Raw genomic sequence first — 72,089 nt, 5'->3', positions numbered from 1 at the left:
TTGCAACATTCAAGGAGAAATTCTGCAGCGTCCAGTCAACCTGCCACATTTTCCCCAGACTAAAATCCTCACATTTACACACAGGGGTACTTTGGGGATCTGTAAATATGAAATAAAAAAAAAAAAAAATAGCTTGTAGAAATATGTAGCTCTAGCATCTTAGTGTGATTATCTAGTCATATCTTAGCAGCTAAAGAGGCCATTCTTGGTCAGTCTTTGGATGGGGAACATCTACAATACTCACCCTTAGGAGCTTGCAATTGTCTTAGCGAACTATATTTGCAGTATCTCCTATAGGGAAATGTAGGAAATATCAAACTAACCTCACTTCTTTTCTCAAACAAATCTGGTGATTGACTTAATGGCAACCACTGTGTATGCTGACCCTGTCCTAAGGAAACTTTGAAAGAAAAACTTAGTTTCCATATTTATTTTTCATTTCTGATGTGCAGCTGTATTAGTTAACCTTGTTTAAGGTTCATTATATAACAGAACAAATATTGAGGGTTATTTTAATTAGGACTGTAATAAAAATGAACAATATCTGCACGGAGAATATGCTTATAAAATTTGTGACACCAAGCTGGGAGGGGTTGCAAACACTTTGGAGACAGGATTAAAACCCAAAATGACCTTGACAAATTAAAGAATTTCATTTAGGAAGGAAAAATCAAGTGCACAACTACCAAATGGGAGGTACCTGGCTAAGTGGTAGTACTGCTGAAAAGGGACCGGGGGTTACAGTGGATTGCAAATTGAATATGAGTGAAAAATGTGATGATTGCGAAAAAGACTAATATCATTGTTGGGTGTCTTGTATGTAAGTTACAGGAGGTAGTTGTCCCACTCTAGTTGGCAATGGTGAGGTCTCAGTGCCCAATTCTGGGCACCACAGGTTAGGGAAGAAGTGGACAAATTGGAGAAAGTCCAGAGGAGAGCACCACAAATGAGAAAAGGTTTAGAAAACCCGACCTCTGAGGTCAGGTTAAGAAAACTGGGCATGTTTAGTCTTGAGAAAAGAAGACCGGAGGGTGGGAGGCCGAATAACAGTCTTTAGTTATGTTAAGGGCTGTTATAAAGAGGACGATGGTCAATTGTTCTCCATTGCCACTGAAAGTAGGACAAGAAATAATGGGGTTAATCTGTAGCAAGGGAGATTTAGGAAAAACCTTCTAACTCGCAGGGTAGTTAAGATCTAGAACAGGCTTCCAAGGAAGGTTGTGGAATCCCTGTCATTGGAGGTTTTCAAGAACAGGTTGGACAATCACCTGCCAGGGATGATCTAGGGTTCATTGGTCCTGCCTCAGCGCAGGGGTCTGGACTTGATGGTCTCTCAAAGTCCCTTCCAGTCCTATATGTCTATGAGTCTATGAAAGATTGGTGGCAAATCAGTAAACACCCCACCAAAGACCCTTTCTTTTGACACAGACATTTGAATTATACAGTGTATACAGAGAACAGTTAAGAACCTAATTTGGGATAAGGCTAAAATAACTTACTCAATAAAATGAGTCCCCATTCTTAATTCATCAGTTCAATAATCTGCAAAGTAATTTGACTGAAGCAATTATAGATAATTCGGACAGCAAATAACTGAATTGATACTGCTGAACTTTCATCAGGCTCTTTGCACCTTTAGATTCAAGATAGCTTATGAGAAGAAATTCAGTAGAAATTAAACCAAAAATACGATTTTCCCCCAATGTATGGATAAATTCTAACTTGCACACAGAAATGTCATTAATCAATGGCAGATGTAAGCATATATCTGAGAGCAGAATTATGCTCTTAATATCTATATATTATGTGCGAGAGTATTTAAATATATATCTTAAATATCTATAATATATATTTATTTGTTTAAGACTTGCACTAGTAAGAATGGACTCTGTTGTTGTTCTTTGCACCTTTTGATTAGGACAGAATACAGCTTCAGTTTGTATTAGGAGTTTGACTTGATGTCAGCTAAGACAGTAAACAAGGAAAACTTACTTAATAGGTACAGAGGTGTCAATATGGCGTGCCATGATTTTAATTTAAAACAGCCTGTCTCTCTCTTGATTTTTATTAGCTGTTTCTTTTCCTGCTGGGAAATCTGATAACAAAGATATTAAATTGGTTTGTTTAAAAAAATAGAAAGGAAGAGAGAGACACAGAGAGTCCTTTTTCTTCTGTATCAGGAGAGGCCCAGAAACTGTAAAGGACACTTTTGCAGAATCATTAATTCTGTTGATCTTGGACAATATCTGTGTGGTCATTAGAATAGGGTAATCAGTCATTCTGACAGTTCTCCAACAGGGCAATGATGTCCCTGTTCTGTTCATTGCTTCTGAAGGAAAGGACTTATTTTGGTCTCTAACAAAGCGTCAATATCACCAGGTGGCCTTTATGGCAAAGAGCATATGATGATGCAGTCTGTGAGCATTTTAAAAGTCACCAGGAATAGCAAGCCAGGAGTAGCACTTAGCTCTTATACATTAGCACCCAGAGATCTCAAAGCCCTCGATGAAAGAAGGCAAGTATTATTTTCCCTCTTTTACAGATGGGGAAACTGAGGGACAGAGACCTGATGCATCTTGCCCAAGGTCACAAAGAAAGTCATTGGCAGAGCCTATATTTGAACTCTGGTCATCTGACTTCTAGTCTAGTTCACTATCTGCAACTGAACGTGTAAAATCAAATCATTGTTTAAAAGACATTAAGGGAAAATTCTGTCAGGAGATTTTTCTTTTCTAGAAATTGTAATTCTGGTTAAAGTTTTCACCTACTGGAAATTGTATTTCCCGCCCCCATTCTCTCAATTATTTCGAGGGCAATTTCAGTGGAAAGGCATGTGAAATGACAAGAGGTTTGCAGTCTGCATGTGCTGCTTTAAAAGGATGTTTTTCCCCTTTGCTTTCTGCGTGAATAGAAAGGGCTCTGTAACCCTGTGTTAGATGAAGAAATCTGGAGCTCGAGAGAGCACACAATGAAAAGATTACAGTTCACAATACCGCCACCTACTATTGTAGGATTTAAATGACTGTACCCTGAGAAGGTGGGAGTAGGACTTTCCAGTCTCATCTCTGGGTTACTGTCTCCTTTGACATCATTTTCACCCTGACACCAAGCCCTCAGATGAGGTTTTTTTTACTTAATAACTGGTCTCCTTGGTCCCAGAAGACCCTGAATGCAGCAGACCCATGGAAATGGAAATGCAGAGAAAGGATCAGACTGTGGCATGTGGGGCAATCTTGTAGAGCACCATGGAACACGGTCCCACAGTAGCGTCGTTAGCAGGCTTACAGAGGAGGACTGAAGGTGGGGAAGGGGCATTGTCTTCTATCTGTCCATAAAGCCACAGGCATAGCTCGAGTGCTGTGTAAAGTAAATGATACTGGCGAGGAGAACTGCAGAAGTGCCATACGTGCATGACATCTAGTGGTGTGCCCCACAGCCGAGCAGTCGCAGATGTCTGGAGTGCTAGGGCGAGGCAAGTGGTCTGTATCGTCTGGAAGGCACAAGTAGTGCATAGGTTTTACACTAACTCTTGGCACAGGGTTGAGTTTCACTCCCAGCACTCTGCATGGATAACAGTAGGGGAAGCTTTTCCCTCACTCTGATGTACCAAATGCACCTCAGCCCACAAAGAATGCTAGGGATCAAACAGCTACCGGTAAAGTTAAAAAACTCAGCCTCCTAAGCTAGCAGATGGGGCATAGTATTGACACATTAAGTCTTAGAAGTGTAGGACTGGAAGGGACCGCGAGAGGTCTTCTAGTCCAGCCCCCTGCACTCAAGGCAGGACTAAGTATTATCTAGACCAGGGTTAGTCAATAGGCGGCGTATGGTCCAAATCTGGACCGCCAGAGGCTTTTCCCCGGACTGCGGGGCGCGCCAGGACTCGGGGCTTCAGCACCTGCTGGGCATGCTGGGGTGCCCCAAGCTCCAGTGTGCCCCAGCCTGGTGGGGCTCTATTTAGGGAGGACGGGGGGGGTCACCCTTCCCCCCCGAGAATGATTATTCAATTCCAGGCACCTGCCAGGGCTCCCGCTGTTAGCTCTGTGAGGGGAGGGCGGGGGGCACCTGCCATCCTGAGTTACTCCCCAAGCCCGCCAGCACGTGGCCAGTCACTCTTCTATTCACACTAGCCCCATCCCCCACACTAACTGTCCCCAGCCCCCCAGAGTTTTGTGATCCTGTCAAAGCTTCCTGCGGTCTGGATTTAACCCCCGATCCACCTACTGAGTACCCCTGCAAAAGGCCCTGGCTGTATTACACAGCATTGTATGTGTTTGTTGAACGGGGGCACTTGTGAAGTGAAAAATGTTTCCTGGAATCTCAACCTCGCCAAAAAATAATTGACTACCCTGCTCTAGGCCATCCCTGTCAGGTGTTTGTCTAACCTGCTCTGAAAAATCTCCAATGACAGAGATTCCACAACCACCTTTAGCAATTTGTTCCAGTGCTTAGCGATCCTGACAGTTGGGAAGTATTTCCTAATCTCCAGCCTAAACCGCCCTTGCTGTAGTGTAAGCCCATTGCTTCTTGTCCTGTCCTCATACGTTAAAGAGAACAATTTTTCTTCTCTCTTTGTAACAACCTTTTATGTACTTGAAAACTGTTATAATTCCCCCCTCGGTCTTCTCGTCTCCAGACTAAACAAACCCAGTTTTTCCACTCTTCCCTCACAGGTCATGTTTTCCAAATCGTTAACCTTTCAAAGACATCACCTGTACCACGGTGTGGAGCAGAAGTTGTCTCTTGATTCTTTGAAAACAACGGCTCTGTCCCTTTACGCCAAACCGAGTCCACAAACTGACCCGCGTTCAGAGAAATGGGGAGACAGAGAAAATCGAATACCTCAGATTTCCAGAGTTTTGTGCCCCGACTGTCCTCCTGTGAGCAAGTGGTGCTGGTGAAAGGCTGATGTGAGAACTCTGAACTCTTCATCCACAGCCGTTAGAATGATGTGCGAATGGATCATCTTTTGGGGGGCTCTGCTGGTTTATTCAGCACTGGGAGCAGGCTGCGAGTGTTGAGACCCTTTGGAGAGCTCTAGGGTTGTTTTCTGAACGTTAGCAACCTCTGGCGTGTCGTGGCACACATCTCATCGCTAGAAACTACGAAGAAGTGGATGTGCCAAAATGGGTTCTGGGTGCAACCAGCCTCACTGTGGCATTGCACAGTCAGCAAAAAGCCCTGGGCATTGTGAGGCCGTCTGTGAGGATTCCATGCAGACACTCATCACCAGACCAGGAGAGCTGCCTTTGTTATCCTGTCCCTGATTCCTGCTGTTCTGAGCAAGAGCAGTGGGGAAAGAAGCTTCCTCTCCTTCTGTCTCTGGCTGGTCGGTACTAGAGAGCGAATGGCCATTCACCTCAATGGAACACATCAAGTAAGATGAATGCAGCACGGAAGTTCTGTCCTCATTCATGGGAACCAGGCTTGGCCATCTTGATACTATTTGTGATCCGGGAAAGTGGGCTCGCTAAAGGCCCCACCCCCTGAAGGGGAGGAGTCACTAGACCCAGGACACATCTAATTTTGTGGGACAAAGTATGAAAAGAAGAGTGGGCATGGGGGTCACAGGGTCAAATGAAAGGAACCAGAATGGGACACTGAGCAGAGAACTCCAGACAGCGTCCATTGCTCCCGGAAGGTGTCATGGGAGCCAGCGGACGCTGCCCAGAGGAACTCTGCCCGGATACGTGAGTGGACAGAGGAACGGAAGTAGGCCCCACAGTCACAGAGCACCCCCCCCAGTCAACCTCTTCTCCCTGGTCTTGTTGATGGCCACTTTGGCCAGGGCTAGAAGGAGGTTGACGAGGAGTCCCGCGTCTTTGTGGGGCCACGGATGGGGTGTGTGTATAAAAACAAGTGTGGGGAAAAGTGCAGCCAGAACCTCAGCAGGGGGTTCAAAAATATGGAACGCTTCACGAATTAATGGGAATGTGTGAAGATCCTGGCAAACTCAGTACTGATTGGAGAGGAACCTGAACCAAAACCCTGCCCCCTAATGCAGCCCTAAATGCTGGGAAAGTTTGGATCCAGACCTGCAAGCAAACTATCTGGCTGCCTCTTATCCCTATGATGGGCTGAACAAACACCTTGGTGGGAGTGTCTCAGGATTTGGGGGGCCTGAATCGTGGTTTCTGAATGCTTTTGAGGGCACTAGTGGAGATGTTATGTGTAAAGCTGTGCAAATCCGTGGGTATCCGCTTTATATCATGTATGCGGATCAGATGCGGATACAAATTTTGTATCCGTGCAGAGCTCTAGTTTGTGACCTTGCAGTCTCCTCACTGCTGGCTTATCGCACGCAGGCAGAGTCTTCGAAACAATGACACGCAGCCAGGAACCACTTCTATTTATTACTGGAAGAGAGCAGGGTGGCAGCTGTCTCCCTGGTGCTAGTGTTGCAGTCACCAAATGATTTTTCTCCCTCTCTTCCTCCCCCAGACAGGAAGCAGAGACACACCCCTCACCATCCCACTAAGATTCATAAAAATCCTCCTTTGGCCCATAGTCCTTTCTTGTTAGAATGCACCAAAGGGGGGGTATTGTCAAAAAAACTCTCCAGATCTGTACACAGACCTTCACTCCCCCTTGCCTGCCTCCTACCTACCTTTCCTTGCTTCCCTCTAATTTACTCAGTTCAAACAGGGGCTTTGGAGAGTCACATTCTGTTGCCCTTATTCACACCGACTAGCAATCATGTTTCTCAACAAAAACATCCAATGCACTGGGAAGCTGCAAGAATTTAATGGGACGTCTTGTGGGACAACGCTACTCACCACGTGTCAGGGTATTGGAATCTGGCTGGTAGGTAACACATCTAATTCTGCCTTAAGTTTGTTCTTCTTGAATCATTTGAAAAAAAACGCTCTAGTACACTATTTTTAGTGTGTCCAAACTCTAAGTACCATTAGAGCTGGTTGAAACTTGGATTCTCCCCTTGCCTCCCCTCTCAGGAAATAATGACACTTCCAAATTTCCTTTTGTCACAAATAAAAAAAAGTTGACATTTTGAAATTATAATATAACATCTGAAGCAATAATGGCAAAGGTAAAGCCTCTTGACCTTATCGAAACAGAACACTTTGATAATTTTTCATCAATAATTTTGACAAAATTGATACATTCTCATGAAACATTATAATTTTGTCAAATCAGCATTTTCTGATGGAAAACTGTCAGAAAACTTTTTGACCAACTCTAGGTACCATCTGCACTGTGGCATATAAGCCCCACTGCAAAACAGCCATGATACAGGCAGTTACCAAGCGAAGATTGACAAAAATCTCCACATAGTGACCTAAATCCTGCACAAAGTTCTGTGGAAAACTTGCAAGGAGAATATCATCTCACACAAGTGGCCAGCAAGTACTACCATCTTTTACTTGTGAAAAGATAACAGTTTATCCTTAAAGCTGTTCTATTTTATTCTGACTGTCTCCCTTTGTAACTCATATATCATCTGCACACACACAGAAGTGCATATATGGGTCCTGCTTTGACACACATTTCAGAAAGAAGTACATCTCAGAGCGCAGCAAGCAAAAATGTAGTCCAGTGATCTTTGCTTGGATGGAGATTTCTCATCCAATGGTTATTCAACAAGAATTGCTCTGTGAGAATGTTTTCATTAGCTCTGGTGGAAATGGGAAAAGCAGTTTCTTAGGAAAATAAATCTATAGGCTAGGAAACAACAAAGACAAGTATTTGCCAAGGGTGTCTGCAATATATATCTTTTGTGTCATTCATTTTTCCTTACTGTTTTATCTTTCTACTTTTTAAGACCTCCCTTAAATAAAGGTCAACATAATGGTACATGATCTTGTGTCCATTTTGATCTATGAGGTTTTTATGATAGACCTGTACCTTGAGTCCTGGATGGGGTCCATAGAAGAAACTGACATGCAAAACATTCTTATGTTATCTTGCATCATAGTTTTGCTTTTCATTATGTTTTTTTGTTTCCACTGCTTTTGATTTTATTATTGACTGACATAAAGTATTATGCCTGCGGACTAAGCAAGTCAATCAAGTGGCACTTATCACGTTTCAAGTCTTCATTCTTTCCTTGAAAGCCACTGCTGTTCACCACATACAATTTGTCAACTGCATCCATCCCAATCCTGATAGAACTGTTTAATGAGAAGCATCTGAAGCCACCTGGAGAGGAAATATTTGCATTTTCTTCTTGTATTGCTGATTAGAAAGGACATGTCAAAAGGGGGAAAAGCCTATCCCAAATAGATGATTTTAAAATTGTTCTGCTAAATGCACAGTTGCGTTTGGTGCAATAAGCTACAGATATGAAAGGACAGATATGTCTGGTAAGACTTGGGTCCCTTTGCATCAATTACACAAATGCTGAAGTATTCTGCCTACTTGCACCTGAAATATTGTAAAAAGGAAAGTTCAATAACATCAGCTGAGCAAAGATATATCTAATGAACATCTAAAAGGGATATATTTACTACACACATATTGGTTTTGCTTAGGGATAGAAAAGGCATATAACATTCCAAAAGTGTATAATGTTAGTACATTTCATTTTTAGAATCCCAGTGTTGTTTAGTACCCTCAGCTCTACCTAGCTGCTTTTTGAAACGCAGAAGAAATGTTTATATTTAAGAAACTATAATGAAAATGGATCTTCTGTACACTAAGATGCCTCACACATAGATTGTAAGTACTAGCTAGAATGCAGAAGAAAGCACGAAACCCTACAGTAATGTTACAAGAAGTAGCGTGATAACGGGAAGCCCAGTAACACTAAAACAAGGAAACTCCAATGCAATATTTTGATTTCTAGATTTTGACTCATTGTCTAGGAAATGCAGTGCTATAAACAATGACTCACGTGCATAATAACAGGTTTGCCTTTGAGCACCAGTGTAACTTTACAAGACTTAACTGTCACTCTTAAGAATCTTGCTCAAAGAGTCCCCCATGTAGCCAGTTGGCTACCAGATGTGTGTAGTGTAAATGAACACTGACACATTTTCCAAGCCAGAGCAGAATCAGGAAAACCTCCGAGTTCAGATGCTATCTTGCACGTCTTCTCCATATCGAAATAATTAATCTCATGTAAATCATTAGAAGAAAAACTCCAGGCACTTGCAATCTTAGATGTACAATGAGTGCTATTAGGTTTTGCCACTGATTTCCAAATGCATGCAGTCTGTGTAGGTAGAAATAAGAATCTGGTGAAATGAGAAGTTTTCTTACCTCTGTCTTGTGGAGATTTTTTTTTTCAGCGGCAGAAAGCAGGTAATGACTGTGGTTTCTGAGATGTAACTGGGATGTTTACATTTTCTGGCAGTGGGAAATGAAAGCGTATTAACAGCACTGATCTCTTCAACAAGCTTGCCTCAAGAAACGGTTTTACAAAGCACAGAGGCAGCTTCTCCCTCCCTCGCTTTCCCTCATGTACATTCACTCTCACATACAGGTGGCTTAGAATGCCCAATGAATTAAATGCTCTGCTCAGAGGTTACTATGGAACGTTAGAATGAAAATTTAACCCTTTCTGCTATATTGGAAAGGAAAGCACTCAGTTTTGTATGTAAGGGGAGAAAAGGACTAGAAGTACACATCTGCCAGTCAATATCAATATCAAAGTTGATTTTCCAGCTTTTTCAGCATTTACAGTTGTCTGTGCTATATTGACAATTAGTTTTTAAAACAGCTATGATTCATAATGATGACATATTTAATCTCTTCCCAAGATCTTTTCATACATCTAGTTCAGAAAGGCTTCTGCTCCAAAAAGACAATGTCTTGTTTTCCATCCATTTTATTACAATACACTGTGATGCATATAAAATGTATTTGTGATGATGCAAAATTTGCAAATTAAATATATAGAAAGGAAATAAAGTATAAATATATTTTACAAAGTATGACAACTTGTGGCAACTGAGTAAAATGTGCCCTGTTTTAATTTAGTTTTGTAAAGTGGCCACACTTACAAAGTTTATACTTGTATGAATTATACTCCCATACAGTTCATATCAGTATAAAGATACACATTGAGTTGTATTATGTGGATAGCTTCAAATTTCTAGCAGTCACTTCATTGTGACTGCAACTTTTCAAGTTGCAAAATGGTTTCAAACACCGTTATAGTCCATGCACCAGGATGCTGGTCCTGGGGAACTTGTAGGTGTTCCTGAGATCTTGTTCAATGCTCAGGTCTTTTAAGACTGAGGGGACTCAGTTGGGGGAGTATTCTCTGAATTGCATTCCCCACTAAATGTCTAGGAAATCTCTCTCAAACCATTAAAGATGTTCAAACTGGTAGAAAGCCTGTGAGTGCAATCCTAGTTATGTTATATGTAAGCGTTTATATTTTCTCTAAAATGCATGTGCATTTTGTTTAATTAATCACAGAAGGCCAGATGCAGATACTCTTACTTAGATTTAGTAGCACCTTACTCAACAAGTAGTCCTATTAGTTTCAATGAGACTGTAAGCACATGCTTTACATTAAATGCATCCTTAAGTCTATTTCTGTTCAGCAAAGCACTTAGGACTGAGTTCCAGAAAGTATCCACCGTTAGGACTGTACTTAAGCACAGACTTAAAGTTCAGTATGTGCTTAAATGTTTTGCTATATCAGTGCCTAAAGTACTACGGCATGTGAGACAAGGTATCAAAATCTGGCCCAGAACAAGTACCTTAAAAATGTCTATTTCTCCTGCATTTTATATGCTATTATATCTTATAGTGCAGCAAATCTGATGGCTGAATGGCCAGACTGATGCTCTGTGCTGCTGCTCCTCCTGCACTTCACGTTACCATGCCTTTGAAGTGATAGCATGCCTTGCTCACTTGCACACCTCCTTGTATCGACTGGGTCCCCAATGGTCCAGAAAGAATTTTAAATAGTTTTCATGCTGCATGTGGTGGTCAGCTGCGAAAGGCTAGAAAATATCGGTAGAGCTGGAATGACACAAGGACAGCAACTTATCTCAGATTTGCCACCAGTCAATATCTAGATTGCTCCGCCATCTCACGTGCCTCATCGAGGGTAGGAGGTGTTGCAGTTCACTTTCTAATCTTCCAGTTATGTTCTCTTCTACCACGTGTTTGACCATCTGCATTGCTGCCCTGCAGTCACACTGTGAAGATAGGGCTAAGCCAAATTTCAGCACTGTGGCAGCCACTCCGGCCGTTCCAGTGAACGGCCTGCTAAGCCCAGTCCAGGATCTGCCTTGCAGGTTGCAAACGGGTGGGTGCCTTCTCATGGCATCCTCCTGGAGTAGAGTAAAGTGACACGAAAGTAGACAAAAGGTGGGAAAATGCAGAACGTTACATCTCGTGTAGATTTACTATGAATTTAGACATTTTCAACAAACAAAACACACACAAGTTCTGCACCAGTTGGCAAAATGGTCAACACTGAATTTTACCTGTCCACTTTGTGTAACCAGTATTAATCAGTGCTGCATAGGTTGTTCCTCTGGAAAGGAATTCACTGGTCTGCATTCTTCAACTTTCCCTCATACCTTCAACATTTTTTCTATATTGAAATGGGAAGAAAAGTCAAAATCTCGGAAAATGTTTGCAAACCGATAATCCAAATATTTTTGGGATCAGGTCAAAATTGAAATATTTCATTTTGTTTATTTTGAAATGTTTTAGTTTAATTTTGCCCTTTTAAAAATGTTTATCTTAAAAAATATAAATTGACTAAAATTTCTACAAGAAAAGTCATTTGGATTTGAAAAACAAATTTTTGTTTTGAAAATATCGAAATGGGGCATTTCGAACATTTCAGAACATTATTATTAAATATGACTTTGAATCAGGAGATTCTTCAAAACCAAACTTTTCCTGCAGACAAAACTGATTTTGACAAATCAACATTTTCCAATGAAAAAATATTTAATCAGAAAATTTCTAGCCAGCTTTAGTGCTGCGTATCCACAATCTTACTAAAGTCATTGGGAAATACAGGTGTTCAAGGAATTTGTCTTGGTTACCACTATATAGACAGGCACTGGCTGTATTTGCACCCAACAAAACTGTAGAAATAAACAAGTGCTGATGCAGCACTGGACCAAGAATAATGCTAAAAACTTCACCACCATAAGTGATTGGGGATCATAGAAGTGTAGGGGTGGAAGGGACCTCAAGAGGTCATCAAGGCCAGTCTGCTGTGCTGTGGCAGGCCAAATAAATCTAGCCCAACCCTGACAGATGTTTTCCAACCTCCCTTGGAAGCCTGTTCCAGAGCTTGACTACCCTGAGAGTTAGAAAGTTTTTCCTAAATCTCCCATGCTGCAGATTAATCCTCTTACTTCTTGTCCAACCCTCAGTGGACAAGGAGAACAACTAGTTACAGGGCTCTTTATGACAGCCCTTAATATATATAAACACTTTTATCCAATCCCCTCTCAGTCTTCTTGCTATGCTTATATTGGCTTGCAAGGCCCTTCACAATCGATCCCCGCCGTAACCATCCTCTCTCAAGCTGTTGATGTTCACTTCTGATTGGCCCATGATTCTAGCATCCATCGCTCACTTGTTAAATTTGCAAACACCTTTGTGCTTTCTCTCATGCTGCGCCTCACGCTTGAGAGGAACTCCCCACAAGTTTCCCCAAAATTAGTGCATTGTCCTCCTTCAGTTCCTTCCTCGATACTCTCCTTTGTCATGGTGCCCACAAAAACTGACTGATACGGTCTCATTGTTTCCTTGTACTCCCCTGTCTGTCTGTGTCCACCTGTTGTCTCTTGTTTTATACATAGAGTGTAATCCCCTTGGGGAGTTTGGTTTGGTGTTTGTACAGCACCTACTACAATGGGGCCCCCATGACTAGGCCTCCTAGGTGCTATGGTAAAAGAAATAATAATAATAGTGTGTGACTTTATGCAGGTGAGTAGTCCCATTCACTCTTGTACATAAGTGTTTGCAGGTTCGATGCCCTAGTTTGTAAGCTCCTCAGGGCAGAGAATGTGTGCTTGGAAAATGCCTGGCACCCTTTTGTGTACTGAGTTATAATAACAATAGCGCTGTCAGCTCAGGAATTCATAGCTCCCACTATTAGATTCGACCTCTCTTGATCTTGGGCTGTCACTGGGCATTTTCCTGGTGAAATTAACACAAACACTTCATTAAAATACTGTTGCATGTAACTGCAAAATAACACAGGAATCTGTATCATCTTATCACTTCAGGTGTTCATTAGTTTCCCTGTTGCATGAATTTTTTGGATGTATCAGAGTGGAGTAACAAAGGCACTAGGAAAAAACATCTAGGAAAGGGAAATATCAGAAATGCCAGTAAAAACAACAAGAGATCTGTGGCACTTTAAGGACTAACAAACAGACTTTCAAACTGGGTTTAAACAGAGACTTGGAGTGGCTATCTCACTACCGAAGGTAAATTACTTTGCTCACCCATTCTCACCTCCTACTCAATGGTCGTCATTAGGTCTTAAGTACCGGACTCCACCTTCCCCATTGTTCTCAATGCACCTGGATATCTATAAGATGCCTCTGTGTTATCTATTTTCTGTATTACTGCATCTGAAGAAGAGAGCTGAAATCTCTCGAAAGCTTATGTCTGCAAATATTAAATTTGTTAGTCTTTAAAGTGCCACAGATCTCTTGTTGTTTTTGCTGTATACAGACTAACACGGCTACCCCTTGAGAAATGCCAGTGATTCTTTATCAAAAGAATGGGCAGAGCAGCAGATCATCAGAAACAAGAAGCTCAATAGGACCCTGATTCAGGAAAGTACTTTGTTGAATAAGGATGGACTTAAGCATGTGCTTAAGAGCTTTGCTGAATCGGAGTAGAAGCCAGATCCAACATCAGTTGAAGTCAGCTAGAAACGTTCTCAATGGAAGATGGATCAGGTCCTTTGTCCTTTGGCTGAAGAAGTGTTAACTGCCCACTTCATTTTGAATGGTCTCTTGCAATGTGTGTTAACTCCTTGTGCTTAACAATCTGTTCCCTCCTGTATTTAGCTGTGACACTCAAAGTACCTTTCCCAGACCTGAAGAAGAGCTCTGCATGCCTCAAAAGCTTGTCTCTTTCATCAACAGAAGTTGGTCCAATAAAAGATATTACCTCACCCACCTTGTCTCTCACAAATCTTACAGTTTGTTGTGCACTGCAAAGGGTCAACTCCCTGGCATTTCCCTTTGCATCTCTATTTGATGTGTGTTTATACTGCACTTCATCAGTGAGGTTTATTAGGAGGCTTAATTGGATACCATTAGCAGACATTTAAAGCAGTCCAAAGCAGTCCAGAATGCAATCAATTAAAGCATCCAAACTCATTAATGATGTGGACACAGGATGACTTTTCTAGGTGGCTAATTACCCACTTTCTTTTTTTATGCCCAAGAATCACAAGAAGATGCATGAAAAGAAAAGAAATATCAGTGCAAAAATACATCTAACCATCTCAACAAGGCAGCAAAGGAGCAAATGTTGATGTAAGAAAGCTTAATTTGCTATTAAAAGTCTGTAACATAAGAACCAACCCTGCCCTTTGCTCAAAATTCAGAGAGAATCCAAACATATTCTTAACTTCATAAGATTTTTATGTAATTTTTAGAAAAGATATGGAATATATTGAAAGAAGTCTAGAGTGTTTGAATGTGACATAATATTAGATGTCACAGGCTTCTGTACATTCAATGATACCTCAGGAGGAGTGGATCTTTTGAAGATCAAAAATTTCATGGGTTCTTTTTCATGCAAGGAATGGCTTGACTTTTTCTGTTGCCCTGGCTTGGTGGTAAAAACGTTGCCTGCAGCTCACCACAGACTCTTGCACAGAACAGTGGCTCCCAGTGAAGCAATTCATCAAGTATACGCAAGATTGCACTGAGGACAGTGACATGTGATGCGAGTACGTCCCGGGGCATAACAAAATACACAACAGTAATGGAAAAGGGTCATGAGCAGTCTTCTGAATATGCCCCGCGTTACATTACACTCGCCCTCACTCTCCATTGCTGGATTTTCCCCTTATTTACTTTGGGGCAGGTCAGGATTGGGGCCAGTAAATCTATTCTCGCACTTTGTACTTCCTATTCCCTTTTGGGAAAAATCCTATGCCTATCCCGTGCAACTCTACTGACTTCCTTGGAGTCACATGTGATGCATATGATCACAGAATCTGTAGGCTTGATAGGTCCACTGCAATATGCTTTCCAGAGCCATGACCAAAATCTTTAAATGGGGTTGCCCAAAGATAGGCACCTCAATCCATATTTTAGGCAGCTAGCCACAGCCTGATTTTCAAGAGGACTGAACACTCCCCGCTCCCCATGGAATTCATCGGGAACTGCTTATACTCATTGCCACTAAAAACCTGACCCCTTTTAGGCCCCAATCCTGCACTGAACTTGGAAGCAGATCCCTCATGCATAGCTTTCCCTGGCCTAAAGGTGGTGAAGTGGGAACGATGCATAACCAAGAGACTCAGAGAAAGGAAACTTCAGAATTATGCATTCAGGAGACTTAAAATACTGCGGGATCCATTCCTTTTGTGTAAATAGCTCTTTAATTTCTGACAGTAAAAATGAGGGTGCACTAAATTCATGTGGAGTCTTGGTCATTTGGGGACTAAAGGCAGTTATGTCTTGCAGGCCTGATTTAGGCACTCACATCTGAAAAATGCTGGTCTATGCAAATAAATAAACGGTAAGTCAATGGGAGAGTCGTGAGCTGAACCCAAGTCTTGTGACTCCCAGCAACGCGCTCTAATCCCTACCCCCCACCTTGCTGTGTGCTTGGTATTAGGGACGGACCATTAGAGCTCTGAATTTCCTCAGTTTTGGGTCTTTCTGAGTTGCTGGGCTGCTTCAGTCAGCCTCATAGCTGTTTATTGGTTTTGCACCCTCACAGTAGGCTGGCTGCCAGGTAAACAACTGATCATGTGCATGGGGTCTCAGGAATGCCCAGCAAAGGGACTTACTGGGTTATGTAATATGCCTGTGATGCAAATCTAGTACTGCAGTGCTGGAGAGGCTTTGTCTGGCCTCCCACAATAAAGAAAAAAAGCAAAGAAAAAGCCCATTTATGGAAATGACAGCGGGAGTAGGACGGGCGAGGAAGATCCTTTTGATTCCAGTTAGGCTGCTTCTGTGAGGTTGGAGCGCTGTGCATTTTAAATAACAAGCCATTTTATTTAAGGTGTTGCTGAGTAATGGCTTAGTGAACCAACAGCTTCCAGCGTGGACTGGTTTAGGGGAAATGTGATTAAGACGCTGAGGCTCCAAAAGCAGACTGTAATGCCAATGATAATTTCATGTAACACATTAAATTAATAAGGACAGTGGCTCCTCAGAACCTTGGCAAATTGGAAATTGCTTGATGTAGAAGCGATGCAGTGATAATGCAGTTCATCTTGCCTGGGGAGATGGTATTAAAACAAATGGTTTTTAGATTAGCTGTCATTATAGCAAAACATCTGCCTCCCAGTGTCACACACTGCCTTCACTTTCCCCCATGCAAACCCACTGATGTCAGAGAATGACTGCAGTGGGTTTGCGTGCGCGTGAGGCAGGGCAAAACTTGGCCCACTAATATGAATCTGAAAAGCACAGTGGACCAGAGTGAAAGTCAGGGAGGCTGCTTCACTGGGAATGTGTCCGTTTCCAAAATGTGTCTGATGAAAAGCTTATGCTGGATGATATTTATTTCCAGTTCTGTCAGTACATGGCAGTGCAGAAGTGAGTGTGAGTGAAAAATAATGGAGAGGAGAGGAGTTGATATGAAAATACTTCCCCTCCCCCCATTTTTTTAAATCAAAGAAATGTGGAGTTTGGCTCTGGTTAAGTTTTGGGCAAAGGTTCTAATTGAATACTGAATCCAAACCAGCTCACCATCTTTTCAAACCGCCTTCTTTGCCTCTTGGGCTGCAATACATAAGGTCACGAACCTTCATCTGTTAAACTGTATTTGGGTTGTCACTGTTTCAGTGACTGCTTTCCCTTTTATATTCTGGTGAGAAGCACTAAATAAATACTTTATAAAGCCAGGGCGACAGAGACATCTCAAGTCATTGTTCATTACCTGGTGACAATGCAGGGCCAGGTGTTCTCTGCTCTTCAGCTAGTTTCCTTCCCCATGCAGAGTGCTGATGAAGTGCAATTGCTACCAGCTTACCACTGAGGCTGCGTAGCAGCATAAAGGCTGCAGAGACAATAAAAAGAGAGGAATATAAGGCAGACTTCTGTCTGCAGCCTACAGTTAAATAGAGACACTTTGCCTCTAGACACAGCCTTTTGGGTAAACAGAGCTTTAAGGTGGATTCAGAGTTAACTGGTGTTCAGCTCGACGAGGTGCATCGGTTACATGGACCAAACTCTCTTCTTAGTTCCACCAGTGTAAATCCAGATTACTGTACTTGACATCTCTGCAATTGTCCTATCCGGTGTGAGATGGGAATATGGCCCAATCTGTTTTGAATGGGAGACCTATCAGAGAGTTCAGGGGGAGGGGCATTACAGCTACCAAAAGATATCTTCCGTGTGCAACTCCTGCTCCCAGCCACACACAGGGGATGAATTGGCACAGGTGTCTCTTTCTATCAACAGATAGAAAGCAGACAAGGTCATTACCTCTGAGAATCACAGATCCTTCAGAACTGACCTGCCACACATTTTCCATCCAGGTGTTTGAGGAGAAGCAGAAATTATTTCCTATTAGAAAATACTATAGGTGTAAAATGACTCATTGGGTAGTTGCAGGCCAGGTGTGGGAGATCTGGATTCTTGGTGAGCCTTGAAGAGAGAAGAGGATATTTGATGCTCAGTGCTACAGCAGGGCCATTCCTGGTGCACAAGGATTGCTGGCTGGGAGAGGGGACTGGAAGGAAAGAAGGACAAACATTCCCTCTTGTTCCTCAGAGAGAAGAGGAGAGAATGCTAAGGCTCTGTCTTGGACCGCACATGGAGACCCAGAGACAACCTCCAAACAGAGGACTTGAGGTGTAAACTGCACAAACCTCCTCTGTCTCCCTCCAAATATAAATGCAGAGCGGCGTGACCGGAGCATACAGGTCTGGCCTCTTGCAATTCCTTTCTCCGAGCCTGGCGGGGCTAGGCTGTGCGATCCTTACCGATGGGGGCGGAGGGAGAGCTCCTTCTGAAGCCAATAGAAATCTTCCATGGCTTCCAAGGGGGTTAGAAAGGGCTCCACAGACTCATCATCACCATGCATAAGGGTTGCTCCAGTGAAGGCCAAGGGAGACTGGCTTCTCCACACAGACTTTCTCCCAACAGGTTGGGCTGAAGAAGAGATTTTTGAACAGATATATGCTAGTAAATCCAATTCTAGGGGCAAATACCTAACAGCAGAATGGAGAAGGTGTATGGCTTGTGTGGGGGCACCAGAGCCATGGCCTGGGAAGTCGCTGGAATGAACAGGGTCACAGCTGATTTGGCTTGCTCTCAAAAGTTCCAGGAATTGGGGAATTAAAGTGGGCCATCATGCGTGTGAAAATCCATGAAGTATGTATAATGTGATGACGTTGCTAATCAAACCCCCTCGCTGAGACTAATATAAAAGTTCTATTTGATATTCTAATAAATTATTTGGGGGAGGGGGGGGGGAAGAGACCGTAACAGAGGAATAAAGAACAAATCAGAAGCTTGGGCAGAGGCAGAGATAAGTGCTTTGATCTCAACAGTTTAATGGTATAGAAAGAGCGGAGAGGAGATAAAAGAAACAAATATAAATGCTGATGAGATTGGTTGAGACCTGCTGAGAGAAGCAGTCATTAGTCTGGACCATGACTAATAGAATAAGAGGTTCTTATGTGACTTCATGGTGCTTGAAGAAATGGGAGCTGTAGGGACCTGAAGAAAAATTCACCCTGGAAGTCACTTCATAGCAGCCAGGGGAGTTACTGCAGGGTTGAATTTAGCTCCTTCGTTTAAAGGAACACTCCAGGGTAATAGGAAAGTTCTAATCATGGCATCTAATTATGAAGAAGAGTAAATTGTGAACAACAAATGAAACTAGTCTTTTAGAAAGAGGCAGCATGGAGTAGTGGGTGGTGCCTTGCACGCGGGAAAGCTGGGTTCTGTTCCCGGCTGTGCCACCAACCTGTCATGCGACATTGAGCAAGTCACTTGGCTCTCTGTGCCGGTTTTCTCTCCCACCCTTTGTCTCACTTGACTAGATAGGGCTTGAGCCTGCTCCCATTCATGTTAATGGCAAAACTTCTGTGGTGCACGACTAGACCTCTAGACAGTAAGCTTTTTGGGTTAAAGGCTGTCTCTTAATACATGTTCGTACAGCACCGAGCACAAAGGGGCCCTCATCTCAACTGGGGCCTCTCTACATGCTACCAAGCTACTAATAATTAAAGGAAGGAAGCTGCCATCTTGGGTTATTACTGCAATTCCCCCCCCATAAATATTCAGTGAATATGCTTTGAATATTCACCCCTTTTATGCTGCATGTATTACCCCTTTTGAGCCACGCACATAGCCCAAGTTTGGGGCCCTGCAGGTTGCTTCCACTAATGGGGAAATCGATGCTAGAGCCAGACATTTTCTTTGCTGCAATCTCGTTTATTTATAAAGGTTCTTTATGATGTCCACTTTCCCTTAGCCAGCAGGAATCAAGCTGCATGAGACAGTCCCTTGGCTTGTTGTCGTCAGGCTGCCTTTCCAGCCAGCACTCTGTGCTCCAAAACCTTTCTCTCTTAGCTTTTTCTCAGGCTACATTACCAGTACTTCTATATGCACTGGCCAGCCCATTGCCTACCCACATAGTTCACATTCCTGAGTAGTCTTGGATGGACCTTTGTTTTTGTCAGACCTTTTGTTTGTGTCTGAGGGGTAGGTTGCTTAATTGTTTCAGCCACCTGATTACAATGGCATCTTTACATTTATTCTGAACGTAAGGCGATGGTTATGCCTTTAACACAACCTGTAACGTATGGAATGAATTTAATGGCAGTGTTTTAAGCACATGCAGGAAACTTTTTGAATTTGTACACGTGAAACCTGATCTATTAGGGTTACCCATCCAGCCAGAGGACAGAAACACACCCTGTGGTTTATCAGAATTCTCTGACACAGCTTTAATTTCACATGTCAAATCCACGCAGCAAATTGCTTGTGAAAAGTTCAATGGCCAAAAATAATTTGAAGACATGATTTGATGAATAACTTGGTTGGAATGGAAGCCACTTTGGAGGAAAATGGGAGTTGTCTACAGGCAAATCATGAGGAAGAAAGAGAGACAAAATCTGTGGATTAATTTATGTGCTGAAAATTATTTACCCAGCATTACTCCTGAGACCCAAGTAGGAGTGAGAAGCAAAACACCATATGTTTGCCCGGCAGAAAAGGGATGTTCAAAGCTTTTTTACAGTAAATTATATATTGATATAGATACATTTTACTGGTTAATTTAAAGGTAGTTTAATCAAATAATGTTATTTGGCATCTCTAAAAAGTCCCTGTCATTATAATGACCAAAGGACACCAGTAGCTATTAGTGGTTTGTGGGTAATGAGTGGGTGAGTCTTAGCCTTATTTCTAGGGGGCCATGTGCCTGCATCCCTGTTACAACTGCAACTCGTTATCCCCCTTCTGGGCACTCATCAGGATTGCCAACCCAAAACATTCCTAAATCATTAGTTTGGCTTCAAAAAATCATCAGAATGGATTAAAAATCATGAGGATTTTTAAAAAAATAATACTTTAAAAAACAAATTTGAAACTTTATGACGGCGAAGTGACAATAAAATGTTGATATCCTACATCATACGTCACTTAGTCAGGATCAGGTTAATATTCGAAGAACTTGGTTGAAGCTTCTCACTTTCTATTTGCCTTCTGGCTTTTAAGCTTTTAGGTTGTGCTGAGGCCCCATTTTTATGCTTCTCAGCAGCCATGGGGGCTAGAAATTTACTTTAAAAAATGCAAGCTGAGATTCTCATGTAGTCACATGGCTCCAGGAGCTGGAGCTTTAAGGGAAAACACCAATTATTGTGGGGCTCATAATAAAATCATGAGAGTTGGCAACACACTGCTCTCAGCAGAGAGACCTAGGGCTACCTGGTTGTACTGCACTTCCAAGAGGCGTGGAGCCTGAGTCTCACTTACACAGATTTTACCCTGGAATGACTCCTGATGTACACCAGGCATAACTGAGGGGAGAATCTGACCCATTCTGGGCTCTCCAGAATGAAGTTAATACAGGCTAGGGAAACTTGGATACTTGTATATCTCTTCTGGACATGTCTAGATGCCTTCATTCTTTAGGGATGCTTATGTGGCGCCTTCACCAGCATTAAATTGTCTTTACAAGCAGCAAATTGCAAGCAACAGGGAATATATACAGTGTGAGCAGACATCAGCCCTGCAAATGCCATGAAAGGAGCAAATTTGCTAAAGATAAGCGATCAGCTGTCTGACATCAGTTGTTCAGGACAGAAACTGCAACAAGACAGAGGGACTTGCTAACAGAAAGCTGATGTCATGAGACTGTGATGTGACTCATTATTTCAGTGAATCCAAACGACAAAAAACCAGCCTCCCTTCATCACCGCAAAATAATCTCCACAATGATATGCTGTAAAACTCTTAATGGTGGTTTTGTTGCAGAAGAAAAATCAGTATTCTCCACATGCCAGGCTATTTCTTTCAGCTTGCAAGTGACCCACCATTAGTCTACAAAATATAATTTCATGCTTGGGAAGAAGCTGTTTTATGGCTTTTTGATGCCAATCAGGAGGAATAATTACTTATCAATGTCTCCTTCAGTAAATTCATATGGAACTTGCTTGACCTTGAAAAAGAAGAGAAATCCCACACTGACCCTACCTGTGTTCTTAAGGTAGAAAAAATAGTTATGTAAAAAAATCTAAAGTTACAGTCACGTTCACTGGCTTGATTCCATGGGAGTCAGTTGCAGTTTTATTCTGAAATATTGTCTTTCAGCAAGCAATATAATATATCACAAAAGGGGGGCATTTGTTCCAATCCCCTTTCAATCTCAATCAAAGTAGGAACGCCACTGTCCTGTTTTCCAGCATCACTTTGAACTTCGTTTACAACAGCAAATTTTATTCCCCTCCATAATTATATTGTCTCATTTCACAGACTTATTGGTATTGGAGGTGGAAAAGGCCACTTGGAGTCACTGGTTATACCAGTGCAAAGTGAATGTAAAGGACTGCCATTCCGGGGCCTACTTTGCCATTGTGCTGCATCTTACTCTAGATGCAAAGTGGATGCAGACCAGAAAGGTCTTTGTCTATTGCATTCCCCAGCCAATGCAGTATTCTCTTCACTCTGGTTTCTATTTGGCCCAGTGAAATTCTATCAGCCCTGTTGTGTCTTGTCTTTTAGACTGTAGGGAAAACCACTGTATAAATGTTAAATAAAGATAGCGTGAGAATATGGGTGTGTATATTGACCTCGCTCTCTCTGATGTTCCTGTGAACCAATGAGTAAGGTATGTTTTTAAATCACTTATTTTAAATCTTTAGCCTATGAGCAATTGTCTACTATAAAGCATTTGTGGTCTGCTCTGTAAAGATGCTGAGCACCCACAAGCCCATATGTTTTAATGGAAGATGTGGCGCTCACCTCATCTCAAGATTGGGTTGTTGGCAAGACTGAATACAAATGACGCTGCATAAACATAAAATGCATAGCGAATGTCTTATTTGATGGGACAGTCGTAATACTTCCATTTGACCTCCTCTTTTGACATGTACAGCATAGGATCTCTTGAGACACCTAATGAATCCTAAAGCTAAAGAAAAGAATAACAGTCAATATTGTTAATACAGCAATTATTCACAAACATTGCACAGTCAATTAGAATTTCCCTTCAATCTTATAGAAGACTATGTGCTTATTCAGAATTAATGTTCAGATTATCCAGAGAAAATGCCTGCTCTATAAGAAAATCTTAAATTTTAATAAATGTGCCCAAAATAATTTGAAAGGACACTGGATATTGCAGTTTGCACTTCTTGATCTTTCCTTTCTTGACCATTTCTTGATCAGTTTTGCTCTAATGTTAGTAACCTCCTGCACTGAATCTCCTGATTTTGCTGTACACAGTACAGAGTTCATATTGTGCCATGCAATTCACAGTGTGTATAGAAAAGACACTGAGAACATTAATTAGATGGTGCTGTATGTGGTGAACTTCCAATCTGCTCCTTTGTTCTTCTCACATAAACAAAAACCATGGTCAATGGATCACTGGGCAAAACCAAACAAATTAATGAACGCTGCACCCTGATGCCTCTCCTTTAATTCTTGTTTTTAGTTTCTTGAGTTCACTATTGTTTTTGTCAATCATGAGACCATAATCCACAGTTTTCCAGGCCTCTTCATAACGGGGAATTTCAAAATAACATTGTGCTATTTGGTGAAATGTTTGGCCCAAAATTTCCCTACCAGGGCCGTTAGAGATGCTACACAAGGCCAGCGACTGTTCCAGTTGCAATGCCTCGATGTACTGTTTAACCGCGGCTTCCGCTTCCAAAAGGGATAAGAGTATGTGTCCCTTTGAGCAGTGATCCTCAACTTGAGTTCTTACGCTGTGAGACCCATGTTTCTGGATCACCTTGTCCATGTCCTTTAAAGCCTTGTCATATTCCTTCAGGTGCATTAGGCATGCAGCACGCTGGCGAAGGTATCGTGGATTATTGTTGCTTGTTAAAACAGCCAGTGAGTAATAATCTAGAGCCTTCTCATAGTGATGGTACTGAATCAATGCATTTCCTTCTTGGGCTGCTACCTATGGACAGAGAAAGCGCTGGTAATTATTCCTTTAAAAACGAGCCAAACAAGTAATATTTCAGTTTGGAAGGGCTCAGTGAAGCCCAACTATACCCATCCATTTCGTCTTTGTACCCTGTGTTGTTTTCCCTTTCTAATATGTTTATGGTTGAAGTTCTGTCTACTGTCTTTGCTAGAGTCTGTTCTGCACATGAAGTAGGCTTTACATGAAGGCTTTTCTCCTGAGTAGTTTCAATGCTGAGTCATTTCTCAGTCCCATCGATCCCATTCCTAACTTTATGCCCAATGACTGTAGTGAGTTTACTCATGTGCTTAAGTTAGGCACCTTGCTGAACCAGGGCTTTAGAGTCTGCTAGCTTCCTCATTAGCTTTTCACACCTACCCTCTTCACTGTCCTCCGAGCCACAGCTCCTCCTTGAGACACCGGCTATTGCTGAGCTTTATGCACATGCTTAACTATATCCCTCTTCAATTAAGCACTCAAGCACAGGCTAAAAGTTAAGTGTGCACACACGTGCCTTGCTGAATTGGGACCTGAATCTTCTTTTTAGGAAAAAGCACTGAGGACAAGACAGGTATCAAAGGCAAAGGCAGCTGCACATGGACTGGGAGAGGAGATGGGTATGATTGTATTCAAATATTAACGTGGAAGTGCCAATCCTGTTCAAATGTAAACCTGAAAGGAATTTTGGCCTTGATAGCCATTCCCGGATGGAACAGGGCCAGCTGCCTGCTCAGCACCACCTTGTGGCCAGACATCACTCTGCAGGACCTGGCCTCTGTTCCCCTCGTCAGTTAAACATTCCTCTCCCTGGGTTCAGTTTGTTTATTTATTTACACACTGGCCTTCCAGGCCCCAACCCTCATTCAGTGTCTCTGTCCCTTCAGATGGGGAGTCCCCAGCTCTTCTTCCCAGAACTGAGTCCTATTCAATAGTCACTCCCAGACTTTACCGGGCTAGAGTTCAGCTTTGACTTCCCAACTCCTCTGGCGTCGGTATCTTCCCTGCAGGAGCCTTTCTCACACTATGCAATTTCCTGAACTGTCCCGCCACCCCTGCATCTTCCTGCTGCCCTGCATGGGGGAATCGCTTAATCCTCCATCCGGCCCCATCAAGATGCAGCACAGGTGGGCTGGAGTTGTTCCTGCATTGATGTGGGTTGGCTGGCTGCTGGCCTCCAGTTCTTAAGGGGATGTCACCCTGTTATGCACTAAAACAATCCTCTATAGAGCATGTATTACTAAAGAGGTTAAATGCTGCATTATTTTCATCCAGGATATCAAAGAGCTTTGCTTTTCTGTGCCTTGCTTTACCCATCTGTAAAACAGGAACAATAATACTGACTTGTATCCCATGAGCATAGAGATTCATTAAGATTTCTAAAGGTGCTTAATATCTTTCCTACAAGACTAGACCACACACAGCATTAGAAATTCCCTTATGGAAAAGTCCTATAGAGTATGATAGAAAAAGATCAAATTAGGTCTATAGAAACTTGTAAAACATAGAATTGAACAGCGAGTGGTAATTTATCTCTGGGTTTTTTGACTGCTTTTACAGAATCTACAGGAGCGGATTTTTGTGTGTGTTAAAGTCCACAGGGTGCTGGGGAAAAAAACTACAGAAAAGTCCTAATTTTCTAATATACAGTGGACTTTCTCATAAAGGCTAGATTAGACCTCAGAGGTCTTGTCGATCTTTAACTTCAAAGATTCGATGGAAAGACTGATCATTAATACATAATAATGGGCTCAGACGTGCAGTTCTTGATTATGAGAGAAAGTTATTAAAAAAGAATCCGGGTATGTCAATACTGCAGCCCTTCCCCTCTGAGCCAGCAAGTCTCAGGGCCCAGCTCAACCGACTCGGGCTTATGTGGCTTGTGCTATGGGGCTAAAAATGACAGTGTAGACATTCCCACTTGGGCTGGAGCCTGGTCTCTGGAACTCAGCGAAGGGGATGGTCTCGGAGCCCATACTCCAGCCCTAGTGGGAACAGCTACACTGCTTTTTTTTCAGCCATAGCATGAGTGCTGTGAGCTTGAGTCAGCTGGCCCAGGCTCTGAGACTTGCTGTCACTGTTTGGGGTCTTTTTGCAGTGTATACACCCCCTCAGTCTCTTTCACTAGGGGCACCAGGCATGATTTTCGAGGATTCTAACAGGTTATGTCCATGCAATCTTTCCAGGAAAGTATCTTAATTATCATTCTCAGATGAGCTGTTGGTGGTTACTGGGAGCTATTTGTCACCTTCAGCTGACCACGATAATATCCTAGTTGATATTTTCTTCCTTCCCCATGGATAAGACACTTCTCTGGAGTCTCTGCCTATAGCAGCAGCACAAAGGATCTGTAAACATCTTGTGAGGGCTGGCCTGGGGAAGTTCTGAAAATGTTAGCCTGGGATTCAGTGAATTTCAGAGACTGTATTCCAAACATCTCCTGATAACTCTGTCTTTCTTTGGGAAAGAACATGAGCTTAGTTACTTCAGTGTTTTGGTAAAATTTCCAATGACATTTGATCACTAAGAGGCCCATTAGTGGAAGAGTGTCTGGAAAGTCTTGTATCTCCAAGTCTATTATTTGTTCAAATCCAATCTGGCCTGGTAGTGACCACAAGCTGTGGTCCAAGTGACCTAAGATACATCGAGAGACACTTTTCCAAATGATCCACACACTCTCAACAGGCGGAGGTCCATCTGGAGGGCCAAATTCTAGTTTCTTTCACACACTGAAGATAATGGGGCTGCACAGATGTAATTGAGGATAAAATTTGATCTGCAGAATCTTTGTCACGAGCGATGATGCATGAGCCAGAAAGACCCTTGATTGTTAGATCCTAGGTTGCATTTTAGGCCTGGTAGTGAAAAACCCCCTCAACACACAAACTTTGCTTTCTCTCTGAAGGCAATGACCATTGTGTCACCCGCAGCTACAAGTTACCACACAGCTCCTTCTAAACAAGCACATTTATTCTTAAGGTAAAAGCATTAGTGAAAAAATGTATAAAACACAATAAAAAACCTACACGCACGCTAAAAATCTTGAGAGGTCACCCCCCAGCTCCAACCTAGGGTTCTGGTAAGTTTTAGTCCTTCAAAATCCACAACAGGGTTCCCCACTGGTTACAAATTCATTGATCTTAAATCCAAAACCAGAACTAGGCTGGACAGATCTAGCTGTTTCTTTCTACAGCTCAGGCTTTCAACTTTGACTTTCTATAATAGGGAATCAGCAGCCAATGATCTTTTCCTTAGAGCATAACTTCAAAAATCTGGGTTTTTGCATAACTGGAGTTGGGAAATTTGCATTCACCTTTCCCCAGGGATTCCCCAGGAAATCCACTCAACACATATTGTCCCAAAAGTCCACATTTGTCAGACACATTTTCAGTATAGTCTTTTGAACTTAATACACTAAGGTCTTGTAAGGAAATTACAGGATATTGCCGTATCTGTCAAAGTCCCAGTTCTGCTGGCTCATTGTTTTTCAGACAGCTATCTCCAGTGCAATACCTGATGCAAAACCTGACAAATAATTCTGAAGCAACCATATTCAGAACACAAAGGGGGAATCTCTATGTAAATATCCGGGTCTTAGTAGCAAAGTTGGATCTAGACTGAAAAGAGTTTCAGGTGGCAGGGGAAATTGGCCATCTGATGGCTTTGCTAACCATTAATCTTGAATGCAAGTTAGCTATTAGCCCTTCTCAAAAGGAAACAAAACACAAAACAAAACAAAACAAAAAACCCAACAAGCCACATTATTTTTCAGGTTCAGAAAGATCAATAAGGAAAGTTCCATTAGAACTATGTGCCCCTAATGCAGTTCTCATTATTGCTCTTTATTACTAATAACTGAAGCCTTGCTTTTACATGCTGTAGCGGAGGGAACACTTCAGTTATAAACAACACCAATACCAACTTAGATTTCAGGCAAGATTTCAGCCAAGAGTGTTTAAGCCCTGGATGGCTGGTTTCATTAGTGGTGATCGTGAATTACAGCAAATGTTTTAGACTATGTCAAAAGGCTGGCAGTTGGGGAAAGCAAGCAGCCTTTGTCAGGTGCTACTGGTGAGCAAAGCTTCCAAACAGAGGAAGATTAAAAAAGTTATGTCACAGCACTTCTGGAGATGATAACATTATTTCTTTACTAGCCCTTTTGTTTTCAGCCTGGGACAAGCTAGGCTGGCTTTGTACATTCTGAACACTTGTGGCTGCCGTGTGTGAGTCTGCTGCCTGACAAGTGTCTCTGAAATTTCTATCAATGTCTCCATCTCCAGAATCTTTCTGTGGGAGATGGGAGTGGCTCAGCTTTTCACAGGATAGGGCTCCCGTCGTAGGCCCGATGCAGGAAAGTCTTGCGCCTCTATTTAACTTTATGCACCTGCTTAAATCCCATTGGTTTCAAGGACCTTAAAGTTAAGCATGTGCTTAAGTACTTTTCTGAATTGAGGTGTGATAGGAAAAGGATTAACAAATGCTGACCTTCCTTATTCTCTTCCAGTAGCTTGGCATTTTTTTTTTTTAATTACTTGGTGTGAATTGTAATGTTAGTGAAAGGCACTAGACGAACAGCTGTGGAGGATAGAGTCCTCTGCTCATCCAACGTACAGATACAGCATAAGCAAGCTTGCCTCCCACCAGACATTGTCTTAGAAAGACTCACTTCTAGGGTAGATTGTTGGGTTTTTGGGTGCACCTGAAGTGAAATTCACGGCTAGGGAAACGGCCAGGGCAAGGCCTATTAAGAAGTCTTAGGTAGGACTTCAGTGGTAGATGAGCCTTGGACCGGCCTTCTGAATTTCACCCCCAGTGCCTGGCTTTTTTTGAGAACGCTTCCAGTCGTCATGGTAGGTTTTATGTCACATTGACATGGCTCAACCAGGAACTGGGTTGAAACCCCATCAGCTCATTTCACGTATGGCCACTCTAGAGGCATGATTTCCAATCATCGCCAGCCTGAGCTGGAATAGAACTGGTTATTACTTAATGAACCCTCTTAAAAGTTGCGTCAACATCAGTGGTTGAATTGGAGAGCCTAATAAATGCTGCCTTTCCACTGACATGAAACAACTCTGCTCCTACCGGTCTAGGCAGAATTCATGGCCAGTCATTCTGACATTAAGAATGTCTGTCCGCAAACACACCAGACCTCCGTTTGCCTATATAATTTAAAGGTCACCAAATGTAATTTATACTTAGGGCTGTTTTGAAAGCAACTATCCAATATAAAGGGATTTTCTGAGCTGCCAGATTTTAACAAGATGTCTAGATAGAACCAGGAACCAAAGAAACTGCGTCTTTGTCAGGAGCATCCTAACACGAAATAATTTTTCCTGGGCTTGCTAGATCACATAGCCCTAAAAAACACAGGGCATGTCTTTGAAATATGTTTGTACATTTAAAAGACAATGCTTCACCCTTCTGAGGATAAATATTTTCTCAATGACAGAGAACCACCTGTGCACATTTTTGTTGCTGTCTTGAATACCTTTTCCAGTTCCCTACCATCTTTATTGCCTAACTTTGCATTGAACTTTGTTGAGCAGGAATCAAGATAAGTTAAGCTCACTACAGCAGAGGTAGCTCTGATTGTTAAGTGAATTTCTGCTTTGACTCCTTCAGACAGAAAGTAGGTATCCCTAACACAGCTGGATGTAAACAAGCCGGTTGGCGGGAAATTATGGATTACTCTCCTCAACCAAACTCACAGGAGGCGTCAATGAGAATTAAATTACACAGCTGTTTCCACCACTGGAATAAACATGGTGATCGTGATCTTGCAAGCTGACTAGTCTCTAGCTTATTATTAAGGAATGGCACAGGGCCCATTTGAATGTACAGTACAGATAAAACACACTAATTAGCAGCCCAGTTTGTACAGCTGCTTCTAAACAAAGACACTTATAAAGCAACTTCAGAAAGGGTGTGCGGAAAGCTACTATGGAAAGTAGGCTTAACTTTGCACTAACACCCTTCTTCTCTCTCACCACCAATGTGACCTCAGCTGTTTAAATCCGGAGTAGTCAATTCTTTTTTGTCAAGGGCCAAATTTCTTGGTCAAGGTATAGTCAAGGTCCAGACACCAGAGAAAATGATAATAATAAATAATAATGATAATGATAAGTAAATTAAAAGATTTTGGGGTCCATTCAAAAGTGTCTGGCAGGCTGGATTTGGCCCAGGGTCCACCCATTGACTACCCTTGGTTTAAATGTTTGCATCAGGAAAAATTAGGGAGAGAGCAGATTGCAAACTCAATATGCAGATGAGCTTCTGTCCTCTTGCAGGTTGTTATTAAGACCTTTAGTTGAGATTTTCAAAGTAGTTTGGGACGTTTAGTTACATCTTCCATGAATTTCAACAGGTCATCCTTGTCTAAATCCCCTAGGTTGCTTTGAAAATCAAAATCTCTGTTTTTTCCAAATGACTGGCACTGCTCTCAAAGTCCGTTCTGAGTTTTCCTCCACCCAATAGTGCATGGAATGGGCCAGCATTCTGCTTCACGCAGGGGGCCAGATTCAGATGGTGGTGGAATCACACCAGCTCACAATGGAGCTCCATCAGGCTCTGAAAGTATTTCTACAGGGATGCAGTTACAGATGGCTCGGGGGAGAGTCACCAGCCCAGCCTTAAGGAGGTGCATTTGTTTGGGGGCAGCTGGCAATCAGTGGTAAATTTTTAACCTCTGATATCAGAAATTGCAGGGTCGGAGCTGTGTAAATGCAAAGCAAACTCCCTTCCCCCAACCTTCTGGAATCAAATAAATCTTTCAGACTCATAGACTAAATGACCTTACTGCTATTTGCAGACTCCTTAGCACAGGGATTCCTTGACTGTAAATCTCTTTTTTAGTGGGAGGGTTTGATTATTTGTAATTACTTTGCTTATTAAGTTTTTTAAAATCCACAACTCTGGGCTTCTTTCAACGTGTCACGAGATCCCTTTTCTCCACCCTTTCCTAGGCAGCTAGTTTTTAATTTGTTTTTAACTTTTTGGACTGGACTCATGGATAACGACAACACATTTCTACAGCACTCTGTCCCCAAACACGTTTGAATCGATAGGTGCAGCAATACTTTTGTTTCTGGAGTAGTTAGAGCAAGGGGCTGAGGGTCAGGACTCCTGAGTTCTCTTTCCAGCTCTGCTACTGACTCCCTGTGTGACCTTGTGTGACTCACTGAATAGTTCTGCATCTCAATTTCCCAGTTTCTAAAGTGGAGATAACAATAGAACTGACCCCACCAGGGGTTTAATGAGGATTAACAGATTATTATTGTAAAGCACTTTGAGGTCTTCTTTCACTTATTTTAGCACAAGGAGTGTCCAATCCTTTCTGTGCTTTTACTAAGAACTCACTTTCAAACACAGCTTCTTAAATTACCTTAATTTACAACAACAGTTTTCAGGTAAAACACCTGGAAAACAGCCCAGTGGGGATTTCAATCACTGAACCATCCAGAGGGTGTTTAGTTCACAAGCTTTATTCTAGGATAATCCCTAATAAAAATAGCTGCAGCAAGTAAACCTTCGGCAGATAAGTGACGGAGGTCCAAAAGGTCTAAAGACCTTGAGATTACCAACAAAATATTAGAGTCTTGTTTTATTTGTAATACTCCTATCAACTTACTTCTTTGAAATCAGCCCAGCTGCCCCATCTCTCGAAGGGTGGGGAGAAATGTTTCATGTTAAATCAGCCACTGGCAATGGTTTTGGCCTGGATCGATTGCCAAAGCTGCCCACAAAAGACAGAAAAAAAACTTGCTCTCCGTCTTTTGAAGATTTCGTTATCTGTAGCACCACTGAGTTCCTCCAAAGTCAGGCTGGTTTAAGCTGTGCAAAAAGTACATTTTTCTTATCAACAACTCAAAAGAATGCCTGTACTTTCAAAGCAGCAAGGAAGGCTAGAGCTGTGAGACTCCCATACAGACAGAATGACTTGGCCACTCAGGAATTCAGCTGTAAACCTTATCTTCACTTAGAGGCACCTTCTCTTGGGTCTCCACAGAAACACTCGATTGCACCTTTATCTTCTTGATATAGTCGATGGTTGCAAATTACTTCTAATATCTCCTAGCTCTTCCCCTAGCAGAATGAGCTTTGTATATTATTCAGAGGAGAGAGGCTTTTTTCACTGTAATGGATTGTACCTAGAGACTGGTAAATTAATACTTGTTTACTTATGTCCTCCTGCTGCCTCACTAAAATACATACAAAGCACTCCTCTCAAGATGCATTTAGTATATCAGCATGTTGCTTGTTTTCTAACCCAGGAGAAAGCATAACAATACCGCTTCCCACCAGAGCGCACACAAACCCCAATCCACAAATTGAATAAAAGGCAGCAAACTGATTCTGATTAGGAACTAGTGTTCTCTGCACACAGAGCTTCTGGGTAATCAGAATTGCAGATGCTTGAGTAAATATTAGTGCTGCTCATCATCAGACTGACCTTCTCCTGGTTTATCACTTTCCAGAATAAGTGATGGTCCCCAATAGCTGCCCGGATGCATGTAATACCTTGGGCGATGGTCTTGTTACATTTTTATCCATTGGTCTGTCTGTTTCACCCTCCCACCCACTTAGCCCTCATCACCACAGTATCTAAACTAGACAGGGTTAGGCTTGGTCAACACTTGGACTTGAGACTCCCCAGGAATTCCCATGAATGGTGCAGGAGTTGATGCTGGTGGCTCAGTACAGACTGAATCAGGGTCACTGTTTAAACTCAAGCTATAAAAACAGTCATTGGGTTCAAACTGAGGCTCAATCCCCCCTCCAGAATCAAGACGATGGAGGAAGAAGGCAACTACTCATGCCTCTGCTACTTAACCCTCTCTCACTCCTCTGTGAGCTTGGAGTTCTGCAAATCACAAGGAAGGCCCAGTGCTAATTAACCCCCCACAAAAAGTCCATATGTTACCCTCTCTGCTAATTTTGCCTCTTTCCCGCTGAATCCCACGCCATCAGCAGGCTGCAGAAGGCTTCCGAAGCCGATCTGTTTATTATGGATTTAGAGGAGGCATCAAAGAAAGGTGTACCTGGGAGAGGTCCTGTCGTTGCTTAGTGTCTAAAACGTTCAAGAGGAAGCTCAGCTCCCCATGGCCTTTCTCAGCTAAAATGCTCAAGGAGCGAGCAGCTGGCAGCAGATTTCTCCTCTTGAGTTGCAGCACGGCAAATCGAGCGTTGGCAGATGTGTCCGTGATAGGCTGGCCAAATGACTCCTTAAGATGCCTGAGGGCCTCTTCATGGTTCCCTGTTGGTTAACACCAATAAAGTGACTAACTAACATCCACCAAGTCCAGAAAGATACACCAAGGAAACCCACACCGCTTCTCTCTGTGTTCCAGCCAAATCACTCGATTTGTTCTGAGAAAGTCCTGAGGGTCTTGAATTTGACCTTCTGCTTGCAATAATCAACTTTGAGACTATGGCAACATACACGTAAGCATCTGGAGTCCTGCTGTAAGGTAATTGGTTACTATGGAACAACTAACTGAGCATCTGTAACCACATCTGACTGTCTTTGGTCTTCTAAACATTCCCTTTGTATTTTCAGCGGTATCAAAAGCGTGTCTTTCTCAACGAAAACAACGAGAGTCCTGGAGCACTTTAAAGACTAACAAATTTAATTTCTGCAGACATAAGCTTTTGTGGGCTGCAACCCACTTCATCAGATGTCAGATGTCTGACGAAGTGGGTTGCAGCCCACGAAAGCTTATGCCTGCAGAAATTCAATTTGTTAGTCTTTAAAGTGCTCCAGGACTCTTGTTGTTTTTGCTGTATACAGACTAACAGGGCTACCCCTCGGAATCTTTCTCAACGGTTTCACTATGACTCCCCACGATGATGACAGCTCTAACCTGTTAGGTTTTGGATGGTAAAATCCTCTGGAAGAGACCACGTGTCACCTTTGTTCAGTGCTGCGCACCATGCTGGCACTAGTCAAAGGCGCCATAATCCCTGCCTTTGATGCAAAACTCAATTCAGCATTAACGACGGAGCTGCCACTGGCTCCTCCATAAGAATAAATACCAGTGAGCCTGGTCAGTAGTTGGCTTGGGGGGTCTCCAAAGAAGACCCTATAGGAAGTGTAGCAAGTGATGGCTTCTGAATCAGCACTGGTGATGCCCTTTGCATGGTGATAATAGGTCCTGTTCCCATTTCGAAGCTCTCATGCCCGCTTAGTGTGACTGAAGGTCTCATAGATTTTTCCCCAGGGGCAGGGTGTTAGCCCCAACATTCAGACCAATTCTAGTTTGAGTGGCACCTTCGGCCTCCTTAAATTCACCTGCAGTTCCAGAGAGATGAAATATCATGACATTTCTCCCCTGAACTGTTTTATAGTGTTGCTATGTAACACTTGCTGCCTTCTATTCCAGGACTCTCTACATTCCCACAGTAGGCAAAGTGATTCCTGCATTCAGAGTCTGTAAAGTACTTTGGGACACACAGTGCTGCAGAGTATCATGGTATCAATAACTTAACCCTTACAATTAAAATGACCCGCTGTAAATAAGGAAGAGAACTTACCATCTGCAATTAAGATGTCTGTATATAAGATGTGACATCTTGCTTCCTTGCTGCTAATTTTAATTAAAGAGCCACCAATCACAATGAGATCCTTGAGCATCTCTTCCTTTGGAAGGTCCTTATTGGCAACAAGTTCAGTTAACACAGTTCTGCAGTGGTCAAGTAGCCACTGAGTTATCAACACCTGGGCATCATGCTTTAAGGATAGGATCTCTGGGATTGTCACTTCTGCATCTTCTTTGAGGGCTGAGGTCAAATCCTGCACTGCCTCCTACATAGAAAACAAGAGATAATAATAATAATAATTAATTAATAATGTGTTAATAATTTGCCCCTCTGTAGAGACTTTATTCCCAACTCTGCCACTGGCACACTGGGGGATCTTGGGGAAGCTGCTTAGCCTCCTTGTGCCTTGATTTCTCCATCTGCAATACCAGGATCATACTATTATTAACCTCACGGTGGGGTTCTCAGATTCGATGAATTACTGCTTGTAAAGTGCTTTGAGATCTTTAGATGAGAGGTACAAGAAAAGGGACAAGATGCTATTGCTGAGAAAGGAATAAGCTACGTAACCAGAGCCCTAATTTTGCAACAAAGAGATGGTAGGAATAAAAGTTCTTACTCGTGACCTGCTGAGCTGCTTCCTCAAGGGAGCCCTCAGCAGTGTGGATTTCAGGTATGTCTACACTACAGTGGGGCGCGAGTCTCCCATCACAGGTAGATTGAGCCCCGCTCACCTGAGTCAGTCCAACAGTAGCGGGGCTCAAGCTTGCACGCTAAAAATAGCAGTGTGGACGTTCCAGCTCAGGGTCTCAAGCCGAGGGAGTGAAGGGGGACTCTGGCCCTTTGTGTCTGGCATTCTGCTGTGCTTCATGATGCCTGATAGGGGGTGTGCATGGGCGAGAACAAGATACAATAGTTCAACACAGCATTCGAGAGGGAGTGCTGGGCTGGAATAACAGACAAAATAGCATGTGGGAAGGCAATAAAAGGCATTGACTCTATCAAGAACTCAGTTCCTCAGTCACATCATGTCTAGTGAAGGATTCTGAGGCAAGGTTGGAGTACTGGTATAAAGGAGGCTTGTGGTATATGCTTTTATATAGTTAGGTCTCACGGTTAAAGAAAGGAAGATCGTGCAGAGACACCACAAAGCAGGCAGATTTATCCAAGGATTTTGAACATTTTGAGTGTCTTCCTGTGCTTTATCTCAGGATCAGAGGGAGGTTTTTCAGGTTACTTTCTGACCTGTGAGTTGGTGTATCTCAGCATGCCCTGGTTTTCCTTATTAATGGTTTAGAGTTTCATGGCCAGCAAGGAAGCTATGGTCCACACAGATCCTATTAATGGGAATTATTACTGTTTATTTCCCACCCCCCCATTTTAAAAAAATATGTATTTGCATTATAGTAGCTCTTAGAGGCCCCAGCTGAGATTGGGCCCCCATTTTGTAAAAATTCACAGTGAAAAACAGTCCCTACTTCCAAAAGTTGGCAGTGTAAATAGACAAGAGAGACAGAATGTATAAGGGATGGGGAACTGATGTGACTTGCCTAAAGTCATACAGCAGCTCAGTGACAGAACCAGGAATAGAACTTGGGTCTCTTGAGTAGAGCTGTGAGAATAAGGGATATTTTGAGTCCCACAGTTCCAAAAAATTGTGGGGTTCCAAAAAATTGTTTTAGGTTGACCCAGAAAGAAAAGGATTGGCTAACTGAAAACTTTTAAAAAATGTTTTGGATTGAAGGGAACATTTAGTTTACCCAAAATGAAACATTTTGTTTGGAGTCTGAATGTTTTTTACATTTTTGCATTCTTTGAAAATAAATTTGAAAGGAATTTTGAAACAAAGGCCATTTTGACCCCAAAAGCCAAAACGTTTTATGTTTAGAAAATGTCAAAACGAAATGTTTTGACTTTTAGGTTTCTGGTTTTTTTTTACACGACTGATTTGGTGAAAGCGACACAAATTAGTGAAACAGTTTGGCATCACCAAATCTGCATTTTTTGCTGAAAAACTGTTTCAGATGAAAAACTTTCTCCCAGTTCTACTTTTGACCCCAGGTCGGTGGCTGGACTCAGTGGAACCTGCTGACTCTATTAGTGACTGTCATAGAGAGCAGACAGTCATTTTACAACTAGGATAGTGACTAGAATCTGTTTGCACAGGAGCTACAGTGCAGACTGGAGAGATGACTTTGACGGATGCTACATTGGCAGCAATATGAGTTTCCCGCCAGCTCTGTGTTGTGATTCCTTATTTTATTAGACTTGCTCCTTCTCAGAAATGTAATAAGTGCCTTTAATTTTCCAGTTAATGGGTCAGTCCAGCAGTAGTAAAGCCCACCAGCTTTAAAGATCTTCTCCACTCCACTTGCATTTTGGGTAGACAAAGAGGAGGAAAATACAGCATAACCATGTGAGTCAGACGAAAAGGTGTCCGATGACCCTAGATTCAATGGCACTCATTAGAATTCCAGACCTGATAGCTTCTGTCTGTCTCCCAAATCTCAGTATGATTCCAACCAGACATCCCCCTGCTAGGAGAGAGATAGAAGACAAGTGGAATCAGTAGCAAGATGCTTATTCCCCTGGTAGGCTGGAATGGATTGTTACTTCACCACGCAGTCTGTTAGAAAAACACTGTTTGAGAAGTTTAATTAGACTGAACAAGACTAGTACAGTTCACTTTTATGCACCTTTAAAAAATTTTTTTCCCAAAGACAAAATGGTATTTAATTAAAGCTTTTTAAATTAGTTTGTAAACCAAAGAAACAAATGACTTCCATTTCAATCGACCATTAAATATGCAATCTGCCTGGCAAAATTAAAGCCTGTTGCTTATTGTGATGTGCCTGCTATCTCGAAACGCAGGCGAGCAAGCAATCACAGGACTATCATTAGGCCATCACTGGGCTCCTCTTACGTGGAATATTTTGCATTTAAAGGCCAATTAATAAGAATAGTTTCTATATCAAGTCTGTTTAACATTCATAAAGAGTTTTTGGAGGTTTTTTTAAAATCACCTTCATAACTCTCTCCTTTGGTAGGATGTGGGAGGGAGTATTTCTCCTCATCATCTCTACATTGTCCTTAACATGTTAATGGAATCTGGGTATAAACACAACTATCTGTGTTAGTCTCAGAGCAGATCATATCTGGAGTGTTGTGTAACTGTACCGCTCCAGCCACTGGTCTGTGGGAGTGTTGCCTGGTGATTCATGCAAGGAACTTGGGGGCCAGGACACTTGGGTTCTATTTTTGGCCATCATGCCCTATCTAACATTGGTATCAAGTCATTTATTCTCTCCGTGCCTCAGTTTACCCCTTTTGCTATAGCAGTAATAGCTGCCTACACCTCACAGGGTTGTTCTGAGGCTCACTAGAGGGTTTGTCGACACTGCAGTTAAAAAACCCGCGGCTCTGAGTCTCACAGCTCAGGGCAGCTGACTTGGGTTTGTGGGGCTTGGGCTGCCGGGCTATCCAATTGCAGTGTAGATGCTCGGCGTGGAATCTGGGCTCTGAGACCTTCCTCCATTGCAGGGTCTCAGCACGTGGGCTCCAGCCCGAGCCCGAAGATCTACACTGCAATTTTATAGCCTTGCAGCCGAAGCCCCACGAGCCCAAGTCAGCTGATCCAGTCTTTTATCTGATTGTGGACGTACCCTTAGTGTTCGCTAAGGGCTGTAGGAATGCAAAGTATTGCTACCTCTTCTTCTGATACTAGTGTTGCCTCTCTACTGAGTGGGAGCAGATATCGAAGGCCTTGCAGTTCAGCTTGCCAGAGAAGGAGAAAGCAGTGAAGTGGAGTCTGGGTATCTTCTATATGTAACTTGTTTTATTTACACACACCCATGCTGGAACTGAAGTGGTCAAATAGAATGCAGAGCAAACCCTTCTTTTAGGAATCTCAGCCCATCATCAATGGCCAGTTCCCAAAGAACAACTCCGCCTCAAGAACTGACTGTGATCAGAGTCTAAGGCAGATAGCAAATGCACATCCTACTCACCCAGCTCCTTCTCCTTTATATAGAACTTTGAATGATAGAAAACTAAACAGCAACACAGCATGTCTTCCCAAGACTGAACATTTGCTCGCATGCTAAGAAAAAGAACTTGGAAGACCATGTGTAAGCGACATCTTGTGATGCCGGCCATGACGGTATTATTCCTGCCATGAGTGGAGCTAGCACGCTCTCCAGCTTTAACTAGAGTCCAAATCTTCATGGCAATTGCACTTATGAGCACTGCTACACAAAACATGCCAGTCCTTATCTGTGTTGTAGGAAGGCTGGGAATGGACAGTTCCATTTGGCAAGGTTAGCCACTTGCCATACATTTTCTAGCACATTTTTATGAATAATGTCTGTGCAGTGGGTTTATATCTGGCATGTACACATAAGGGCTTATACCTAGGGCATGAGAGAATCTTAGACAGTAGGGGTGAAATTCATTCCTGCATAGGGGGCCAGCACAAGCCTTATACATCAGTTCAATTAATTAATTAAGTGGTGCAGAGGTCTTGCGTGGGGAGTCTGCACAGGGATGACTTTTACCCTTTGAAATTTTCCACTGTGCCTAGCATTTTGCAAGCAGATGCTAAATCTGCTTGCACTGGTCTCTGCAGGTAAATAATGTTAGGCAAGCTGGTCTCTACTGCTGCAGGGTTCCCTCTTATGAAACAGCTTGCAGGATCCAAGCCTTAAAATGCGGGCTCCTCAAGCGTGAGGCTTTTCTCCGTTTTTGCTTATATAGCACTGAACATACACTTAAAGCTTTAATAATCATAATATTTCTTGCCTAAATTTGATATGAAATCCACTTGTTCCCCTTGCTTTCCTAACGTATGCAGAAGCATTTTGCAAACTGGGTTTTAAATCAGTTAAGACTTTGCAGTGAAAATTCACATTTGCTGTTTCATGCTTTGAACATTTGGGAAACGACAAGCTTTTACCAAGCTTTTGAGATGACCACCCAATGGGCTATGAATCTGCATGGGAAACATCTTGCTGAAATTGAAAGCAGACTTTCTGAAGACCTTGAAGGGGAAAAGCAGACAGCACATGGAGAATTGGAACAGACAGAGCTAAAAGCAGTACTGCTAACTAGACAGCAAGTCCAGGGATTTGTTTCTGAAACTTTCTTATCTTAATGGTATCTTTTATTTTCGTTCTTTTTCCTCGGCCTCAAGCCCTTAACAAAATAAGTACAGGCTGCATCAGGTCCCAGCTTTTATCCAGCAAAGGATCAGATTAGGCAGCTGGTTGCTATTATTTCCCCCAGGCTTTCCTTTTCATGGACAAGCACGTTCACTGTAACAAGCAAACAGCAGTTCAGACTGCTGGATGCCTACCTCTGTATAGCCACAATTTGTAGAGAAAGGGAGCGTGATCTAGTGGTTAGAGCATGAGACTGAAAGTCTGGAGTTCTGGCATAGAGTCTCTTCCCCACTCTGCTGCTGATTTACTTAGTGACCCTGCCCAAATCACTTAACTTCTCTGTGACTTGGTTTCCCCATCTGTAAAATGGGGATGATAAACACAGCTCTACCTCATGAAGGGGGTTGTGAGGATTGATTAATTAACCTCTGTGGAACACCCTTAGCTCCTGGGATTAAGTGCTCTGTAAATGCAAAGCATCGTTACTATTTGATATGGGTATTAGAGTTGGTCATGATAGAATTTCTAAATACTTAGGCTAGGACATGACCTAGCTCTATCACAGCTATGTAGGAGAGGAAGGGGGAGTAAAACACCTCCCTTCCTTGGCTTCCCTACATGACACTCCCCATATCATGGATGGACCATAGAGATGAGGGGCTAAAGGTTGGGGTTGCCTTGAACTGTCTCTGAGCAGGTAAATGGGGAGGGGCTGGTGGTAGGTTGAGCTGTAGTTCCTTTCCTTCCACGTGCCAGGCAATGGAGCTGGCAGGGCATGGGGAGGAAGTAATCTGCACCAGTAAAGTGGTGGTGCAAATTATTTCCCCCTGGGAGAAAAGGAACAGCAGGCAAGGATCTGAGACTGAGTCACATTTACTCCAGGGTGTTGCGGATGTGCACTGCCTCTTGCCCAAACCATTTAGCAAATGCACAGACTAACCCTTAGCTACAGACAAGTAGGGTTAAAGGCACACAGGTGCAATAAAAATGCCAATGCCATTACTTTAAAATTTCTCACCACTAATACTTTAGATTACTAACCTTAAAAGAGTGGTCACATTCTAACTGACATAATTGCTTAACACCCAATTCTACAGCACTTATTGATGCACATAGTTCCATTAACTTTTGAGTCTAGAAAGGATACTTCTGAGTATAAATCACAAGAAATGAGCTTCATAAAGAGTAAGTAAATATTCATTTGAAGGCTGTAGGTCTGTTTAGTTCCTATTTGAATTTCACGTGTGTTGCACAATGACATGAAGGCTACTCATTTTCACATTTATTGATATGGTTCTAGTCAGTTTCACTTTCTAGTTCTGGCACTCTAAGGAGGGTTGTGCAATTTTTGGGTTGCAAGCTTAAACAGGAATGTCACATTTATTACAAATATTTTCCCTGACTTAGAAAAATAGAAAAGAAAAAGCAAACATTCCTGTTGGTACTTTTTGTTAAAAAAAAAACCCAAACAACCTTTACATTTTATTGAAATTTTTGAGTAAGACTGAAAAAGATATAATCACAGGCCATCAACAGTGACAACATTTAAAAATATTCTTTTGGAAGAAGGGTCAGTTGTTATTAATGAAGCATCTTTCTTCCAATGGAAAAAAACAAAAACAAAACAAGAGACAGTTCTTGACTTGATATGAATGCTTTGGATAAAAAACAGAAGGGTCTATCTATTTGAAAGTCTATGACGTTGGTCCATGTATCTGTTTTTTACCTATTACTCTCATCAGTTTAATGAACAAATCACAGATCATACAACTTCAAGTACCCCTTCGTCTCATTCTATTAGCATCTCTGCATAAGACACTGATCAGAGCCCATCTTTTCTTGGAAGTGATTATGTCTCCTGGGCTTTCTGTCCATAACCATATCATAATGGTGGAGTTACCTTGGACAGTTGAAATACAGTTATGCATGTATGGGCTATAATAGTTTGTATCTTGAACTTGTATCTTTCTTTGTTAATACTCAGAAAAGAAGTGCAGATGCCTCCCGAAACACAATGAATGGATTTTCCGTAAAATTGAATCACAAAGATATGCTGTATTTTGTTAGCAATTTGTCTCCAATAGCTGGCCCAACATATGGGAATGGTGTCTTGCCTGAGCATATCCCTTTCAAGGAAAATTTGCATCAATGGTGTTATAGCTGGACCCAGCAGAGAAGGAGACAGACATTGGCACAGACACACACAGAGAGAGATGAGAGAGACACAACTGCCTGCTGTCCTCCTTTATTGTTCTTACTGCAGAACTGAACCCCACATGAAAATGAGGCTGTATACTGGGGAGGGGGAGTGCCCAAACATTTAAAGGGACAAGACATCACAAATGGGAGCTCAGTTTTGGAAAGTCATATTTGACCAAAGTAGCTGAATGATACGTACAGATGAAGAGGGCTGGCACGACGCCATGTAAATCCATCTCCAGTCCTCAGAATAGGAATGACGAAAGTAGACATAAATAGTGCAGAGGATTTGTTCTTACATCCTTTGCACAGGGGTGAATTTCGCCCCACCACAAGCACATTTCATTGTAATTCCTGCTCCAGTTTTTCAGAATTAAAGCACAAACAAACAATCCCTTAAAAATATTATGCAGTGCTAATAGGTATTATAGCAACCATTCTGAAACTACCCAGCCACAGATTTATAGTGATCTCCTCAAATCTAGGGATTCCCCCCCACAGGGACCTCACCCTTTGTTGTCATCTTTTTAACATCATTCAGAGTCACCATCTCCTTCAAGCAATATCTCCCTGGATCACAGCACAGTTTCTGAAAATCAGTTCCGGTGGATGTCATACAATTATTTGTACCACTAATGGGTTACAGTGCTGGCAGGGACACTACAAACCAAAGATGGTGGCATTTTTGTAATACATTTTGGAAGGTGATTGGTTGGAGAAATACCTTGCCTCAAAATCAACGTTGGGAGGCAATTGCCACTTGTACTCAAAATGAGACAATACAGCCTGCTCGTAAGTGCTAAGAATATTTGGTATGTTAGTTCTTGACTCTGTGAAACCACAAACATCTCTGAGCATATGAACGGTTGCAGAAGGAGGGTCACTGGATCAGCACACACCAGCTTAGGCCAGCGTCTTGTTTTAATAACACGGGGGCTATTGGCTAAAAAGAGATTTTAAGATCGTCGGGAGAAATCACATCTCTGCAACGTAAACTGTCTAGGCTGGGCTGCTTGTGGTTACAACCTGTTGGCAAAGTCAAGGGATATTAAACCTACTTCTAATGAATGGGCATGCAATGTTCCCTATGCTCATTCACTTGGGAAAGGTTTTCGCATGGATTGATAACTGTTGTCCAAGCCAAAATAAACATGAACACTATGGATCACTCTCAGGGTGCTTTTTATCATGTAGTTCATCTGCTATGAAATCAGACAGGTGGTTCTGCTGCACAAAACCCATGACTAGGGCAAGGTTTACTTATTTGCAGAAAGGCGGCATGATTACAAAAAGATTAAAGATTAGACGTGGACAACAGAGAAATCATAGAAAAGTCAGGACAGGTGTGGTCTCTTTTCAGCTCTCCAATTGACTTGCTGCACAACTTTAGGTGAATTAGTCAACATTTGTACAGTGCTTCAAACATTGCAGACAGAGTTTCAAAAGTATTCATCATTGATCAGACACAACTCCCACTGAAGTCAGCTTCCATTAACCTCAATGGGAGCAAATTTAGGCCAATGTGGAGTGCTTTTGAAAAGTGCCACTCCTAGAGCACTATACAATTGCTGGATATTGCTAGATGTTGTGGGGCAGGGCAAGCATATTTACATTTTTTTTAAAATTTCACCTCTCACACGTACGTTTCCGGCTGAATTTTGAATACTCCAACCTCTAGCTTTATCTTTAATGGCCACATTAACATAAATCTACTGGAGTTGAGGGAATTCACAAATGCACCCTTGAATCTGAAATTGCCAAATTTCATCCGAATAGCCAAACGTTGGCTCAGCTATATGTATGAACTTGGGCAAGTCACTTAGCCTCTCTGTGCCTCATTTTAGAGATTTATAAAAAACATGTTCATACTAATACTTGCCTAATTCTTACCATTGTTATTAGAATTGCAGGATTACCTAGGGACCCCGATCATAGACGTGGTACAAAGACGTAACAAAAAGATAGTCAAGAGCCTGCAAGAGTTTACAGTTTAAGTAAGTACCTCAGTAGGGTGTTGTGAAGCATTCTATAGTCAACACTGATGGAGCCAAACCAAGATCAAATTCTCCTGGGAGGGAATTCATTAAAGACCCCATTCAAAGCCTATTGAAATCAAAGGAAAGACGCCCGTGGGCTTCACGAGAGATGCCGTGCTCAGCTTTAGTCAGACCCATCTGAAGGGTTTTTGGCACTTTATGGGAACTGAGTGTGTATCTCTGTGGTGGAAGGATCTTGGCCCATTGCCTAGTAAACAGATGTCCATCTCACAGCTGGCCCCCTTCATGACACTTTCAGCACAGAGGCCGAGAATTCAACCGGCCACGGAGCCTGAGCTATCTTTGCACCACTAGAGGTGGTTTTTCCAGCTGAAGGTTAAGGAGTACTGATTGGGCAATGCCTGGATGCTGCCTTGACCAGTGCTGACCTGTGGCTATATCAAGGTTTTAATGTCCAGCACACTCAGTCCAGCACTATTCAGCTAAGCACAAAACTGGACATAAAGCCTACGTTTTGTTGAACCACATAAATGGCAGCACATGGCTAGAAGCTCTGCAAGATTTTCCCCTGCAGCGAGAGATGCTCTTTCATCGGTGAGCGAGAGATCTCTATGGCCTCTCTGTCACTGCACCGAACCCCCTCTCTTGTATTTCACTCTGCAACTGACAGGAAGGACTCTGTGGGATGGCTGTGTGAGAACCGCGTGGGCCTGCACCTTACTGAGCATGAAGGAAGCAGCACAGGTGCATCCTTGACACAATCAAATGCCCGCATTGGGCAAAACTCACCTTGTGCAAAAGGGGCAGCACAATGCCTATGAGGACACTCAGCTCCTTAAAACGGCACCTGAGTGAGTCTTAGGTGGGGTCTGAACTTGGCACGATAACTCTACCAAGACCTGAACGTCACTTGATGTGTGGAATGGATAGTAAAAAAGGCTCCTGTCTGGATCTCAATGCCCTATCACATACGAATAATCACTTTCCAATTTCAAAACCCGGGACATACACTGTGTCATGCTAGCCACTTCTTTTAGATGGATGTGTACAGGAGTGATCTGCCAATAAGCCGACAGGGTTTGAGCATCTGATCAGAGAGCGCAGCTATAATAATGTTCTTGATAAAGGGCTTCCGTGGCTATGAGACGGAGTACACTGCCAGAGCAGCTGCGGCACTCCAAAAGCCAACAAAAACATGGTAAAACACTGGAGGAAAATGAGGCAACTCCTCCACTGTGGAGTTAGGGAGAAGGAGCTCTGCGGATGCCAGAATAATTGTACATTGGATAAACAGACAGAGAAAAACATTCCTGGTGGAGGCAGGAAACCACATTGAGACTTCATCATTCTAAGCACATAATTCACGAAGGAGTTGCCCGCATGAAAATATCGGGCCAATCTGCCATAAATCCAGAGTTAAACCACTCAGACCAATAGAATTATTCTGGATTTACTCAGAAGTAAATGAGTGCAGAATTTGGCTCAATAGGTAAATTGACAAAGCTCTGATGAATTCAATGGAGTTATGCCAGTTTATATCAGCCAGGAACCTGGCCCAGTGCCTCCGATGTTGCTAAGCGCAGTGGTACTCTGAGATCTACTGATGAAAAGCGCTATATCAGAGCTAGGTGTTATTGTTCTTAGAAGAGGCCATACAAAAGGCCCAGGCAAAAGTCTGGACATGTGCTACTTAACTTGAGGGTAATGAAGGAAGCCCTGCAATTTCTAAAGTGTGCCATAACACAAAGCGTAAGTGGATCTGCTTTGTAGATGCAGTGGTTTTGGACATACTATGCTTTGGTACCAAGTGCTTCTATCCTCTTGTTCCCCTGCAACTGACAGTGCAGCAACAAATGTCAGAGGGGCTTTTGTAGCATTGCATATGATTGCATGGTAGTGACGCAAATGCGGGATGTGACTATGGGTTCTCCTTCCTCTCCTCTAGAGACATGCAATTGAGTCATTAATAGAGGGGGAGGGTTAGGCACCGACACAGATGGAGAGCAAGATACAGCACTGAGCGATGGCTTTGATCTTGCATCACATGCTGCCTGCGAGCAGCATGTTCCGGCTTTGGAGCGTAGGCAGTAAATGCTCAGGGCAACAAAGCTACATAGGTAACCCAGGCCGCTCCGGACCAGGCCTTTTGCATGCAGCAGAGCATTTGAATCATCTTAACGGAAGTCTGCGCCACACAGCCAACACATTTTACCATACACAATGCCTTTTTAGCTCTTAAAATAAAGTTTCATCTTCTTGGCTGTGGTAAGTGTAGCCCACACATACACAGCAAGGCATGCTGGGCCACAGGGGCATGCGCCCCCTCCCCCCCACTAATTGTCTGGGGCACAGAACTCCTCTGGCTGCAGAGGGTTGGGGTGTGTTGGTGATGGTGGGAAGAGCGAACTCCTCCCAGGCGGGCAGGGAGGGCACAGAACGTGCCCCTCCAAAAGGGGTCAAATTTAAATTCCTGAACACATCTCTGCTGGGCTACATGTAGAGGGGAATGAGCCTGCTACGGTCCCGGAGCCAACATACCTGCCTCCTTTAGCTCAGACAGTCAAGGGTTATGCTCAGATCCAGAGATGTGACGTTCGCACCCCCTTACTAACCGCTCCCCCGGTGGCATTGTGTAACACATACACTGACGTGGGCCCAGGCGTCCATGTATATCAGTCCCGACCCTGCTCCCCACTTGAATTCAATGGCAAATTTCCCACTGATTTATCTGGGTGCGTGATTAGGCCCATGGTGCCTGAGATAGGCATTGCCCAATAGATATAAAGTATTTGGAAGAACTGACATCAAACAACACAGCTACAATACCTTCTGCTGGTTGAGGGCAAGGTAAATGAACGCCCTTCCACTCAGAGCCTGTACATTTCTCGGGTCCTCCTTCAGGATGGCATTAAAATCAAAAAGGGCTGTTTTCTTCTGGCCAAGGTGTCCATAACATCGGGCCCTGGTGAGAAGGGAATCTTCAGCATAGCCACCTGGGCAAGAGAGAAATGTGCAAATCAGGCAGAAAGGATGAGACAGCCTTCTGGTAAGATGGCTTCAAAACTGGCACCATGGGTGAAATCACAGCCCATGCAGTGTGCTGTGCGCCACAAAAGCCCCATTTAGAGGACTTAGATGGTGCATGGACCTTTTGCACGCTCCTGTAGTAGAACGTAATGGCACCCAGCTCTTCAGCTCTGAGCCTGGGGTGGAATAGCAGACTGACTGGTTGGGAAGCTGAGGAAAAACTTTTAAGTAGAATGGTAATGAAGAAACCTATAAAAAAAAAAATTGCTGAATTCATCCCATTGCACAAGAACCCAAACACTCTTTGGGTCCCTTTCAAGCCCTCAGGATCTAATCCTATTTTCCACTGAACTCACTAGGAATTTATCTGACCAGTATGAGGCCCTTAGCAGAGTGTTTCGTGGTGTAACAGGATCTTTCATGTGCATTAGGGGAATGAAATGGGACTGTAGGGGTGCATAGGATTCTTGCTGGCCCTCTGCACAGAGGTGAGTTTCACTCTTGAAGACTAAGTCTGTGAGGGGCACTAAAGAGATTATTTTGTACATAAAGCCAGCAACATTTTGGCTCCAATATTCAGACTCACACACAGTGGTTTATTTGCACTCAGATGTCAAATACTGAGGCTGCAATCAGTATTTGCGTCCGTTGTTTCCCGGCGATTTATCATGTTGCTAACTTTATTTCTGCCCTCCTTATGCTGCATGGCATCCGACTCCGCGACTAATACCATGGAGTCAATGGGATGGCTCCAAGTAAGCAGAGACTGCCCCTTAGTCGACTGTGAATTTATGCTTCACTTTCCCAGTGATTGTTGCTCTTTGGAGTTTTTATCACATAACTGTTCAAAGTCTATTGGGTGTGTCCTCTGAAAGCATAATTGGTTCTTAATGCCTATATTAACAGAGTCATTGGTTTTGATAATCCTCCCCCCCAACCTCCCTCCCCCGCTGATGTCTGAAAAATGAATGACGGAAAATGGTAACTTCCCAAGTGAAATGTCTAAAATGATACCTCCCCAATGGACCTATTCCTGACCTCCCTCCCACACTGGACATTAAAAGAAGGCTGCACTTGCTACAGTTGTGATAACTGCAGGCGACTTGAAACCTTGAAAACATCTGGGGAGGGAACTGTCCCGGCATGGAGAGACTCAGCTGTTTGGTTTCCGTCAGCTGCAGCATTTTGAATCAGCTGTTTGCTCACTGCACCGCTGCCATCTCCGCTGCATCCAGATAACTCATGATGCAGCCAGTTACATGGAAAAGCGATCATATCTCTAGTGAGCATGGCTGTTTGCATTTTCTGTCTCTCCAGCATTCCATAAGGAAATGGCCCTAGACCCTGGGGATGAAAAACCAATATAAATAGTGTGGGCTGGATTGTGAGTTGGACTTACATATCAGTGAGAGGGAGTAAGAGCCCCCTTACTTGAAAAGCTACCCAGATGGCAGTAGATGGAAGGAGAATGGTTGGGATGGGTAGGAAATGGGCAGAGCCCCCTATGCGCTGGCTGGCACAGGAGGGTGATTTAGGACAGCCATAAATGACTACCCCTTGGAAGCAAGAAGGATGCAGGCAGGGGATGTGGGTATGTATAACCTCCATACTAGCTGAGGTAAACAAAAGTACTCTCAACCATTCTACTGTGCTAGAGACGCTGGCAAGGTTCATATCTCTATGCTACATCATGATAATAACACACTGCGTGCAATCTCCTGAGCCATTTCCTTGTAGCCCCTCACCCAAGCTTTGATTGCCTCCATTGCTAACCAAAGCTGCTTTCCATTAACAACAGCACTTTTACTAATAGCACGTTTCTTGAACTCCCCTACTAAGTGCCTTGGCCAGGATTCTTACATGAATGGGATTCTCATTCCCCTGCTGAGGTGGAGAAATCAGGCTTTGACCATCAGTGAATGAGAGAAAGAAGAATATAGCATCTGAGCAGAACTCTAGTCAAATACAGTAGCTGAAATCAGCGAGCTGCCAGCGTGTGCATTTCCCAGAGAATGGCTATCTTATCTTTGGAGGCATAGAACTGGACATTCAAGCTTGAAGGCTGGCACAGATCTGTGGAAATTTGGGCCACAGTTCTTGTTTCGAATCCAGATTTTATCTGCAGCTATTTTGTAGCTAGCGTCATTTCTGAGAAGCAGCTGCATGACTGTGGAGACACTAGCCTGTGCTGTTTTATAAAACATGTCAGCAGCATGACTGACTGCGTTTACAGCAATCATATGACATTGCAGAAGAGTCATGCCTTGCCTGGGGAAATCTAACGAAGCAAAATGGGGGTTAAGTCCTAGATAGGAACATTGCCACTAACATCTGCTTCCCTCTTTTTGTAGCCGACACAATGTATGTTATGTGCTGTTGACTCCTTGAGCTTAAAGCCTATGCACAGACGCCAAAACTGGCTTCAAAGGGCCGGTTTTGTACTGAATGAGCTAAAAGTACCATTGGAGCCAATGGAGTTACACTAAGGAATGAATTTTGGCCCATAAAATTTGTTGTCGGTATTGGCTATGCAAAGAGATGTTTGTCCCCCTCTCCTGGCATATTGAGCTGTAATGTCATTTTGCAGAGAAATGATCTTCTTGGGGTTACGGATTGGGGCTCAGATCAAGGTCCAGTTCCCATCTTTGCTACGGAATTCCTGTTTGTCCTTTAGCAAGTCAGGGTGGGATTTTCAAAAGCGTTTATGCTCCTAACTCACATAGATGCTTTCAAAAATTTCACCCTTAATCTCTCTCTGCCTCAGCTCCTTGACTATGACGTGGGGGAGGGGGCAGGGGAAGGATCCTTATTTCACAGTGTGAAAATTAATGAATGCTTGTGAGGTGCCCTGATAGTTAATTGATAAGGACCATATAAGTGCCTAGATGAATAGAAGCTATATCCAAAGGGATCTTACCCTATGTGGAACTGTAGTGATAGTCTGCAGTAAACTTAGCCATTAACATTATGATTTAATTCCCTTTTCAGTAATAAATGAAATAAAAACTGTGCACAGCTTCACTGCTTTCCCTTAGATGTTTGCTGCATCTGCATCTTGGAATTCAGTGAAGTTTAACCAGCAATTATATTTTACTCAGTAAAACAAAACAAGCACACCGTTGATCAGATTCTAAAGGAATTTAAATAAAATAATAATAATATTAGTAATAATAATAATGTTTTAGCTTTTTAAAAAATGTACTTTATTTGTTTTTAAAACTTGTACAAGGGGGAAAAAGCTTTCACCGAAGTTTTCCATGAGACTAGAGGCTGATTGACTACCACCTAGTGGAAATCTACATATGGGATGCTGCAGGAAAAGTTTTCTTTAAAGTCTGAGGCATTCAATTTTAGTTAGATCAGTGCAACCCGATCCTTGGGGTTAGCCAATTACAGGACTGGGTCCTGAAATGGTAAATATAGACAAATTACTGATTTCTCCCTTCACCCAAAAAAACAACTTTACCTGTTTTGCAAAGAATTTTACAATCCTTGAAATAAAAAACATTATGTGGATTTATTTGGGTTTAAACAACAATAGATGATGCCCAGACAAAACTCTCTAGGCCATCTCACAATTAATCAACATAATGATGACCATCCGGCAGTATTAAATAATCATGTACAGGTTACAAATGATCGCAGCCAGTCAGCAACAGATAAATCCCTTTCACCAACCCAGAAACATACCCTCAGCCTTCCCACAAAGCATGCCAAACAACTGCATTTTACACTGTGTCCAGAAGGCCATTAAGCCTGAAATCTTTTGGACCAAGAAGGTAGGGGGACAATTTATTGTTATTACTTAAAGGATGGTCCCATAGGAGTAGATTTGTGTGGACATTTTCATCCCGATTATGTTTTAAAACAGGATATGAAAATGAAAAGAATAATTTTACTTGAAGAAGTTCCACAGGGACAGCCATCCTTGTCCCTGTGTTGGATAGGAAGTAACAAAAATACATAGCTCTTATATAGCACTTTTCATTCCTAGAGCTTAAAGAACTTTACAAAGGAAAGTAAAAATAACTGAAACTGCGGCACACATAGAAAGTGACTTTCTGAAGGTCACCCAGCGGGCCAGCGGTAGAGCAAGCAATAAAACACTTGTTTGCCTTGTCCAGTGCTCTGTCCACTAAGTCACACTGCACAACTCTGCATTTGCCGAGAACTGTTTGTGAAAGGATCTCAAAGCGTCACAAAAGTCTCATCTGAGCTTCCCAACACCTCTGAAAGGTCTGCAGGTACATCTGTTTAAAGCCGGTATGCTGAAACTGAGAGGTTAAAAATAACTTGTACAACAAGTCAGCAGCTGAGGCTGGCACAGAGCACAGGAATCCTACAAAGGTAGTTTTGTTTTCACAGATGCTCTAGTCACAAAGATATGGAACGCTACTACAATTGATTTCAAAGAGCAAGTGAGATGGTGGGAAATATTTACTAAATCGTCAAAGGCCAACTCTCTCCACCTACCTGCTGTTATCATAACACGTCGGTGTTTGAAATGTCCCGTCAAAAAGACAGAGCAAGCTAAAGACTCCTGGAGATTGCAGTATATAAATAATGAGATTGCAGTATATAAATAAAGAAATATTTTATTTCTCAGATGAGCCTTCCAGCATGGAATGCTTTGCCAATTAGTCTTGGGAGAATAATTTCAGCATGTTGGATGCTGAAGATAATTAATTTCTGAGAGTGACTAAGAAGATATCGGAAAATGTGTCTCTTGCAGTGATCTATGAAAATAGATAGCAGATGCTTTGCTTAGAGCAGATGTGTAGCTGCAATTCTTTTTATAACATAACACTTCTATTGAAGCAGGGATCTACATTCCCATCAGAAACAGCGACCCCATTGTGCTGAATGATGCACAAATGCAGTCCCTGCTCCAAAGAGTTTACAAAGACAAAATGCAAAAAGAACATTGTGACAAAGATGGAGGAGGAAGGCAGAGGGTAACACCAATAAGATCATGCAGGCTATGTACACATTGACGGTGGCAAATTCGCCACTGTCAGATCAATTTTTCCGGTTCGACTGAGTGGCAGTGAAGACACGCTCAGTTGATCCAGAAGTCAGTCTAATAAAACCACCTCCCCAAAAAGCATAGCGCTGCGTCGTTGGGAACGTATTTCCCGTCGGTGCAGTACAGTGGAGATGGCAGGTAAAGGGAAGTCACGAAGTCGACGGGAGTAACGCAAGCTATTCTGTGTAGCTTGCATAACTCCTGTTGACTGCTGCTGAATTTTGCCAGCAGTGCAGACCTGTCCGCAGTTACACAGATAAGCCATGTGCACACATTGCTGGTTCCAAGTCAAATAAATGAATCAATAAATAGTGGATATCTTCAGTTAGTCATAGTTGCCTTCTGATTATCTGGAGGTGTCACAGCAGAAGTGGATCTCCTTGAAGGATTGGAGGGAGTGGCTTGTAATTAGTTACGTATGAAATTTTCAGATGTGGCCTATGTGTTTTTGCTGCCTCATTCGGGCACCTAGACTGAGACACCCAGAGTCTCTGAAAAGTTGGGACACCAAAGTCAGCAGCCACATTTGAAAAAGGAACCGTTAGAGCAGAAATGCAGTCAGTGGAAGTTCTGAGTAGTCAGCCTAGATCTCCAAAGCTGAACATCCAGAACTGAGCTACTCAGAGTTAGTAGATCCTGTAGAAAATGTTGGCCTAAGGGAAAGACAAACAGTGATGTCATTGAGCCTGATGTCAGATGTTCAGGAACCTGCCCAAGGCCATACACATAGGGCAGACCTGGAAGCAGAATGCGGGTCTCCTGGGTCCCAGTCTTGGACCCCATCTAATGGATCACACTACCTTCCCTATACATTAAATACATGAATCTCATAGATACTTTCCTTTCTCTGTTTATTTTTGATTGCTCTCAAGTTTAAAGGTAGGAGAGGCTAAAAGGGTTACAAAATGTTTTTGCTTGACAGAAATGACTACCCAAGAGACTCCGAACAGATGATAATCACATTGCTTAATATGTCACTAGAAAGTGTTCCAATATTATGGTGATGAGGGCAGTATAAGAACCTATATACTATAGAAAAGAATAGAACCAAATTGTCTTCCGGTACAAATGAAACCAGTGGTCATTCACACCATACAAAGTTACTGACTCTCAAACCATGTAGGCTTAGAGTTTTTCCAATACTTGCTTTGTTGGGCTTCCATCCTCGCACTCCATTGGCCCTCATTTTGGTGGGCTGTTTGTCAGTTTCCATTTCATGTTACTTCATTTGATGCCCACTGGTTTAGTCAACATTTGCCAAATTGACAACTAGCAAGACCTGCTTTTCAGAGCAACGCAGGCTGACAATGGTAGCAGCTGCTCTTTTGTGGCTTGCTTTTTTTATTTACCAAGCCCTCCTAGGTTATATTGCCCAGCATTCCTTTTCTGCATCTTTTTCCTTGACAGTGTAGGCATGCAGTTAAGAGAAATCCCGCAGTTGCGATTTGTTTGGCATCTGCTGCTTGTCTTGAAATGGCTTTTGTCAGACAGTTCGAGCTGAGTTTCCTAGGAAACCTGGAAAAGTTCTCCCTAGGAAGTTATATTGATCCCCTCTCCTCCTGCACCCATTGGTGGGAACTCGACCTGTACCTGGAAGAGGAAGCAGTGTGATGCTGCAGCCAAGGAAATCAGAGGTGCTGTTGATGCTTAGAACCAACCCACGAGAGGATAGCTTGAAAGCCCCTCTTCATTATACCCTTGCAAAGTACAGCATTCCTTTCTAGCAGTGGCGTAGCTATGAGTGGGCCTGGATGGGCCATGGCCCACCCACTTTGAAAGCAGGCCCACCCAAACAGATTTTAAGCAATTCATCCCGCATTTTTATCAGCCTCTGTTTCGTTTGTAACACAAGCCTTGTGTCCACCTGTGTCAACCACAGGCCCTGCCCAAAAATCAGTTCTGGCTACGCCTCTGCTTTCTAGTGCATAGCAAAGGGAGATACACTACCTAATGTCACTCCACAGGGGCATGATATGGCAACTTAATCCCATGGCCAGGCCCCGGCTAGATAGGGGGATACCTCTGAAAGTTTAGTATGTAAATATAATCCACAAGTGGTGGCTCAATGGGAGAAAGAATAGCCTGGATGAGCAGGGATGCTGGGATGCAGAAGCAGAGCCATTTAGCAGTGGCAGGAGTTGGTAGGATCAGATGGGATGGAATCAGAAAATGTGCACTACTCTGGTTTGGATAATAACCCAGATGGGTCTGTCTCATTTATCACCATATAATGCTGTAGGACAAGATGTGTGAATGTGTGATATCTGGATTCCCTTTCCTCTGCGCCCAACTAAATCAATCATTTGCATGTGAAATATACAATATATTCATCTGAAGGATGCAGAGCATAAATTACTCACTCATTCACACACTTCCTTCCTTTCAAAGCAATTCTGATGAGCATCTTAATTTGCCTAGGGTTGTGATCAATGACGGTGGTGTCCCCATATTGGATCAATAAGTCATTGGTGCCATTGTAAATATCTTTTTTCCTGGGGAGGTCAGTGAGTACAGCTCACAGCTGCCTGGAGAGATGTGCCAGAGGATGCACATTTAGCAATGCCTTCTCAGTAACAAGGCTTTCCCCCCATTATATGCTCCGAAATTCCTCACCAAATGTTATGAATGTTTGTGGGGCTGTAATGATCAGCCCCCATAAAAGACGATACCTATTTCTTAACAAGCATCTGCTCCAGCAAGTGGGAAGCTGGTAAACCCGAACGCAGGGGCTGTGAGACAGCCATCTCAAGGCAATTAACAGTTTTCCTTTTCCTTTTCATCAGCTGATCTCTCTTCTCCTAGCTGCTACTGTCATAACATTTTGTTCTGACTGAAAGCCAGATTTCCATAAGAATAGAGTTCTGCTTAGAACGTGACAGTGTCATTTCCAAATTAGCTCAGCCTCTCTCTTTGGGAAAGTTGAGCTAATGTTTCACCTCTGCTGCATACAGCCAGGTGTGTAACTTTTTTGCAAGGAATGAGTCTGAAACACCCACAGACTCACTGGAGCAGGAAAGCTCAGCAGTGGGCAAGCAAGGTTTGGGTGGCATTTACAACATTGACCATAGGTTAACACAGAGGAAACAGAACGTATCACATCAACGGTTTAGCAGACCGAGAAGGGATGTGAAGCCTTCTCCAGCTAGGTCAATAATTCAAATCTGACCCTCACTGGAACCAATCCAAGCCACTTGCCATCTGTGCGAAACGAAACCTATGTGAAACAAGGCAGTGATCAGGGGAAAAAGTATCAAAACTGATTTAGACACTAAGGAACCTAGGTCGATAGAACTGCATTTTCTAGTTCCCACAAACCTCTCATAATGCACTTCTTTGTAAGCCTACCTGATGCAATGATAGCAAAGGAAAGGTAGGCAATAGCTTCTTTGACGTAAGTATCTCCCTGCTTATTCTTCAGGATGGTCCTAGCCCTGGCGTGGCAGTGAGTTTGCATCAGCTTCCGGTCTTCATCTTTGAAGATATCCATGATCAACAGGAAGCAGGAAGTGTCTCCGATTTGCATCACTTTCTTTAGCAACTTAACAAGGACAGAGCAAAAGGGGAGGATGGTTAAACGGACATGAATGGAAATCAGACAGGATCAGAGGCTGCTGGTCTGTGGGCATAGACATAGATGAACACTGGTGAGGCTAACAGTTTGGTATTGAACTAGAGCAGTATTCCTCAAAGAGGGCTCATGAGCCCCAGGGATGGTGATAAAAAGCTGTCAGGGGTGGGGTGGGGGTCCCCAAATGTTAAACATTTTATGACAGTTCTGAAGGAAGGAACATAAAATTTTCAGAATAACTTCAGTGTAGCCTAAACCTTCAAAGTGTGTGAGGTCAAATATAGGAGTTTACTAGTAGTAACTTCGCTCCTTTCATATCCACCCACCCTAATCCTTCAAGGTCAAGTATTCTCTGTCAACCTCTTGAAACACACACAAAAATAAATTCCATAGGCTTTGCATTGATTACTTTTCTCTTTATAATAAATGTAAGGGGATCATGAACATTTTTTATTTCGAATAAGAGACTGTCAACCTGAAAAGGTTGAGAAGCTCTGAACTAGAGCCTGTCATTTAGCAGGCTATCCAATCTCAATGTAGACTCCTAGTGATAAGGAAATAACCAGTTTGGCAATGCAATTACTGGGCATTCAAATGCAACAACATGTTAGTGTTACTGTCCCTTGCTCTGGCTGGGGACATGAAACACAGAAACAGCAAACATTTTGAAATAAAGACAGGAAAAATGTTATCCAAAATTCCAAACTTTTGGAGTAGGTTTGTTTTGAATTTGGGGCGATAGAATGGGTTGGTTCTTATTAGAGAGGTAAATAAAAAGGAAAAGAATTGTGAAAAATTTCATAAAAGTCATTTTTTGTTCTGATCATTTTAGAAAGGAACGTATTTTTCTGTATTCAATTTTTTGTCAAAAATGTCATCTTTGTTTTCAAAATTTTTCATTTTCCCCCATTCTTCTTCTTCCATTTTGCCACTAAAAATGTAGAGAAAGGGAGAGAAAGGAGGGACGTTAAGAAAAATGATAAATAAAATGGCCCTGTTGTCTAAATCAGAAACTTACCAAAAAAAAGTTTTTTGTTTTAATCTCCTTTGTTTATTAAACTGAAAAACCAACACCTGAAATTTCCCCCCCCCCCCCATATTTATCTATTTATTTATTTATTTAGTCAGGGAGAAACTTTTGTTCAGAAAATGCTGACTTTCTCTAGCTCTTATTTTATCTCCACTAACTTCCATGTCCAGGCTTTTTAATTTTTCCAGTGGAGTTATGATAAAAATGTGGTGGAGGAGATGTTGCCCTTTATCATTCCTCAACATTTCTCAACCTCTGAGGATTACTCTGGGAAAGCGTTAATGCCGCTTAATTGAATCTGATGAGGATCAGCTGGTCTCGCCTCATTGTTAATTGGTTTGATATAGACAGCTGAACCATACCAGAATGGCTCCAAAAGAGATTCGGTCTGGTGGATAGACTGGAGGAAGAATCTCAATCACTTATCTGGACCATAAAAGCAAAAATTAATGAGTTCATAAAAAGAATCACCCCTTGTTAGTGCCTTTTATAGTTGAACAACTCACAGTTAGGGTAAATTTGTAGGCCCCATTATCACAACAAAGGGACTCTTCCCTCTAGTGTCCCCTATGGTGTGAGTGAAGACCATTGAGCTGCTATCTCTTGGATGACGATAAATAAACTGATCATTAAAGGTCCCATTTACAATATTCACAGAAAAAGCAATGTCCTGGCTAAATTCCAACTCAGAAAATTCATATTCTGCTATGGTAAATTTCCTGTGATCTTTCAATCAGCTACTGTACTGATTGTCAAAAAAAATGGTTGTGTAGAGTACCTGTGCTCCGTTACACAGCTGTCACCAGAGGTGAATGCATTTTAGTGGTGGGTGACATGACTTCATTTCATTTGCAAAGGACTTTGAGACGGATGGCTGCTATGTAAACGTCAGGTTATCGTTATTACCTTCTTTTAAAAAGTGTGCATTCCATTGCACCAGATTGATACCAGAAAGGCAAGTCCACAGCTTGGATAAAAACTTTTTCATATAAAACAAAGGTACAAATAGGACAAAGAGGCACTGAAGCCAAAAATGAATGTTGTGATTTCAGATCTCCCTCCCTCCAGCTCTTAGGTACCAATTCTGATGAGAAAAAGCTGACACCCTATTCTTCACTGCCATATGCATGCAGCTGTGGATGTAAAATCTCACCACTCGAGGATTATTTCTGCAATGATCAGCACTTGGTGCAAAACAAGTATAGGTGGAATGGTGTAGGCATGCCATATATTTGGACAGGTGGCAGTGTGAGAAATCTGGTGCTATCTTTCAGACACTGATCTTCAAGATTTTCTTGGTGTTCCTGGTGGCTATCAAAGCTTGCAAGATTAGGAAAATTTAAAAGGAAAGAAAAACTTCCACAATAAATTTTATGCCATCAGTCTCAGAGTTCAAGCATGATTCCATCACAGTATATGCCCCTTTGAGTAAATGTCTTGGCTAAAGAGTAAAGGAATGGATTTTCAACAACCGTTTTTGTGTACATCCAAAAGAAAAAAAAATTGTGACTGCAAATAGCAAGTACATTAAAAAGCTTGTTCAAAGTCAGGCTTTCAAGGACTATATGTGAACTCTGAGTGGTATTATTCACTCAGAGCCCTCACGTTATCAACATATAGTACAGCAGTTCTATACTCCACAGAGGAAAAATAACTCACATTTGGTTTGATGAAATACTTTTCTCCTATTCAACAGGAGAATTTATTATATAGTTTAAAAATGCAACAGTGTCCTCTGCTGGCAAACTCTGGTCATTTAATTGTTTAATCTTGGCTGTTACATCAAAATGTTGCTGTTTAACAGAAATTAAAATTCTTGAATCTCTTCCAATTTAACCAGCAATTTCCCTACTTCCACTAGCATTTGTCTCTTTTATCCAAGGTCCCCAAAGCACATTTGCCAGTGATATATATTAAACATTATTTTTCTCACTCTATTTCTATTTGCACCTGCAATGTGCTAGCCTCTGCCTAGATCCATAGGGTGACAAGTTTTCTGCTCAGGGAGCTCCCATTCTAAAGTAGGCAAGTCTGATTAATTATTATCACATTTGGGTCAAATGAATTGCAGAAGTTAAAGAACTTATTCAAGTTCATGCAGCGACTTTGTGTCCGTAGATCCCAGGTGTCCTGATTCTTAGAGCTTTTATTGCTGCTAGGTTCTGTGATGCTGCCACCAGTGTGTATCAGTCATGGTTACTGGTTTCCTCCTCCCTAAATATGTGCCACTGCTGCTCTTTCGGGGTTGCCATATGTTGTTAGGAAGTTACAATTAGTGGATGAAGTTTTACTGTGGCAAAACACCTCTTCCTAGAGTTTCCAAACTTGGTTTCAATTGGAGCCTAGTGTATCCACAATAACTGGTCCCCCAGTGCGGTGAGGAAGATTCTGAATATCAACTTACCTTGGAACTTGGATGCTCTTTAAGACAAGCCGTTGTCCAAAACCAGAGAGAGGAAGGGATCTCTGGTTCTCCTAGTCAGTACCAACTGGGCCAGAGCTAGAACTGGAGTGTATTGTACCTCAACTTTCTGAGTCACTCACCTTCCTGGGAGATTTTCACCTGATGGGTCAAGTATTAGGTTTCCTAAGTGGGATTAGTGAGGGAATGAAATATTCTCAGATTTAAGGTGAACAATTGTAGTATTTAAACTGCATTTCTCAGTGAGTCAGTTGGTACTGTGAATCCGCAGAGACTCCGTGACAGACAGTAATTCTTTATCCATCCACTGGGGAATAAATTTCATATGATTACTGCTTTATTTTCAGGGACATAATTCCAAACACAGACAGATTCTCTGCTTTCGAGAGACAGGAATCTGCTAGCCTCGGAGATCCTACAATAAGGCAACTGTTTGCAGATCTTCCTGCTGCCGCATGTAGGCATCAGGCAAGAATCTCAGAGATTCATTAGGAAGACTAGATAGCTGCAGGAGAAAGGAAATAGCCTATTTCCTTGCCTTCTCAGGGAAAATTACCAATCCCATCAACGATATTAGCACCACCGGCAGCACATTCAATCATGCTTTATCTAGTTAGAAGTCTCTGATGACAGGTGTCATTAAATGCAATGTGATGAATGGGCTGCATTTGGTTTAGTGGCCTGGGTTATAATCCAAGAGCTTCCCGTTCTAAACCTGAATTTGGATCATAAAAGTTTGGTTAGTGGCTGGGATACTTACATCTAATGTTAGCTCTGAACTTCAAGACATCTGCAACCCTGAGTCTGTTGCTATTGATGTAGTCTTGCTGAACAGCAGAGATTTTAATTTAAAATGTGAGATGCGCTTGACCAGGATTGTATTATTTTTGGTCATATTAAGGATGTTATCCCACATGTGTATGGCACTATTCATGTCAAAGGCTGCAAATTGCTGGGTGAAGGGGTGTTTAAGTAGGTCCACTGTAACTATCCAAAGAGAAATGAGGTTGGCCTGGGAATTTATCTGAAACTTTGCGCTGCCCAGAATTAGAGCTGGTTGAAAAATTTTGAATTTGAAAATTCTCCAGCAAGAAAAAAGAATAATTTTTCATGAAAATTTTCATGAAAGACTAACCCATTTTTCAACCAGTATGACCCAGAATTTTGCAAATATTCTTGTCCAAGATCATGAAGCACAAATTGTTAGTTTCCTGCAAATCCTACTCAGGTTTTTGCATACATACTGCATTACTAACATCAGTCAAAGAGAACAGTGGACTCCCAAATCATCTCACCCACAGAACTTTGTCCCACCCTTGTTACTAGCCAGATGCTTTTTACCTGAGTGCCATCGTACAAGAAGCCCTTCTTTAACTGCAGCAGTGCCAGCCTTGCCAGGATGGGAGATCTCTGGGGATTCCTAGAGAGGGCTACCAAGAGGATTCTGTGAGCTTCTTCTACCCGGTCCAGCTGGTATAGGGCATCAGCACACAGGATCTGAGATGCTTCATCAGAAGAGTCCAGCTCCATCAAGAGAGAAGCCAGCTGGTGAACCCCGAAGGCATCCCTGTGTAGACAAAGACTACCCTGAGAGAAAGAACCTCTCATAGTTCTGGTGGAGCTCCTCTGTAGCTCGTACAGAGCTGCTGGCTGTGAATGAGACCCTTACTAAAATGGTGGCCAAACTTCACTGTCTCCAGCAACTTAGAACTGCCTGTTGCTTAAACATTTGAGCCACATTGTTTGAAAATAGGCGTTTGATGAAATGTTTACAATCTTATAACTACAGGTGAAAGTATGGCTCCAAAAGAGGGTACAGGTCCATGATGGGGCCTTTTAGACACTACTGCAATACAAATAATAAAAACAGTAGTATAGAAAATAATGTAGTGTCTCAATTGAAGAACTCTGTCAGGCTAAATATTGCTATAAACACCAACACCTGTATATGGGAACAGGCTTGTTAGACAGCCTCCTGCTTTAAGAACACTGTGCTAGAACCCAGGAGATCTGGGTTCTAATCCAGAGTCTACCAGTAGGTAACTAAGTGGAAGTTATTTCCTCTCTCTGTACCTCAGTTTCCTCCTTTGTAAAATGGCAGTAATGACACTGACCTGCTTTGGAAAGGGCTTTGAGGTCTCCTAAGGAAGAATGCTAGAGTGAAGTACTATTAGTAAGAAACCATTCTTAAGTAGCCCCACTTGTATTAGGCCGAATTCTGCTGTCAGTTAGAAGGAGGTATTCCATTCGTCCCCAGATTTCTAAAGCCATTTCTTCCCCAATCTTTAGTGCTGCTCAGAAAATAGTGAAATATTTTCTATGAAAAATATGGAGAGAAATGGAAAACAAATACAGAGTTTTTGGAAATGTTTTACAGAAATTTTTTGTTTCTTTTGATGAAAAAATGAAAATCGGGCACAAATGCCTTTGGTTTTCAATTCTTCATTGAAAAATGGACAATTTATACAGAAATAAAAATGTTCACAAAACCTCCACCCCTCCCAAGTCATTTTTCATTTAAAAAAAAAAATCAACTGAAAAATTACAACCAGCTCTGCTAATCTTATTTATAGCACCCTGCGTGGGAGAAAGTGAAGCAGAAGCTTACATGGCTTTCGATGCCGTAACTCTGCTTTGATCTGTTTTTCCCCTTAAGTGTTATTTGTATTAATTTAGCATTGGACAGCAGTACCAGATTGCAAACCCAGAACATGTTCTCTTATCCTCAAACTAGGGGCAGCATAGATACAGAAAATCAAGCTTCCCCTGCAGTCATTTGCCCCTGAGCTGGTAGGACCTCTTTTAGAGGGCAGAGGGAGTTGTCTCAATGGCCCATTCAGTCCTTGAACTCTGTTGAGACTTCCAATGAGGGGGCCAATTAGCACCCAAAATGTCTGTTTTTGTGACATTTTCCATTAGAAACCAGAGTGAGATCCCTCCCGCTCATTCCATCAAGGACACTGAGTAGCCATCAGATGTTAATGGCTTTTGCCCATTCCTGGTTCAGGCTGGATTCCCCCCAAGTGGGGACCTAGAGGTGAAAGGGTCTGTATCCCATTCCCATTCACCTGAGCCAATCAATGCCCCCAAGCCATACCCTTCTTTTGCCAGGGATCCATTCAGTCCTGCTCCTTTCTTCTGCCTGAAGGCCAAGCTGCCTTTTGGATACTGCTTTTTCTGGAGTATCTTTTGCCCTTCTTCCTGGAGAACCTTCAGGAGCAGCCCTCTTTGGTTCCAGGGCACGTAGGACTTGATAGTGAGGATGGTTTCGTCTAATCTCAATTGACAGGCAGTGATATAATCCAGGGCTGCGAGGTAAAGATTGCAACCCAAAATCCGGATAAGTCCCCGCCCACACAGGGCTTTCACACAGCTGTTGGGGTGCGGGGAGTCATGCTCTATGACCTTCTGGAAGTCCTGCAAAGCTTGCTGACAGTCATTGGCATGGAGGTAACAAAATCCCCGCAGGACCAGGAGGGTGTTGTAATAAGTATTCTGCTCAGATTCCAAGAGGCGGCTGCAGATCTTTAGGGAGCTCTTGACATGCCTGCTCAGCAACTGGCAATCTGCCAGTCGGACACTCAGCTCACGCCTGGACCCTGGGGTGATCTGAAGGAGGAACTGGAGCGTGTGGATGACTGGGGAAAGCAGCTCTGTGCCGCCATCACCTCGGAGTTCAGGCCGAGTACGCACAACTTCCCTGTAGGCCGCAAACTCTCCATCCAGGGCGGCTCTGGCCTGCTCTTCAATCCTCTCAGTGTCAGAAGATGAGAAAAGCTCATCAAAGTGCTGCTTTGCGTGGCCAGGGCTGATCTTGAAGGCTTCTATCAAATCCTGCATCATCTCCCGTGTCCGCCCACCCAAGGATAAGTAAGCAGCGGCCCGGCCCAGGAGGAGACCCAAAGCTCTCTCATCTCCAAGCTTGCTACCACCAGATAAGGCCTCCAAAGCCTTGCTGTAAACTACCACACACTCCTTGAATTTGTGCTTCTCAAAGAGGTACGCAGCATGTGCCCGGCACACCTGGATGTCATCTGGTGCAACGGCAATGATAAAGTCGTAACAGTCACCCAGCTGGCTGTCCAAGGCCTTGCTACCCCGGCCCTTCTCCCGGTGCACCGAGAGGTAATCAGAGAAGGTCTGGATCACCAGTGGCAGGTGTTCTTTCTGCCTACTGCATAAATATGCCACTGTCTCAGCTCGGTGCATCACGAAAGCTTGGATATAATCCACAACTCCTTTCCTAGCTTGTGTCCCCGACAGCACCCACGCCAAAGCCCTTGTGAGCAGCAGCTCCACTGAATGTTTGGGGTGGGTGCTGAGCAGGGCATTACACTGGCTCACCACCTCTTCATGGCGGCCCTGCCTGAGCATGGCCTCCATCTTGTACACACAGGAAGCCACGTTGTTGGGGTTGAGGGTGGATAGGAAGACTGCAGCTATCCCCACATTGAGTGACACAATGGCCAAGTTGTTGCAGTGTATCCTGGGAATCTGACTCTTGTTTGTGCACCATGTCTCCAGGGTGGCTATCACTTTTTCCCGTGGCCCCTTCTCAAGGGACTTTATTTTCTGTACTGCCATGAGTGCACTGCAGCTGAATGCAGCCATGTAGAAAGCCGTGGCTAGAGGCAGCTGCTCCATGGCTAGATGCCGGTCACCTTCCTGGCAGAGCTGGGTGGCAAGCTCCTGAGGTGACATTCTGAACACAGAGGCATTCACATCTTCAGCAAACGTCGTTTCACACGCAGCCCCGTCGGGTGCCTGTAGAACAGAAAGTAGAGCAGTGAAAACTAAGCACATTGCCCCGGCTGGTGGGTATATGTTGTTTTTTCTATGCCATCAAGTTGACAGATGCAAACAAGGGCCTGAGATGTTCTGAAGGTCGCAGTGACCTACGAAGAGCACAAAATGTGGTCAGTGAAAAGCAGAGCCAATGGGGAACAAAGACAAGAGAAGAAGCAAATGGGGGAAGTGGCCCATCTACGTGATAGCTGCATCACAGCTGGTTGCAAAATGGGGAAATGCTCACAAAAACCCCCCGCCCCTTTTTTTTTTGCTGTTGAAATTTAAAAGTTTGAAGAGTGTAATCCCAAAATCAAAATTCTGAGCTTTGAGACCACTGCCTGTCTGCCAGCATAAAACTTCCATGAACATTTTCTCACTCAGACCTGCTTAGTGAACAGGTTCGGAATAGAATAATTCTCTCTCCCCTAGACACTTTCATAACCACATTAAGGACCCTTTTCATGGCTGCGATTATGCTATAGCTCAGGGCAGCAACGGAGGAAGCCAGGAAAGTGGGCCTGAGAAGCAAGTCCTTTTACAGGAGGCAACTTGGAAAGGCTTTAGGCAAGAGGCATAATAGCATGAATCTCACCTTCATTACATGGAGAACTATAGCAGTTAGCAAATCTTGACCTACAATGAGCTGTGGAGAGATGTCTAATTCTTGGAGAGGCATAAAAAAACTGCAAATAACAGACACATCAAAGAGCAAGAACATGAATGCAGCAACATTTGCGTCTGCTATAGGAAAGCCCAGAGGAGTAAGCACGGTCTTTGCTATAATCACCTGTACGGCTGAACTGTGTGGATGCCTGTGTCTCTGGAAGGTGTGACTTTCCTGTTCCCCATCTTAGTCAAATGCCAGTATTAGCCAGTTCCTCCGTTTCTCAATTAGCAGTCAAACGTTATCTCCCAACCCTCCAGTGCTAGCATGCCAGTCAGACACACTGACTCGTGAGAGAGAGGTTTATCACAAAGGGACACCAGGACACGGCAATTGCGTATTGCCACTATCTGTCTGTATCTGCAGGATCCAGCACAATCAGCTATCGGTAGTAACCATGTCACTAGAGTCCCTGGGATGGTGTGTTCTGTAAGATTTGTCATGGGGAGCGAACTTAGACCCTTTTTTTCATAGGAGGTATTGTCCCTCCTGTCAGGGAGGAGGTGGATTGAAGATGACTGCCAACTATTCTGCTTGCTTGTCTGGTATCCTATAGCCACAGTAAGGGTGGATTTAATAGCGAAAATTATATTAGTGCAAAATTATGCCCTCTGAAGTTCCCACCTTCAGCACACCTGTCTAATAATCACTTCTTCATTTACTAATCTCAGTGGAAGCATTATTTTATTATTTCTATTGAGGTACCACCTAAAGATCTCAGCCGGGGCTCAGAGCCCCATTGTGCTAGGTCCTGTATGCACATACAGCCAGAGGATGGTCCCTGCCCCAAGAGCTCACACTCTAAGACTATGATGGGAGACCTTCGGTGGAGACAAGAATCAGGGGAGCACAGAATATGTTACACAGCCCTGCATGTGGAACAGGGAGGAGAAATGCGCCCTCAGTATTTGTCTGAATTTTGTTGTTATATTCCATTTGCCAAGGTATAAGAAATATTTTCAGTGTCAAATATTGGGGAGGAGGATTTAAACATACTTGTGTAATAAAAAAAACCTACCGTTACTCTGCTGCTCTCTTCCAACTATCTCCCATTCCCATCAAGCTTCTCTTCCCCCCAAACCAGGGAGGGCTGTTCCTTCCCTTCCCCCAACCAGGCTTTTGGACCTGTTGTTTTAATTTAGATGGAACATATGGGCCCAAAGAGTCAAAGGTGTTAACATTATCCGGTCGCTGTCCAACATGAAAAAGGTTTAAATCATTTTAATCTTTTATTAAAGACACAGAAAACAAGGGAAAATAGTTAAAGCATTTGAAAGATAAAGTATTAAGTAAGGCTGTCTTTTTTACCAACTTCTCTTGTTCTGTTTCCCTTTAGCTGGAGAGAGATTTTAGAAGGAAAAACCCCTTTATTTGACAGTCTATTAGATAGTATCAAAGATGGCAATAATAGGGGAAAAGAGAAGAAATTAACTGAGATGGGCTGGAACTGTTGTTCTTGCTGCTGTTGTTAAAATCCAGTCCCGTTTCCTAAGAAGATAAAACAAGACAAAAGCTCACAAAAGGGGAAAGAAAAGAACAGCAAAGCTGGAAAATGCAGCTTCTGGCTTTGGTATTGACCCTCCCTTGCAACCTCACTGCTGGGAAAACAGGCATAGCACATAGTCTTATCAGCCACTCTGAGAGCAGGCAAACTCGTACCAACTGCGGGTTATTTTGGGCATTGCTTTTAGCTGCTGCTCTGTTCACAGGCTCAAAGCAGTGCTACAAAATATGCAGCCTGGGCCGGTTAAGCCACTCCTATGAAACAGAAGACAAAGAGAGAGAAATAGGAAAGAGAAGAAATAAGGTGGGTGGGGGGGAAGTAAGGGGGAGGACACATTTGGGGGGTGGAAACGAAGTCTCACCTCCCAGATGGTGTCTGGAATTCAGCCGGAACTGGTGGAGGTGGTGAGGTTGGCCTATGAAGATTTGTAAGATGAACAGTAAACATTCAGGCGCATGTGGGGAAAGCAATGTGCAGTTACACAAGTTAGAGTTCAGCTAGGACACCCCAGTGTCCCTTCTCTTACAAACAGCACTATGCACAGAACACAAGCCTTCAGGGCATCAGTTTCATATCGCGCCACCTCCACACCATATCAGTGAATTAGTTCAGGTTTAATTTCTGAATCACCAGCTCTCAGTGAGTCCTCGTCCCTTACTGGCTTCCGTGAGAACGGAGGGTACACAGCACCTTTCAGGACTGGGTTTATCTGAGCATCAAGCATATTGTTATATAGCAAGCTCTAGACCCAGAGAAGACACCATTTGGAGCCCTGTAGTTGGTGTCTTTTATACCTTGTTTGCTCTAAACATTTGCTACATCGTCCAAACTGAACGTTTACAGATTTTTTTTTAAAAAAGAGGAAATAAAGTGGATGCTTAGAATGGAAGCCCTTTAATGCTAAGGCTGTCTTTTTATTTCATGTGCGTGCAGCGCCTAGCACAATGGACCGCTCATCCCCACTGGAGCCTCCGACACTAGTATGGTACCAATATAATCATTATAGCCTGCGGGGTAAGTTCCCTTCCCTGGTTCAGGAGTTTGCTCTGTCTGACCCTTCTCTGGTTGGAGCTCGTCCTCTGTCTGGCCCCCTCCCTTCTCACCCCACCAGCGCCATCAGACTCACTCTGACAGCTTGATGCTGGGAAAGAAACAAAACCAAACACCCCCATGCTGCTTTGCCCACTGTTTGCCTTTTCCCCTCTATCTGAAATCAGTCATACGTCGTTGCTTTTCCGGGAGCTGGGGGAAGCGGGGAAGGAGAGGAGGTAATTTCCAGCCTGTCTTTGCTTCTAAAGTTGGGGGGTTGGGGTAGGGGGCAGGATCCTCATGATAGACTATTGGTACAAGTTGCCAAGTCTGCGTGGATTCTTCTCAGCTTTGGGATTGGAGAGAATGGGGGCTCGCATTTACTCCTCCTGCTATGAAAAGGTGGGAATCTACAAAGGCCAGGCAGGGACCAAACCCAGAGCCCCACTCCCCAGACAATGCGACAGAAAAGCAGAGAAAACAATGGGCAGCGGGGGAGGGGGATAGAGAGGGGGGAAGGACACAAGGGCCTGGGAACTCACGTCTGAACACGCTTGCTCTGGAGGAGGTGCAGGGCGAAGATCATGCCTTAGAGATTCCCTGCTGCTGCTACACTCGGAGAGGCGGAGGCTGCAGGGAGAGATGGGGTGAGAACTGGCTGGCTAGGTTCATCCTTCCACATGCCCTGTTACCTGGGAGACAGTAAACACTAACACAGGCTTCTGTTCCCTCAGGCAGGGGATGGATGCATCGTGCAGGCGCACAGTCCCTGGCTGGGGCACTGGGGGGCTCAGAGCCAGAACTGCCAAATCTCTCAATCTAGCAGATGACTCTGGCAGTCCCTTTTAACCCCATGATTCTCTCTCACTGTTCTACTAGTCTCATGCAGTGTAGTTGTAGCTGGATCGGTCCTAGAATATTAGAGACACAAAGGGGGTGAGTGAGGTCATATCTTTTATTGAATCCACTTCTGTTGGTGAGACAGACAAGCTTTGACCTCACGCACCTTGTCTCCCTACTAGGCTCAGTTAGATATTGCAGGTGGGCTGGTGTAGCTACAATCTAGTTACAGGTCCCCCCAAAAGTAGTAGATGCCCAGCTGTGTCTGCCTCCTGCTCACCGTCTGGAGTCGGGTAAGGCAGCGATGAGGTGCTGGCCAAAGTCTTCCAGCAGGGCTTTGTTGAGCTCCCTGGCATGGCAGCTCAGAAGGCTGCAGAGAAGGAAGCATCGTGCCACAACACTTGATTCAGCTCCTTTCAATGGAATAGCGCAAGGCTAACGGTGGGACAGTAACGCAAGGCTAACGGTGGGTAAGCTCAGTAACGGTGGGACATTCAAATCCCGCGGGAGCCGGCTCCCTAACTTCCTTTGGCTTCTGTGAAGATGCTGGCTTCTGTCATGACTCAGGCTAGAGGCCCGTTGCAATCAATGGTTGGGTCTGGCCCATGAAAAATGGAGAGGGAATGGCGAGATTTGGTCTAGGATGAACTGGAAAAAAATTCATTTGTTAAAAATAGTTTTGTTTTGAGTGTAGCCAGTCCCCTGAAGGATTAAATTGCAAACACAAGGTGCATTATGTGGATGAGCAGCCACAAGGGGAAACTGACATGGAAACAGAAAACGAAACTGACCACTCTACTTTCCCTGTCCAAAATATTGAAATGCTGAAAGGGAGCAAACAGATTCAAGGATGTATAATGGATTTTTGACATTACTAGTCACAGGTAAGGAATATTTATCAGGATGTGGCTAGTCTGATAGTGCTCCTTTAGACCAGGACTAATTCTGAAGTCCTGCTTTTCCTTTATCTGTATTCTTTGACATTCAGAGGGAGAAAAAATCCCTATGATTAATATAGACTTTTTTTGACAGTTTATTAAGAGATTGCCTATTACTTGGCTTTGATTACTTTCATTTTAATTACCCTAATGAGCCATTGAGAAGTAATTTAGCATTGCTGTCATTTCAGGCCATAGGTGATATTGCTAGAAAAGACCAGAAGGCATAAAAAGGAACAGTTCTGCAATAGAAATCACATTAGCAAAGGCTGAGTTGATCAAACACATGGGCCTTGTCCCGCCTCCACTGTGGTTTGAGCCCAGCTTGCGGGAATGAACAAAAATGAGGCTAGTGCTCTCGATGGATTGTGGTCCATGTTACAAAAATCATTACCCATAATGTGGCTTCGCTGTGCGAGTGAAGGAGGTTTCATATCACTGACCTAGACATAGCTTCCAGTGACATCTTGTCCTGGGGATGTAAAGCACATGGAGAATGACAATGCCATCCAGTCATTATTTAAAAAAATGCATAACCTTAGTTGCACCTGTGAGCCCCAGATGAGATGAGGCCGCCACTGTGCTAGGTGCTGTACGTGCATGTAGCAAGAGACAGTTTAACAATCCAAGTGGACAAGATTGGCAAAAGATAGGAGGGAATAATAGAGACACAGAAAGATGAAGCAACTTGCCCAGCGTCGTACACTGAGTCAAGGCCAGAAACAGACCTTAAGTTTCCTGGCATCCATGCCTGTGTCATCCATATGGTAAAGAATTACTGTGATGCAAATGCTCAAACCCACACAGAGAAAGAGCAAGAAGACTTGTTTTTTCCAAACAGTAGTTAAATATTAAATACGTTACAATAGCTTCTCTTGTTGTCGTAGCCAGGTGATTAATTTTTAAATGGGGCTGGAGCGGGCGGGGAGTACAGATGGCATGCTGGCTGGAGAGCCCTTGCGAAGAATGCTGTTCTGCAGCATGTGGATGGAATTACCTTCCTGCAAAAAACTTGGGGCAGGGTGTGAATCATCAGTTATGATGGTTGATTGTTGAATTGGTTTTTAGGGTGTCCATAGTGTTGGGTAAAGCAGGGTGCTGCATATAACAGGTTCCTGCCTTGAGGGAGTTACACACCAAAGGCACAGCATATGCATTATAGGAGAAACAATAGAAATCCATAATGCATATTTTAGACAGTATAATAAACCCACATGCCAGAGGCAAGGATGAGAGTGGGGATAAAACCCCACCATCTTTGGGACTAGAAATATGGGCTTCTCCTGCTTTAACAAAAGGAGACTCCCCGTTAGCTGTCACTGCTTGTAAAGCTTTTGTCTTTACTAGAGGGTTTGGCCACTAGAGGGTGACAGTGACACACGTTATACCAGCTAAGTGGATCTTCAGAAGTTTTTTGAAGCTTAGATGGAGTTTGGCAGGAGTATGGAGAGGCACTAGATACATGCACCAAAGGTGAGAAGAGGAGGGACAGACAGAGCAAGGGGATATGTTTTGAGACTCTAATCTTTAGCCCATTGAAGACAAGGGAAAGAATCGCACTAACTTTAAGGGATTCTGAAAGCGCTTCAGTGTCAAGTCAGGGGTAAACCAGACCCTCAGGACCTGAACGAGGCTTCCTGTGTGAACGTACAGCATGAGTAACACAAACATATAGTGTGCCCCCTATGTATCTGTGTGAACAGTGTGTGCTAAGGAATGGACTGAGGAGGAAAGACCGAAGAACTTAAATACATACGATTTAGCTAAATTGTGAATCAGGGTAGCTTGAAAATTGCATCTGCCAGACCTGAAGGGTGCAAAGTCCATGGAAAGACAGGAATTCCTTGGCTGATGCAAGAGGCTGTCAGGCAGAGAAGAAGTTGGCTTGTATTGAATAATAGATCCTAGGTGTCTGAAGTCAAGAGGCTCTGCTGGCTGTTATCAGCTTTGAAGCCCCACAATGAAATTTCATCCCTAAGTGTGCTCAGTTCCATGCCCTTGTGGGGGACCTGGCTATAAAACTGAGCTAGGGTACTCCTTTCTCATGAAGGAAATCGGCACCCTCCCTGCCCCCACTGCTGGGGTTGTTAGAGTAGGAGACTAGGAGTCAATGGAGAGGAAGGTTTTTTTCCTGCGGTTCAGGCACTGTGCTCCAACTTGAAAGACCTGGGTTTAACTCCTGGATCTGCCACAGGCTTCTTGTGTGGCTTTGAACAAGGCAATTAATCTCTCAGTGCCTCCGTTCTGCCATCTGCAAAATGGGGATAATCTTTCATGTGTACCATCCTTTGCCTGTCTTGTTTATTTAGATAGGAAGCTCTCGGGGGCAGCCTTTACTCTGCGTCTGTGTGTGTGTGCGTGTGTGCAAATGCTTATGTTTATACCCCCAAACTGTGGGTACTCAACTCTTCTGAAAATAAGGCACTCACTCATCTGAGCACTGCAAGAACAGAGAGTGAGGAGATGGTGTTAATCAACCCATTTTACTACTTACTTTTCAATATTGAACTTCCAAACATTTTTCTCTCGCTGTTTCCCCACCCTGCCACTTTATAATCAAAAGGGGATAGAAAAGCAGGTGATTGTTAGCAGTAGCTTATTTAGTTACACTGTGTTCCCAATGTATATTGGTTGAACTAAGTTTATCAATCAGGCATGGAAACATTAATCACCCAGAAAAATAACACACAGCGAAATGACTTTTCAAAATGTCGTTGGTATAATTATCATCTTGCCCATTACATTAAATGCCACCATTTATAACTGTAATGTTTAAGTATGCAAACAGTAATTAACTTGGTAATGAACTGAGGACCCCTGTGCCTCTCCTCCCTCAGCTAATTTGCATGTTAATTATCATTAGCAACTGGGGAAACAAGTTATAAACAGCTTAATTAGCAGCTTAATCATTTTTACAAGAAAATGCGCCACACTTTGATACATGAGCAAGAGTTAGATTAATGAAGTCAGATGAGAATGTTTTTCCAGCATCGTTCCGGGACGCAGTTCTGTGCTTAGAACTGGAGGACCTGGATTACCCACAAACACACACACACATCTCAGGTGTTCACGCTTCATTTTGCAAACAGGGATTGTGTTTGCAGAGGACTTTCTCAGCATTTAAGGAGGAACTGGCCTACTTCTCCAGGTCGGAAAACGAATAGTTCATTTTCAACCATAAATAGGCAATGGTGGAGTCTGGTCCCCTGGGATAACAGGCCATAGAACCATGAGACCATGGGTCTCAGTGATTGTTGTCTGTTAATCGTGTTGCTGGTCCTCTTTGCTGTCATTGATTGGTATTCTGTTGAAATCTGTGGACTGCTGAGAGGTGCCTAGTTCAGTCAGCATCATGTCAGATACATTGGGTGTGCCTGTGTAGTCCACACCACTCAGCGCTGTGCATCATATCTAGGAGGTTTTAGAGAACAAATAAAAGCCAGAAGGCAAATATCACAAAGTGGCTGGTTAGACTCTTTAATAACAAAGAAAATGTGTTTATTTGATGGAAAGCTTTTAGCCTTTTTTCCTCCCTGAAAGCGATTGATTATGAGAGAGGCAGAATTGGGGTTGTTATCCAGAAACTTCTGATTTCTGCTTCTTTCTCTGCCATTAAC

General features: G+C 43.1%; 1 protein-coding gene across 1 annotated transcript; it reads right to left on the bottom strand.

Annotated features, from left to right (window-relative positions):
• Positions 1-21,876: 21,876 nt before the first annotated feature.
• Positions 21,877-64,346, bottom strand: TTC34 (tetratricopeptide repeat domain 34). The gene is made up of 9 exons (XM_067566653.1): positions 64,285-64,346; positions 64,090-64,180; positions 61,807-63,473; positions 60,051-60,276; positions 55,035-55,227; positions 46,463-46,629; positions 34,279-34,549; positions 32,787-33,001; positions 21,877-23,742 (listed from the first exon to the last, which is right to left on the bottom strand). The coding sequence occupies exons 1-9, from the start codon at positions 64,344-64,346 to the stop codon at positions 23,221-23,223; spliced, it is 3,414 nt and encodes a 1,137-aa protein (XP_067422754.1). The 3' UTR covers positions 21,877-23,220.
• Between the last annotated feature and the right edge of the window lie 7,743 nt (positions 64,347-72,089).

This window comes from Emydura macquarii, unplaced genomic scaffold (assembly GCF_026122565.2).
Source record: "Emydura macquarii macquarii isolate MOO-44397 ecotype Brisbane River unplaced genomic scaffold, CSIRO-AGI_Emac_v2 contig_2768, whole genome shotgun sequence".
NCBI classification, from domain to species: domain Eukaryota; kingdom Metazoa; phylum Chordata; order Testudines; family Chelidae; genus Emydura; species Emydura macquarii.
This window is presented reverse-complemented; position numbering and strand designations above follow the sequence as displayed.

Bases quoted from the DNA above. Each gene is read 5' to 3' on its own strand.
- TTC34 (XM_067566653.1), bottom strand. From the start codon at position 64,346: ATGGGGAACAGGAAAGTCACACCTTCCAGAGACACAGGCATCCACACA. The intron at 63,474-64,089 runs GTGAGATTCATG...TCTGTTCTACAG, and splicing joins TAGTTCTCCATGTAATGAAG to GCACCCGACGGGGCTGCGTG. The intron at 55,228-60,050 runs GTAAAAAGCATC...GTCCTTGTTAAG, and splicing joins TCTTGTACGATGGCACTCAG to TTGCTAAAGAAAGTGATGCA.